This window comes from Beta vulgaris, chromosome 6 (genome assembly GCF_026745355.1).
Source record: "Beta vulgaris subsp. vulgaris cultivar EL10 chromosome 6, EL10.2, whole genome shotgun sequence".
NCBI classification, from domain to species: Eukaryota; Viridiplantae; Streptophyta; class Magnoliopsida; order Caryophyllales; family Amaranthaceae; genus Beta; species Beta vulgaris.
The window spans coordinates 54131099-54192046 of NC_079207.1; the positions used below are offsets into that span (position 1 = coordinate 54131099).

General features: G+C 34.9%; 3 protein-coding genes, 1 long non-coding RNA gene and 1 pseudogene across 4 annotated transcripts; 4 read left to right on the forward strand and 1 right to left on the reverse strand.

Annotated features, from left to right (window-relative positions):
• The first annotated feature begins 13246 nt into the window (after nucleotides 1-13246).
• Nucleotides 13247-13899, forward strand: LOC125498312 (uncharacterized). The gene is made up of 3 exons (XR_007275216.2): nucleotides 13247-13367; nucleotides 13454-13544; nucleotides 13693-13899. It is a non-coding gene; the product is annotated as an uncharacterized LOC125498312 (long non-coding RNA).
• Nucleotides 13900-14341: 442 nt separating this feature from the next.
• On the forward strand, nucleotides 14342-15259 carry LOC125498361 (uncharacterized). The gene is made up of 3 exons (XM_057395908.1): nucleotides 14342-14499; nucleotides 14622-14742; nucleotides 15117-15259. Exons 1-3 carry the CDS (start codon nucleotides 14357-14359, stop codon nucleotides 15237-15239), a joined length of 387 nt encoding a protein of 128 aa, XP_057251891.1. The 5' UTR covers nucleotides 14342-14356; the 3' UTR covers nucleotides 15240-15259.
• An 11497-nt stretch (nucleotides 15260-26756) lies between these two features.
• LOC104897083 (T-complex protein 1 subunit alpha) lies at nucleotides 26757-39027 on the forward strand. The gene is made up of 17 exons (XM_010683900.3): nucleotides 26757-27036; nucleotides 27147-27211; nucleotides 27984-28073; nucleotides 28162-28248; nucleotides 28360-28419; nucleotides 28546-28596; nucleotides 29008-29103; nucleotides 30514-30579; nucleotides 30805-31022; nucleotides 31495-31591; nucleotides 32036-32122; nucleotides 33284-33418; nucleotides 33534-33638; nucleotides 35745-35873; nucleotides 35965-36068; nucleotides 38044-38134; nucleotides 38427-39027. The coding sequence occupies exons 1-17, from the start codon at nucleotides 26976-26978 to the stop codon at nucleotides 38508-38510; spliced, it is 1626 nt and encodes a 541-aa protein (XP_010682202.1). The 5' UTR covers nucleotides 26757-26975; the 3' UTR covers nucleotides 38511-39027.
• A 2069-nt stretch (nucleotides 39028-41096) lies between these two features.
• On the forward strand, nucleotides 41097-45985 carry LOC104897084 (uncharacterized). Its single transcript, XM_010683901.4, has 6 exons — nucleotides 41097-41540; nucleotides 43675-43786; nucleotides 43887-43980; nucleotides 44115-44301; nucleotides 44374-44443; nucleotides 45494-45985. Exons 1-6 carry the CDS (start codon nucleotides 41143-41145, stop codon nucleotides 45803-45805), a joined length of 1173 nt encoding a protein of 390 aa, XP_010682203.2. The 5' UTR covers nucleotides 41097-41142; the 3' UTR covers nucleotides 45806-45985.
• Nucleotides 45986-49554: 3569 nt separating this feature from the next.
• Nucleotides 49555-54080, reverse strand: LOC130591856 (uncharacterized; annotated as a pseudogene).
• Nucleotides 54081-60948: the final 6868 nt, after the last annotated feature.

Sequence of the window (60948 nt, forward strand, 5' to 3'; positions counted from 1 at the left end):
ACTTTCAAGAGCCTGCGGTACAGATGGACATTCCTTTTACCTTGATAAGCCCATAAGTAATAACCCCATCCTTTTAACTTTTAAGTTTAACCTTGTTGTATATTTGTATTTATAAGTTTATTTTTTATTTTATATATTTGTATTTATAAGTTAGTTATAGTGAAAAACAAAAAGTAAAAAGTAAAGAAAAATTTATTTACGGTAACATTGTAACTCGAAAAATACCTCAAAATTATTATTAAACTCTTAATAATATTAAAAGGAACAAAATAACAAGATTCTTAAAAACTAAAGACATTACAAACAATAAGAAAGTTACATTCCATTGATTGAGAACTATTATCATCACTCATCATCATCATCATCTATTTCTTGTTCAAGATCGTCGGCTAATTGAATTGATTGAGAACTATTAGATACAGAAGCCGACGTGCCTTCATCATTATCATTTTGTACATACGACTTATCTTGAGATCGATCTTCGGCATCTAACCAATCTTTGAAACAGACACACATTTCAAGAGTTTCGGGTTTTAAACTTGATCTTCTATCATCTAGCACTCTCCCTGATGCGCTAAAAGCCCGTTCGGATGCAACTGATGAGACTTCGATAGCAAAAATATCACGCGTCATCGCCGCCAAAATTGGATGCTTTGTGCTTTGTCCTTTCCACCACTCCAGTAGGTCAAGTCCATACTTTTCTTCATCATCCATACCTTTCATAAAATCATAGCTTAGATACATTTGTAATTCTGAAACATCACTTTGAGTTCTCCGGGATGATTCAGTACTAGAAAATTTAGACATCATATTAGCAGCTTATGAAAATAAACCTTTTGACCGTTTACTTACACTCTTGGATGATTGAGAAGGAGCAAATCGAGTAATTGTTCCATATTTATTTTCAAAAATTCTAAATAGTTTGAAAAATCAAGTGGTCACATTAGTTTTAAAAGATCCAACATCACTTTCAAGTAGCACGCATTGAAAATAAATATCAAGTAACAAGAAAGTACCATCATATTTTTGCCTTGGATCTAAGATAGAAGCAAAAATATAAATAATAGGAAGCTCCGTATAATATTTGCGCCATTTTACCTCCATGGCGGGAAGATAGTCATCATAAGTTTCTTCGCCACGATGCTCATAAAAAAGTTGAGCAAGTAAACATGTATTACTAAGAAAAGATTGAGAACATGGATTATAAACAGAAGAAAAGCAATGGGTCATGCTATATAACAATTGTAAGAAGTTCATATACTTTTCACAATTGTTCCAATCATTTTCCAATAAAGCCATTTGTGGAAATTTTTTATTGAAGAAAATCGTTATTGGAATTTTATACTCGATTGCCTTACTCAACATGTCATAAATGGAGTTTCACCTAGTCGGACAGCCGGCTTTGAGTTTTACCACCTTTATCTTTTGCTGACGAAGAAATGCTTTCCACTCCTGAAGTCTCATACAAGAACTGTTAATAGAAAGAGTTACAGTTCTAATTTTCTCATAAAAGGGACCAATAGCAGTAGTTCCATCTCTCAAACATAAATTTAAAACATAACAAATGCATCTAACGTGAAGTGCTTCTCCATCTAAAATGCAATCAGGTAATTGTTGTTTGACCATGTTTGCACTATATGTCATAGATGTTGCATTATCAAAAGTCATGGACATAATTCTAGTCCTAAGACCATACTCATCAATAGCTTGCATTAGATGATGAGCAATGTTAAGACTTGTGTAGGGGTATTCTAAAATGAATAATACGCTTTTTCAACAACCATTCATCATCTATCCAATGACAAGTCATACACAAGTAATGTGGTCCATAACCACCATCCCATGCATCTGCATTTAAAGAAACTCTAAAACGAAGATTACTTAATAGTTGAATTAACCTTTATTTATGCTCTAAAAAGTTTCTCATTGCGGATGAACGAGCAGTTTTTCTAAAAATTGGCTTGTGTTGAGGTTGTAATGCTTTGTTGATGTAATAATTAAAAGGTTCATTCTCAACAAAAAGAAAAGGTTGTTCAGCATGCACAAGCACTTTCCCGAGTTCGTCCCTATCCCTCTCATAATTGTAAGTGAAACCGTGTGGATGATACTGAGAGATTTTGGGTTGTGCTGGATCGCTAGAGGGTTGAGAACATTTTTTGGAGTGTCTAACTAAGTGACCCGTCCCTTGTTTAGATATAGCAGATAAAATAAAGTTACATGTTTTGCACTTAGCTTTGCTTTCATCCTTATTTAATAAAAAGTAGCTCCAAACCTTACCCTTTCGATGTTTCTTAGTTGCCATGTCCTCTTCCGTACACCACTCATCTAATGGATTTGGGATTTCGGGGAAGGGCCTATCCACTGATTGCCACTAGATCCGGATTCCATGCTAGGCATTGTTGATGAAAATTGAGGTATAGTTTCGGTGGAATGGTAAGAACTAGGATCATGTGGTGTGCCAAATCCGTAATAGGGTTGGTATGCGTTTCGTTGAAATCCCGGAGGGGGATTCATACCGATTGCAGAAAACGGTTGGTTCATTTGGCTATAATGATGGAATCTAATGTTTTGAGGTGGCGGCATAGACACGTTTGGGTTTTGTTGGTCACTAGAAATAGCTATGTGTTTGGCTTTTTTGGAGGAGGTATTTGGTTTTGACTTTTGATGCCATTGCATAAACAAATTCACAAAAACAAGATATACTCAATTAAAATTAACAAAAATAACAAGTAACAACTAATAATTAATATAAAAGAAATCAATTAACAATAATAGCTAATAATGTACTAATAATATAATTGTAAATAAAAAACGATTAGTAATAATATACTAAAAATGATTGAAACAAAGTTGAGTTAGATCTTACAACCAATATAGTAGAAATAGAATTAGGAAATGTGAGAATCGCAACTTCAAAGGTTACTTGAATGATCTCCAAAAAATCTTCACCCAAAGAACAAGTAATTTTGTAGTAGTACTAGTAATTATTTTAAGAGCAAAGTGTTAGTGTATAATTGAGAGATTTTGTCATTTAGGAATTAAGAACTTTGATAATTCTAAATTGAGGAGATTGAAATAATACAGAAGAATGAATGATGAGATTAGAGTGATGGGTTGTTTGGAAAAAATAATGAAGTTTTGGTGCATATATAGGAAATGGAAAAAAAATAGTCGTTAGAGAGGAAGAGAAAGAGTTTTTCTCTCTTCTCGGTTTTCGTCCATTTCTGCACACCCATTTTCTTTGCATCATATCTCCTTCGTTTCTTATCCGAATTGAGCGTGTGAGTAGTCAAAATCTATCTACTCGAAAAGATCTTGCTCTTGGTATAATTTGTTTTTTGAAGAAAGGGGAAGAAGCGACTGCAGTTTTCATTGCAATCAGACGAGTCATCCGGTTTTTGTTCCTTGTCGCACCTTCACGAAAATAGCTATAGCTGGAGATATGACCGTCGGATCGTCTTCAAATTTGGACAGAACATTGATAACATCTTGTTCTTTTCTTTGACCCCCGAGGTTTTGATCACCGGAAATCATGATCGGAGCAGAGCAGTGCAAAATAAGAGTTTTCACCATTCAAGAAAAAGGTAACTAGCGTTATTCTAGTTCGATAGAGAATAGATTGTGAACTTAGGTTGTTAGAATCGCTTTAGAGAACATAGTATCATGCTAGGTGGAACTTAGAGGATTTTATGATTGAAGTTATATGTAGTTTCATGGTTGTTGGTGTTGTTTTCATACCTTGGATTTCTACTATGATCATCTTGTTAAGTTTTGTTGATTAGTTGTATCCTTGTTGTTGTTGTGGTTAAATTGTTTCATTGGTTCACTTGGGTTATCTTTGGATTTTGAGAAGTTGTCGTTGTTGATGAGATTTAGCCTCAAGTGAGGATGATTGGTGTTGTGTTAGGCATGTATGCTAAGTGTGTTAGAGTAGGTTTTGGTTGATTTACTTGGATTGCGTCTTAGAATCTTAGTTGACGTTGTTGTTATTGGTGAAGTATGGATATTTGTGGAAGTGCTTGGCGTGTGTGTCGATGTGTCATTGAGGTTGGAGTAGGCGTGGGTGGCTGGTGCTAGCCTCGAAGGAGTAGGCGTGGGTGGCTGGCTGTCGCGACCCGCGATGCTCGTCGCACCTCGCGACGAGGGGTCTGCCTCTTGAGTTGTGCTGTTGCGTTTTTGTTTCCTTTTTGTCTACTGCTTGTGTACCTTTGCTTGAGTGGTCTTAGATAAGTATACCAAGGGTGTTTGAGTATTGTTTGGTCGACTTAAGTGTTACATTAAGGGTATGTGCCCTATTTTGTTGGGTGGCCTATGGTTGTTTGGTTTGGAGTATGTTGAGGGCTTATGCTTTGTTGTGCATTCACACATTCGAACCGTGTTCGTTAGTGAATTCGATTTGCTTGTGTACCTTGTTGTGTATACCTATGAAAGTTGGATTAGGTGGATTTTGTGTATACCTTGTCGTGTATGCCTTGTGCTTGTAGAGTTGGATTGATCTTACGAACGGTATGGTCCTAGGAATTTGTGTTTGATTGACCCTATGAACGGTATGGTTCTAGGAATTTGCGTTAGTTGATTTTAAGAACGGTATGGTTTTTAGATATATGTGATCCTAAGAACGGTATGGTTCTAGGAATTTGTGTGATGATCCTAAGGGCGGAATGGTCCTAGGAATTTGTGTTTGATTATCCTAAGTGCGGTATGGTCCTAGGCTTTGGTTACTAAACCGTGGGCGGTATGGTCCATTGGTTACTACGGGTGGTATGATATGTAGAATTTAGCTATTTGAAAAGGGCGATATGGTTCCTCGAATATGCTGGCTATTCGAACAGGGCGGTATGGTTCCTCGAATATGCAACGTAGGCCTTGGGCGGTATGGTCCAATGAGTCTACTCACAGGCAGTATGGTCTGTTATGTTTGAGCTTGTGGACCGCATTTGTTGCATTTGTTTGCAACGTTGACCGCATTTGTTGCATTTGTTTGCAACGTTGACCGCATTTGTTGCATGGTTGCTTATGATAATTTGTACCTCGTAGTGAGTAACGGTCGGTTGCTTATGATAATTTGTACCTCATAGTGAGTACGAACGGTATCTGTTTCTAGAGTTGGATTGATCTTACGAACGGTATGGTCCTAGGAATTTGTGTTTGATTGACCCTATGAACGGTATGGTTCTAGGAATTTGCGTTAGTTGATTTTAAGAACGGTATGGTTCTAGATATATGTGATCCTAAGAACGGTATGGTTCTAGGAATTTGTGTGATGATCCTAAGGGCGGCATGGTCCTAGGAATTTGTGTTTGATTATCCTAAGTGCGGTATGGTCCTAGGCTTTGGTTACTAAACCGTGGGCGGTATGGTCCTTTGGTTACTACGGGTGGTATGATCTGTAGAATTTAGCTATTCGAAAAGGGCGATATGGTTCCTCGAATATGCTGGCTATTCGAACAGGGCGGTATGGTTCCTCGAATATGCAACGTAGGCTTTGGGCGGTATGGTCCAATGAGTCTACTCACAGGCGGTATGGTCTATTATGTTTGAGCTTGTGGACCGCATTTGTTGCATTTGTTTACAACGTTGACCGCATTTGTTGCATTTGTTTGCAACGTTGACCGCATTTGTTGCATGGTTGCTTATGATAATTTGTACCTCGTAGTGAGTAACGGTCGGTTGCTTATGATAATTTGTACCTCATAGTGAGTACGGTCGGTTGCTTATGAATATTGTACCTCGTACTGGGTACGGTATCTTGATAATGTGTTCTTTGATGTTGATTCTAATTTCTTTTAAGTTCATTATCTGTTTCTATTTGAGCTGGGAGAACTGCTAGTTACTCCCCACTGATTGTGAAAGTTGTTGTATATTTTACAGGTTATGTTAATGGGTTTCTCCTTTGGTTTTGGGCTCGAGTTGAGTTGTGAGCATTAAAAAGCTAGGTGTTTTAGGCCTAGACTTTTAGTTAGTTGAAGAGTTAGTTTTCTCTTTTTGTTATTACTCTAATTAATTTAATTTATTTATACTATTTACTTATGTTGGTTTATCACTTAGTTATGTAATCGCATTTCTTGTAGTAGTGACATTCCCAGAAGACGATGTTTCCGCCATCGTCCTATTAATACTATTATTATTTCTTTCGTTTACGCTTTGAAATTCTGGGGTGTTACAAAAAACGACTGAGGCTTAGGTAGGTTAGGGTTTGCTGATTTTTTTATTATATAGATTTTTTCCTTCTCTCCTATTTATAGGGTGATAAGCCTAAGTTTAGTAGGATTTGTTCCCAAATCAACTTCCTATTTCTTATTTTATTTATTTCAAAAATAAGATAAAAACCAAACCATAATATAATTAGGTATAATAAATAGGTTGTATAATTGAGTTATACTGTAGATTTACCCAAACTATATTATTTTTTGTAAATAATATAAAATACTTTTCGATTATATTCTTTATATTTTCTTATTTATAATAAATAACTCCCAAAAATATGGAGTATTACAATTCCTCCTCCTCATCTATGCGTAAGTTAGCAACGAAATCGGTGATCTCCTCGGCCATGGACTGAGGAGGGCGGGCATCGCGGCGGAGATGAACCAAGCGGTAGGGTTACTCTAGCGAAGGGGTAGAGATAGAGAATCCTATCTTTCGAGGAAGTTTTTGTTATATGAGCACTAAGTATTAAATGCTAATGAATTTATTTCCTTAAGAAAGTGATTGTCGTACAAGTTGAGGAACAATAATTTGTTTAAAAAACTTAATTTATTTACAAAATAGAATTCACGCATATCTAATCATAATTAATCCCCAATTTGTCCAATAAACTTTTAATTTCAATCCTTATGCCATGTTAACGTCTATACTAATATATTAAAGGCGCTGAACAAGAAATGATGCCACGTTACGCTCTCCCTTAGGGGGTTTTACTCTATGTAATCCACATACAATAAATTTTTTTTAGAAATGCATAGTAGAGGGTTTGATTGCATAGTATATGATTTGATCTCGTCACTTCAAATATATATTCTAAGTCATGACCACTAGACCAAGGGATATTTAGTATTATCTTGTAAAATTATAATATTAATAAATAATTTTCCTTATCTAGGGCGTGATCCGGACCTAATAATTAGTTGTCACTTTAAAACCTTAAATTAGCAATATTCAATTTTCCTTTAAACAAACAACACTAACAAATTTTTTATAGAAAAGCATACCTTGTTGCTTGATTGGGTCAAACTTTGCATAATACCTCATATCAAATTAAAGCTTTGTGTGAATCTTTGTCTTTGTTTTCAATGTGATAACCTTGCACTGCTTTTTGTGTACTCTGAAAGTGCAAAAAAGACAACGTAATTAGAAGGATGAAAGACAATAAAGAAGGAAAAAGATTGGTCTATATAACTCTCATTAGTCCTTACATTACATATTTATTTACCAATTTGATATGACATATAATATTATATCTTTTACTTGATTACAAATCTTTACAATAGGCGGTATAATTTTATGTTAAAATTAGACAAAGTCAAGCATACATTCTCGTAACAAGCCCATATTCATCTCACTCTAACTCAATACTATCCTTAGACATCTTGCACCAACCTAGTCGTGCCTTCTCTTTTCATTCCGTTGTTTTCCTTCAAATCTCGAACTACAACATTCAATTTTAAGAATTAATTTAGCAGTCTTACCGAATGGATTAAACTAAGCATTAAAAATGAATTAAATAATATAATTACTTGATGAATTACACTAAGCATTAAATGAATTAAATAATATAATTACTTAATGAATTACACTAATCACTTAATCAATCAAACTGGTCACCATATTTAAGAAAATGATTTATTTTGTTCTTAATATTGAACTTAAATCATTATCTAATCTATATACTTCCTCCGTTTTTATTAGATGTTACACTTTTCAAATCACGGACTCCTATGTGACTTTTGGATAGGAGAGAGATAGAGAGAATGAAAAAAAGGGTCCCATGTGAACATGTGATAGGAGAGAGATAGAGATAAGTTATTACCCAAAATAAAAGTGTAACTTCTAATTTAAAATTTCCTAAAATCGAAAGTGTAACATCTAAAAGAATGGAGGAAGTAAATATATTAAAAGGTTGCCACATGGCGCTCTCCCTAGGGAGTTATAGTTCATGTAATCTATAATAATATATTAAAAGGCGTGCGTGATAACATCGATGCGCCACGTGGCACCCTCCTCCTATCACCAGAGTTTGCCACGTGTGTATTAGCCAATTAAGTCAAGTGTGTCATTACTTAAAAAAAAATTATACTGAAGGCAGGCTCGAACCGCTGACCTTATGTAAATAATCCTAAGTGATTTACCATTTACTCTAACATTTTTAATTGATTCATGTTTCCATAAATTTAGAGGTAAGGTTTTAATTAATAATGTCAGTTTCAACAATTCTAAAATTCCACGCTTTCATTCATCCTCTCCATGTCCAACGCTTCATCTACTCCTCAGCATACAGCGGTTTTAGAATATTACTCCACCATGAACATTGAAGTCTTCTTCTACTTCCTAATTAATGCTTGTGAATTGTTGTTGTTATTGGAGAATACAAATCAAGCAATGGAGTTCAAAGGTCAGATTTCGGAGGGCAACACCATAAAGGTTAGTGAGATTGTTAATCTTAGCAAAATAAACCTAAAATAATCCACGAATTACTCCAAAATCCTCCTCTTAGTATTCTCATTGTACATTGAAGTTCAACTATACATTCAATTATTGCATAATTTTGTAACTGAAAATCCCCCTCTCTCTCTATATATAACGAATAGCATTAATTTATGTTTTTAGGCCTTTTGTTGTTCCTCTTCAAAAAGGTATTATCTAATCTGATATTTGTTTTTGGGATAGATTGAACTTTATTTTCATAGATGAAACTTTATTTTTCAATTCTCTTTTGTTTATTTAATTAATTGATTTCCTATTTGTTTTTTTTTTTTGGCAGAGGATTTTTGTAATTAATCCACTTTACAAGGTATTATGTTCATCTTCTTCTTTGTTTCTTTGTGCAATGTGTTTTAGTTGGGTTTATTTCTTTTATTTTCTGTATTTCGGTTGGGGCTTTGTCCTCTTTCAACAGCATAAAAAAAAAGAATATAATGAACCCGAGCATGTGCTTCACTGAATTACTAGAACTGTGACAGCTTCATCTGAACAGCTTCAAATCATGTGTAGTAGTATAAAATAACTAGACAATTGGATATTTTCACATATTTTGGAGAATTTTTCTGGTGGTCTACCAGTCCTTCTCATATGCACTTGTCCATACTCCATTGAAGACCAAATTGGTTTATTGCTAGAAGAATGATAAAAAAATTAACTGCTAGAAGAATGATAAAAAAAGACCCTAAATTTACCGAAGTAGGGTCTTTTGTTTATCTTAGGCTCTGCGTTTGTTCTCCTTCTATTGGACATAACATTTTTCTTTAGAACTTTAAATTAAAATAGTTGAGGTATGCATGTAATAGTTTACCTAAATGTTGATATTTGATCGTTTGAAAGTTGTGTGAGGGTTCTGGCAGAAGTTTGATTGCTTAGAAATATTGACTTGATACATGAGGTTTTTTTTTCTTTTTCTTTTGGGGCTCTCTTCTTAATGAATCAGCTCTTTACTATTTATTTATAAAAATTAGCAAATTTTGTGGGGGCTTGTCAATTAGCTTTTTGAAGGAATGTGTGTGCTGTAATTCATATGCTTTTGAAGGTGGTTTTATCGTGCTTAGGATTTTTGTTTTCCAGAAGTTAGTGTGTAAAGGTCAGGTTTGTTGTTTACATGGATATAATTTCAAAATTGACAATGTTCTTGGGGTGATACTTTGAGGAAATCGATTCACATCACATATAATTGTGAAGAATTCTCGATTGTGGCTCATATATTCTGGAAGGGTGTGTTATTGTTGAGGAACTTAATGGCTCTTAAATGTTTGTAAGGAAAATATATTTTGGGAGGAAATCAGGCTTGTTTGTGGTTAACCATGATAGTTTGTAACTATATTATAAAAGGAATCATTTCAAGGGCGACATTTTAATTTATATAATTGTTGGTTCTTGTACAATCGGTTGGGTGAATTATAATTTATATACTTGTTGGTTCTTGTACAATCGGTTGGGTGAATTAGATAGTTAGATACCATTCTAGAGTTTGGTAAATTTAGTTGATGTTTTGGTGCATCTTTAAACTTCTATTTGGCCTAAGCTTTTGTAAGTATCATGTTATACTTCTAAAATCTCCATCTATTAGAACTTATTTACCTCATAGAATGGGAAGTGGTTTGGAGAAGTGATTTAGAGTTTTTCTTACATGTTAGAATGGTAGTGGTTTGGTGTCATCTTGACTTATTGTCTCATTAAGTGCTCCTTCATTAGTCAACTTTAAATCTGGCAGATTTGATTACCTTGCTATTGCTTGATTGGTCTTAGTCAGAGACACGTGAAGAAAGCTTAAGTGATGAGCTTCACTTGTGTTGTTTTATGGTGGTTTATACATTATAGGGTCATGTTTCTATGTGGCTGTATGATGAGTAATCATATAACTTGGTGAAAGCGTGAAAATTGGATGGATGAGCTCGAATTCATGTAGTAAACCTATTGTAGGTGGTTATGGAATACTTTGTGAAATTAATGAATTCAAGCATAAATGATATATATATATATATATATATATATATATATATATATATATATATATATATATATATATATATATATATATAGTGTAAAAGTTTCATTGTGGGTTATTATGGATACAATATATTTTTATAATTGGATGGAGCTCCGTGATTTGAGAATGCGAAGGTAAGCTCTTTGGAAGTAATGTGGGTTTCACTTATGGTGAAATTTGTAGTAGTTAAAGGTTTGAACTTGGAACTATGCGGGTCTGTTGGTTATCCCTTTGTTCTTACTTTTCTATGAGTGATATTGAGTTAAAGTTTATCTATATGTAATATTGTAATTATATCTGTCTCATCTCCGTTTTTATATTTCTGGATCCATAGTTCCTTAATAGGAATTCAAGATGTCTATTTTAGCAGTAGTGAACTTAGTCATCAACATCATCATTATCATTACCCAGTACTTCTAAAGAAACTTCTATCCTCATAATGGTAGGGGTGATTAGCTGTACACAAGCTTACTAATAAAAAGGCTAACTTTAGTTCATCTTGATCCAATACATTATAATGTACGCAACTATAGAATAAGAAGTTTCAGTGGTTTCATGAGCCATTTTGATATAGTATAGTAATTTCTTCTTGCTGAAATTATAAGATTGTTCCCAGATTGGGATGGGAATTTTATACTTTAGAGATTAGCCTGACTTTGAATTTATGTGGTTGAAATAAAGTATTCAGCATTATTTTGCTAGAGCAATGTTACCCAGATTTTAATTCTTTCTTTTGGTTTTGCAGCATTGTTGGTGTTAATTTGAATGGTTTGAATCTGATTAACATTGCTCTAGATAAATTGATTCTTTAAGTTATGAATTTTGTCATGCCAAGGATTTTTTTGGGTGCCATTATCGTGTATGATTGATGTTCCAATGTTGGTGATTTAACTAGATCAATAATGTATGATACGTGAGACTGTGAGAGTACTGGAGCGCCTATACTTTGCAGTATTCTTTTATTGCTCATAGTTTTTCGAGAATTCTAGCTTCTATTTCTCATTTAATCTTCATCAACTTGATCAATAATGTATATAAGCATGGGTATGTCTACTGTTGTTTTTTTTCCTTAGCTATGTTATGATGCGGTTAACTTTTCAAGGGAGGACTGGTGTGTCGATTATTTATTACTTAGAGAGGTTATATGTGAGTATGATTTATGGTTAGTGTCTCATGGTCTTAAAAAGGGTGAATCGAACTTACAGGCATATTGTCTTGCTTGGTTTCAAGAATGAAAAGGTTTCTTGATTTTCATAATTTGGAATGTCACTTTATTTACTTTGTGTTCATGAATTATTTTTTTTTGACAAGTCATTACTCATTAGTGATGGCGATTATAAGAAGATTGTAATGGGTGCGACTCTTTGGATAAATCAACACACTTTTGGATTCATCAAAAGGTATTTCATTTCCTTCAACTAATATATTTTTTTGGCTTGCTATCAAGAAGTAATGTCAAAGAAATTCAAATTATAGTATTGTAAGTATGAGTCCTCAGGACTAATGCATACTAGCAGGACTACCCTACTAACTACTGAGCCTCATGCTTACAAACACGAACAAAAATAGAATATGGTTGATCTTAGACACTTTGATGTTTAAGTAAAACAACCTGATGGCTGATTAGATGCATAATAATCATACACACCCTACTTTGTCAAACTATGAGCATCTAGGAATTGTTTAGCAACCAACATTGAACAAGTGACCAACATAATATAGAGACAACCCCTATTTTTTTGAAAATCACTTTAAGGTAACAATTCTAATAAGGTCAAAGTTGAGTATAACAAACTAAGAGCTGTAGAAATATCAAAACTGTCAAAAAAAAGGGGAATAAAAATTAAAGACAATATTAAGTATTCAAATTTTACACAGGTGTCTCTTTAATCTCCTGAAGAAAAAATAAGTATGTAGGACAAGAAAAAATAAATAGATTATAAGTTTCTAACACAACACAATAATGCAATAAAGCATTGCACAATCATTTACATAGGAAAAGAGAATCACTATTATGTGGCATACTTTGACTTCGTGTTTTCTTTTGGTATATCAAGAATTATATATATTACAAAGAATGTCAAAAATGAAAAAATTATATACAAAGGGGGAAAGAATTTGATTCAATTTGTAGCAGGTGTATATTGACTATAGAATATCTGGTAAAGACTCTGTGTTTGATACAACCCACATGTTTTGGACTGAAAATCTATATAGATGACTGCCACTTCATAGCAAAGATGACAACAAGAAGACAAATTAATATCATTTGATCTGCATTCTTTCAGTCTCTAATAAAAAATGTATGTATTTTACGTTTGGCTTGCTTCTAAAATATAATATAAAGTAGAGAATAATGTGAAAATTAGGTAGCTAGATACTATGACTGTATTTACTTTTGTGTTATAGTAATATGGAACTACTGGTGTATCTGATATTCATTTCTACCCAATATTCACAATGGAACTTAATGTATAAGTGCTGCTTGGACGATATATTGTTTTCAAAGGAATTGTGTCATTGTTCCAAATCAATATCGACTCCATATAACATAAAGAAACTAAGGTCTACAAGAGTAATATAGTTGATTGGATGTATCCCAAAGCTTTGTACAAGTTGGTTTCCCTTCAATCAATAGAAGTCTCCAATTACAATGACACCAAACTTTTAGGTACATTGTGCATCAAATTTTGTAACAAATCAATTAAACATACTATTTTCCATCTAACGTATTGATTCTTAAAATATATATTGTAGATATTTTGGGGATTGTCATAAATGCAGGTAAAGCATTTGTTTGTAACGATGACGCAACCCGTATGCAAGAGGTTGTTGTTCTAGATAGAAGGTGTTCACCCTTATATTTATTACTCATTTTTATTAGTTTTATATTGAGTACTGATTATCGATATATTCAAATTTATTATTTTTGATACTATAGTGATTTATTTTCAACTTGAAATAATGTATTTTTCCATCTTCCAATATTGATGCAGTTGCGTTGCTGTTAGATTGATTCTTATGAACCAATTTGTTAGTGAATATGAAAACGAGGTTCAACAAATTGTTGGACAGTACAACACACTATTGACTTGTGGGGTGTATGTTAGGAAAATAAATGGTGCGATTTGTACACAAATTAAAATAATTTTCTTAAAAGTGATAATAATGGTTTTCTTAAAAGTAATAATATTAATTATGTTTTGTAATATATATAGCCGAGGTTTTAATTTAAATTTTATGTTCAATTTCAGCTTGTTTTCTAATCACAGGAAGAGACACAAGGTTATTTATCAATCCAGATAATGTAGATGCATCAACTCTATTGGATTGGTAATGAAGAAACGCGAAACGCAGATTTATTAAATTATATTTTATACACACACACACACACACACACACACACACACACACACACACACACACACACACACACACACACACACACACACACACACACACATATATATATATATATATCGGGCATTGTTGACTTCAAATGCAATCCGGACCATTATAGCGAGCTACAATTACAAACGAAAAAGAAAAGTATGTGATACACAATTATTTACGTCGAAATCATTTTCTAGGAAAATTTTACTTTTTATGTCCAAATTATTACTATTTTGATCAATACGTAGATAGGGAAAGCACAATAGAATGGTTGGGAGATTAATTGATATCGATGTTGATATTTTTACATGGTATGATGCTTGCACATTTTGTGGACTTGATATACAACATGTTAGTGAGCATATCATTTGTAGTAATTGTAACAAAGAAAAGCCTCCAACAACTATTAGGTACTCTTTTTTTTATACTATTTGGATATGAATTTTATAATTGTGTTAAAGTTATAATTACTTTTTATTAACCTGTTTACTAACTTTATATATTTATTTTCTATATTTCCACGATAAAAAAGTGTTTCTGGATATATGACTATACTCTACTCTACCGGTACAATGCGTGTCAAGCTCTTTACAAAACAGATTGAGTTTATACTCCATTCAACTAAAGCAAAATTGAAGCATATGTTTGATGCGGTACTATATAATTTTATGAACTTTATCTTATTGATAACATGACTAAATTGAAATATAATGTACGTTGTAATTTTTCAGATTAATTATGTCATCTATACTAATATATTAAAAGGCGTGCGTAAATCAGGAACGATGCCACGTGACGCTCTCCCTAGGGAGTTTTAGATCATGTAATCCATGTACAATAAAAAAAATTAGAAATTGCATAGTATAGGTTTTGATCCCATGACCTCAAGTTCATATACTAAAGTTTTAACCACTATACCAAGTAGTATTTAGTGCTATTATATCAAAGTACAATATTAATAAATGAAAATTTTCTTACCCGGGGCATAGCCCGGGCCTAATAACTAGTTTTGATTTATTTATTGCAGGTGCATGATAGAGTTTTGCTACGATCCGAGCTTCTTACACGTGTGCGCAATGCATATATTTTCGTATTTCATCCTCTTCATCTATCGGCTTATATAGTAGACTATGTAACTTATATCTACTGAGCAGAAGAATGTGCATATTTATTTAAGTAAGGGTTTTTCTACGTTATACCCTTGTATTTTTTCAATTTCTACGTTGTACCCAAGCTTTTCAAAATTCCACACATTACCCTTAAACTTACCTTTTTCAACGGACAATGCCCCTACTGCTGATTATACATCATTAATTTCGTCTATTTTTTATATTCCGGTGGAACGAATCTAATTAGTGAATAACCTTCTAAGGGTTAAACTATGTATAAGTCAAATTAGTTCCAATAAATTTAAAAAAATAAATGAAATTAATGACATATAATCAGCAGTTTGGGCATCGTGCATTAAAAAAGGTAAGCTTGAGGGTACCGTTTGGAATTTTTAAAAAGTTGGGGTAAAACGTAGAAATTGAAGAAACATAAGGGTATAACGTAGAAAAACCCTTTAAGTAATTACTATTTCATCTTTCATTAGATTTTCTTTGTTGATGGCCATATTAATAATCTTTATGTATTTTAATTTTTTGACTTCTCTTTTTGTAGAATGAGGAGCACATTGAATGTCCGACAGCAATAAAACATAATGAATCGCATCACCTTTTTAAAATATTAAAATAAAAGACTATGGCGTTTTACCTTAGTTTTGTTTATCAATCTCTTTAGTTTATAAACACCATGAAGCTCTTACCTTAGTATTATATCGTGCTTGGAATCCCTTTTTAAATGCATAATTTGTTGTTGGAAAAAGTTTTTTTAATGACCAATAATACAAGAAATTACATTTAAATGATAAAATGGAAATAACACGATTTTCATAAACAATAAACAATAAAAAGAGTTTGATCTTGAGACCTCAAGTACATATACAGAAGTTCTAACCACTAGGTTAAGTTGTATTTAGTATTATTATCATAAAGTATTATATTAATAAATGAAATTTTTTTCTTACTCGAGTATAATCCGGGCCTAATAACTAGTTTTAAGTCTATAATAGGTGCCTCTTAAAAAACGGAGTTAAGCAAACATTAAGGACCTCAAGTTTGCTTTTTTTCACCCTTTGGGACTTGTGTCCTTTTTTTATGCACCATTTGGGACCTGGGTTGGGAAATCCGGTAACCTAACCACACTTTAACCACACCGGAGGTATAATAATAATAAAGAAACAAAAGCATTAAATATTCAGTAAAATCCAAAAAAGTAACCGTTACTTCATCAACTGCATAAATACATGGGTTCCATGGAACATGGAACAAATGAACCAGTTTTCTTCATCCAAAAAAAGCAAAAACACCATGTTAATTCTTCCCAAAAAAATTGTATAATCTATAACCCCAAAAAAACCACAATTCAATTTAGGAACTCCATTGCAGCATCTCTTAATTAGTATTGGCAGTCCTGCAGTGAAGAAGATGAATCATAGTCAAGTATTATGCTACTGTGCTAAGGTTGCCAAAAAAAGGGTGTCCAAAACACTTAGAATTCCATTCATGAGGTTTTATATTTGTGAGAATTTTAGAACAAGACATGGTTGTGATTTCTTTGAATGGATAGACAGGCCTCACCATATTGAATTGAGCAACGAAATGGTGGCATATATGAGGAAGAGGATGCAGCTTGAGGATGAAGTGCAAGAACTGAAAACAAAGATTAAGAAAATGAGAGTGTTTATTGTAGTGTTAGTGTTGATAATTACAGTTTTTGTTAAGAAAATGTGAAGTACAAATGTATTGATTACCTTGTAAGTTTATCTTTCAAAATAACTGAGTTGGTCCTTTGTATAATGAACCAAATGTCCTTGCATTGCTTGACTGTGATTGAGTTATGTTTGATGCATTTGACTGTGATTGTGATTGACTTAAATTAAACACCTGCCAAATGATAACTTATTAGTCTGTTGCAAATTTTAAAAAATTATTCTCTTGCAAAAAAAAAAAATTAACACAAGCATACAGTTCTTACCCTTGCTTCTGTCTGGAATCCATTTGGGTATGTGTACATACCAACTCCCTGAGGTGGCCTAGGAATTGCATTTCCACTTTGCTTTTGTTTCTTCTGTTGAGTTGGTGCCTTAGGTTGTTTTGGTGGTTGAGGGGATGCTGGTTCCTTAGGTGTGCCTTAACACTTTCTCTTATTGTGCCCTTGTTCCCCACAATTACTGCACCTATTTATCACTCCTTTCTTTGACAACTTTGTGCCACAACTAGTGACCTCTCCTAAGGATGGCTTTCTTTTAGTTGTGTGTCTGTTGTGAATTTTTTTCAGTGGTGATGCAATGATAGGTTGGTAGGGTGATGTAGGCCATTGTTGAGGTCCATTTAGTGGCTCTAGTGGGAATTGGTAAGCTTTGAGGTAGGTATCTTTAGAGAAATAATGAGACACATAGTGTTCAGGCAGCTCATGTGCTTTCCATATTGCAGCTACTACATGGTTGCATGGAACACCACTGAGTTGCCAAGCATAGCAACTGCATGTTCTCTCTAACAAGCTCACAACATACCTTGTTTGTGTAGCTCCTTCTCTAACTCCATAAGAGAAGTGTCCATCCCAATATGCAGACCAACCTCTTGCATCAACCTTAGATTTTTCCAGCCTTAATTGAATCCTAACTTCCTTCTTTGAGATGAAGTCTTTCTTCTTGTGCAACCTCTCCATCAAACCTTCTCTAATGTCTTCCAGCATTGTTATTATAGGTTTGTGCCTTGAAGATAAGATGTATGCATTGAACACCTCATTCATGTTGTTATCAATGCTATCACACACTGAAGTTGTGGTCAAGAAGGCCCTGACCCATTTTTTTGTGTTCCTTTTCTTCAAATCTGCTGCAGCAGCCTTTGATATATCACCAAAAATCTCCATGTGTCTGTTGAAGTCAGCTTCTGTTGTGCTTTTAGCAACCTTCCAAAACCCTCTTCTATATTCTAAGCCACCACCAAAGACTTGTCTGAAATTGCAGTAAACATGTCTTGCACAACACCTTGTGTCTGCTTTTGGCCATATTTAGGACACAACATTTAACAAACCTTTTTGTTAGTCAGACATGATTGTGTAACCATGACCATCACTTGTCCCTAAATCATCTGCCAAAAGCTGTAAAAACCATCCCCAATTGTCTGTGGACTCCACCTCAACACATGCCCAAGAATTGGGAACATTTGGTTGTTCCCATCCCTTCCAACAGCTACAAGTAATTGCCCACCAAATGGACCTTTCAAAAAAAACCATCAATACCAAAGAATGGTCTGCAACCAGATGGAAACCCTCTTTTAAGTGCATCAAAACACACATATAATCTTTCAAACACACCTTGGGTTAGTTTAAACTTTATTGTGTTATTTCTGTTTGACTTCTACAAGAAATGTGATCAAAGAGGGCAATTTATTTGAATAAAATAGGGCAACTAGTTGATTGTCTTATTTAATAGTATCAAGGAAGACAAAAATATTTCCCCCTTTTTGATATTAACTAAGAAGACAATTATATTGTTTTGCCCTCTTTGTTATCACTTAATAAAACAATTTCAAATTTTCCCTATTTGATACCAACTAAGAAGACGATTTTTCAATTTCGCCCTCTTTGATATTAACCTAAAACAACAATTTAAAGTTTCGCCCTTTTTAATATTAACCTAAAACAACAATTTAAAGTTTTGCCCTCTTAAATACCTAAAACAACAATTTTAACTCTTTTGCCCTCTTTAATAATGAAGGAAAAAAAAAACAAAAAAGGATTAAAATGACACACTGTTCTATTCGATTCGATTTCCTGCAAACAACAAAGTGTTCTTTCGAAAAAAAAGTTCTACAAAATCTTCAATCTCACTAACATGTTCAACAAAATCTTCAATCTCCGGTGATTTTGGCAGAAATCTTCGATCATAATCTTCAATGGAACATTGAAAGGGACCAGTTCTCCCTATCAATTCATCTTCACTACAAGTTTTAGGGCTTGGACGTTTCTCGCCTTCGAATTCAATTTTTCAAGCCTTCGAATTGACGTTTCTCGCAGATTTTCTTAGCAATTTCCCAATTCGATCGCATCTTCAGGTAAATCATTCAATTTCGCTTTTTAAATTAGATGTATGGATGATTGTTTCAGCATTTTTGTCAATTAGGGTTGCTTAACTTTTTCCACAAAATCAGACGAATTTAATTAGGTCTAGTGATTTGATAATGATTTTTTTGAATTGAGTACCTTGATTAAGCAACTGAGATGTTACAACAATCTTCTACAAACATAGTGTAGAAGTTTTGTTCACCTTTCAGATGCCATAGGAAAGAAATCATAAATATTCATCTTCAAAGAGAAAATGTCTGAACCTCCCTAGACCCTGCCTTAGCTGGATTATACTAAGTGGTTGCTGTTCCAAGTTGCAATTCTCTCTTTCTAGCTACATACTTCTTGTAAAACAACTTTTTGACAAATTATGGCGATTGTGGTTGACCAGTGTGCTAAATCTCTCTACAAGCATAATCAATTTATCAAAGTATAGTTGGTAGAGCAGGCGAGCGGTGTTGTCGACGGTTTATAGGTATTCCGTGTTTAGTTTTGGGTTTGGATCGGTTTGTTTTACTCGCGTGACATAAATGAAAAAAGATGAGTAAGATTAATAGTAGGAAGCTTCTTTTTCTTCACTATACATATATTTAAAGACTCAATGACTTAGCACTCACAAGTTGCTGGCAGATCTTCATAAAATATTGTCCTATTTTTGGCTTTAACTCAGCTATTAAATTGCACTTATATGATTGTATCATTCTGTGCAGATGTTGTGTTAAAAGAAGTGTATACCATGCATAATAGGAAAGGTGAACCATACTTCATTTTGCTGCAACATAAAGCCTGCAAGTTAGTATTATTATGCAGCTGGAATTCTATCTGATCTGATTGTTAGAATGTTAGTGTGTGTTGATCATCACAGAAGGTCTTTTAGGTTCAATTTTAATGCAATTTCATCTTGTATGTGGCTAGATGCAAAGGAATGTAGAAAAAACCTCACAACAATTATTAATTACAGAACTTTCCAGTCCCGTGTAAGTTGAGTTGCCTAATAAGGACAATGCTGACAGTGGCAGGCGATGCGAAACAATAAAGGCGATATTAGCTAATTTTCATTTTAGCAACTTATAGAAATTTCTAGTTCAGATAGATATTTGTTTAAAGGAGTAATAAGATGATTATAATTTGTGTTAGATTCAATTTGATTAATCCATGTATAGCTTAGATCCAAGTTTCTTTTTATTCAGTTTGGTTCTTTAGAATCTGGAGAAATTCAAGATTATGGGGTGGACTGTTAACTTGTTTACTAGCTTATTGGCTTAACACATATTACTTACAAACTAGTGCTAATTATGCTCTATTTTAATAGGTTGATGAGCCATGATTCTCAATCAGAACCTAGATTTGTCATTAAAAGTTCTTTACAACTTCTACTTACGCCTGGTTTTTTATTTTCGTTGACCGAAGTTGTAAACAGAAGACAAGAATATGGATTAGGAGTTAGGACTAAGAGCAGCCCAATGGACCGCTTTGTAGCCCATACTTCTATAGGCTTGGGCCACTAAGTAGAAGCACAATAATAGTCACATGAACTAGAAAATGTCATATTACAGTAAGCCCGTAGACTAGTTTTACCATAGAACGATCCATTATGTGAGTTAGTGATTTACAACAATATCCTAGATATAGATTAACAAAATTAGCAAAAGATAATAAGATATGAGTTGTTACAAAAAGATATTAACAGAATAAACGTAACTAATTATCATAAACTAAGGAGATGTATCTTTATCCTTATCACTAAACATCCCTTATTCTTAGAATCAGGTAATACCAAAGCTCAAAGATTTATGTTCCCACCCCCTCTTGGTGATGAAAGTTGACGATGCGAAACAATAAAGGCGATATTAGCTAATTTTCATTTTAGCAACTTATAGAAATTTCTAGTTCAGATAGATATTTGTTTAAAGGAGATTGAGGTCATTATGACTTCACTTGGGCTTTGGTCAGGTAATGTCTCCAATTCCTGGACTCTATTCTAATAACAGTAGAATAGAAGTGATTTCGTTATTGGTTGGTTAGAAATCTTTAGCAACCCTGATGTAAAATCCTTGACTTTAATATTCCTTTTGGCTTTCAGTATTGCAACTCAAAGTACTGTTCTGGATTAGCTGTTAAATGCTACATGTGCTTCAGATTGCACAAAGAACTAATCTGAGCAATGTACACTTTTCAAGTTCAATATGTCTGTCCTTATTCATTTTAAATGGTAGTTATTAACTTATTATATAGTCTAACAAAAGTCTAATAGAGAAAATTTTCCAGCATTCGCAATATGTCTGTCCTTATTCATTTTAAATGCAAAACAATAAAATTACCTCATGTATACACCCATCTCTTTCTGCTATTTGTGAAAATAAGATAGGGCCTTCACAATAAAATTTTGGAATATGCTAGTGACTAGTAGAAGAAGTAATGATCAGATGCTAGTTTATGTGGCTCTTGATATGTCTGTTCCATTGTTGTGGCTTTTGTAGCTCTCTGGATTTATTTTAATTTGGTCGCTTTTCGTTTGTATAAGCATACTCACTTCAACTCTCATGGGTAGTGTATGTTTATTGTTGGGTGTTTTTGATCCTGAGATGTGTAAGATATGCTCAAGATTGTTATAAACCATTCGAGAAAAGATGGCCAATGATGCTTGTGAATGTGGTGCTTATACTTCTCTGATGTGTTGTCTTGCTAATTTTCTTTTAAAATATTTGTTTTATTAGATTATGAAGGAAGATGATAACCTATGGCAGAACCTGACGTTGTTGGAGGCAAGAGCTGGAGATTGTTAGATCCAATAAACTCATATTGTTTGTGGACAGATCTCAAGTAAACATTATGTGAATATGATTTTGTTAAAAATTTTGTAAATCAGTATAGTAGGCTACCATAGTTGTTGAGGATTTTGTTAAAATTTTAGTAAATCAGTATAGTAATATTTTTTCCCTTGGTGGTGTTATGTAGAATGTACAAGGTTTATCTCTCAACTTATATTAGATTGATCTTTGATGCATAATGGTTTTAGATAATGACTAGCAAGGCTTGACAAAGTAAAAAGAGGGCAATATCTTATTTTTGCCCCACTTGATAAAGTACAAAGAGGGCAATATCTTATTTTTGCCCTGTTTGTTGCATATCAAATAAGACAATTGTGTTTGTCTTCCTTGTTTTTGAGCAAAGAGGGCAAAAGTATTGCCCTTTCTGATGATCATAGAGGGCAACTTTATTTGCCTTGGTTGATGAAGCAAAGAGGACAAAATTTTTTGCCCTTTTTTTATTGGATCAAAGACGGCAAAAATATGAGTTTTGCCCTTGAAACCTAATACAACGGGGCTACAAGGGCAACGGAAGGGCAATTTTAAAATTGCCCTCGTAGCATACGAAGGCAAATTTTGTATCAAAGAGGGCAATTTTAATTGCCCTCCTTGAAGCTGTTTGTTGTAGTGCAACTCTTGTGCATATCTATGTAGTAGACCATACCGCTCCTCATACTCACCTAGTATAAGTGCTTGTGCCTTTCTTCTAGCCTTAAGAGCAAGCCACAATGAAGCTTTAATTCCTCTTTCAGCCCACGATGTATCTACTATCTCCTGACATTTCATGTAAGGGTTAATTTTGAACTTCTGATTGTATGTTTTAGCAATCCAAGTTGCCCTAATTTTCTTCACAGTGGCTAATCTTCCACAATTGTGTGTGGGAACCAGGGTCTTAACAACTAGGTGGCCTTTTTCCCTTTCAAGTGAACACCAAACATAAAAGGGACACTTCTGTGATTTGCACCTAGCCCTTACCTTCTTTGCATCATTTTTGCTAAAATATGTGTCTCTTCCAACAGTTAAACAATAGTTGGTTACTGCATCCCTAAACTCATTTGCATTCTCAAACTGTTGTCCCAAAAAGAAAGGGCATTCCTGCTACAGCAAACCAACTTTCTTAGTAGTTGGATGGTTGTTCTTCTTGTTTTTAGGGGCAGGGGTGGTAGAAGATAACCACAATCACCCTCATCCTCTGAATTAGGAGGGCTATCAAAGTCAGATGAGTCACCTTTATAGTCAGAGCCATGATCATCACTTATACCCTTCCTCTCAGCCACTCTGTCAAGTGACTGAAGTTCCTGATTGTATGCCATTTCTTTCTTTTTTTCAAATAAAATGATGTGCCTTGCCTCTTTCACTTCATCATCCTCATGGTCAGTTCCTTGATCATCATAGTCTATATCATTAGATTCAACAGACTCTAAGCTAAGTGATTGACTCATATTTGCATCATCCATCCTTTGCTCATTTTCATCAACATCTTCCAACACATGACAAGTTTCCACATAAGCATTCCAAACCACATCATTTTCATCCAAATCAATTAACTCACTATTATGTTTGTCACTTTCATCAACATTAATAACTTCAGTGGGAAGATCCTCATGCTCTGTGAAAAGATCAATCTACTACACTTCTCCAATAAACTTAAGAACATACCAAAAGTTGTACTATCATAGTCCAAGAATCTAACACCAAGCTTTAGTTCCTTAAATGGATCACAATAGTGTAACTTAATCACATTCTTATGTCCTAGAGAGTTGATCAGGGACCTAAGATAATTAACATCTAGATCAGGTGGTAAATCATCTGTAATCTTCACCTCACCCCCTTCATATGCCAAATCTGGTTTATGCACCCATCTTCCACCGTGATGGACCATAATGTACATACTTATTTCCATGTTTTCAGTCCACAAAACTACAAATTAACAAATGAAATGAACAAAATAAGTAATAAATTAACACAATATGAGATTTCCAATAAAGTCATTCCATTCAAATAGAAGTTAGATTACATATCAATTCACTTAGTCTTGGAAATGGATTCTTACAATTACAAAAGGAATCCATTTCCATCATCAACTGTAAGTTCAATTCATTCAGAATTCAACATTACCTACACTAAATCAGGGCTATCTATCACCAAAAAACAACAAAAAGCCCCATACTAGCAACCCAAACCCTTGCTACAACAACCAAATTACCCAAAAAAAACCTAAATGTACTACTTGCAAGCAGGAAACTTGAACCAATCACTCATAATCACCAAAAAAATCACCATCATAATCAGCCAACCAATCATACAAATTGTTGAACCCTAGTTTTGATGATGACAAAGAAACAAAGATGCAAACTAAGTAGTGAACTAATGAGTTATTTAAGTGTATGATTTTCTAAGGTATCATTGAAAGGAACAAAGAGAATACTAAGTCAAGAAAGAAAGTCAAGTAAGGATTTCGAAGGCTAAGTGAAGATGTTTCCCAAAAGTGATACTGGAGCAGCATTGGATCAAGAAGAATAAAAGCAAGGCGTTTTATTTTCTAGTTCCATTGTAAAAGGAACAAGGATGGTAAGGAACATTGGTAGTCTTATTTGAGAATGAGAGTTTGTTCCTTTGTAAGGAACAAACTAAATGGCACTATACGAATCTGTTAAAGGAACTTAACATGTAAAAGGAACTAGACTTAGGCCTGAAGCAGCATAACGGTTCGATTATGAAGTTGAGTAAGTCATGCCTAAATAACAGGAAACCGTTTTTATCTAAGTAAAAATCAATTTTAATAGAAAAACTTTTTAGAAAAGATTTTGTTTTTCGAAAAAGAAAAGAAAATAATTATTCGGTTTTTAAGAGGATTTTATTTAAAAGATAATATTTTCTTAAAGATTAAAATTCAATTTTAAATCTGTTTTAAAGTTAACTGATTTTCGGATAAAGCTCAAGAAACTCCTAATCTTTAGGAGCAGTGGCTAAAACATGTCCACGTCCAAAAAGATATTATGGGATCATGGGATATGTTAAGGAACGTGTTCCTTAAGGGAAGGATCATCATGGGATAATGGATTTAACATGAACTCGATTTTAATTCCCATGTTCTATATGTTTGTCACTATAAATATTGAAGTCTAAATAAGTTCCAAAGTGTGTCTGACTAAGTAATTAAGTGAGTTTAACTAATTAAGTGTCAGTGCCTTCATTCTCTCATAATAGCCATTTGTTCTTTGCTTTCTTACTCTAATTCCACTAAGCTTATTTCGATCAATTGTATTTTGGTTTTTGGGGTAAAGGGACTTTGAGTGAAGTTCTGTAAGAGAGAAGCTTTGAGTAAAGCTAGTAAGAGTGAGAAAACTTCGAGTGAAGTTGAGAGGAACTACTGTTAAGGGAACAGTGGCTCAGGAACTTGAGTTTAGGAACTTAAGGTGTGGCTCGAGAATAGAATTAGGTTGTAACAAAGTTGTTTGGCCTAATTAGTGAAAGAGTTGAGTTTAAAATCCCTAGTGGTCGAGGTTGTTTCTTCTTGTTGGGCCCAAGAAGTTTTTCCTCGTAAAAATCCCTTGTGTTCATCTAGCTTGTTTATTTGTTTAAGTTTAAATTTTCGCAAAAAGTTACGTTTATTTCTACACATACAATTCACCCCCCCTCTTGTAGTGTTCTTAGGGAAATAACACAAATAAGCAGAATTGTTGTGAATAATGTCCCAACATATCCAATTGCGAAAGGAGTTAGCCCAAGCTGCAGCCCTATTAGGGATCCACCACTTCCAATTCCACATGTCCCTCCAATCCTTACATACAAGTGAGACTACCCCCTTGTCATGTCTGTTCAGCTTTGGGAACACATGCATAGTCATTATCCCAGTCATAAACAACACTGGGTGGGGAGCTTCAGTTTCTTCAGCCATTTTTTTCTTTATAAAATAACATCTAAAGTTAAATAATGACTACATAAAAATAAACTTAATACCCTCTGTTGTAATTACTTCATTTCATAACAAAGTTCAAACAAACCCTAAGTGTTCATCATAATTTATAGCAGATACACATACAAAACAAAATAAAACCACCACACAAAGTATAATCCAAACAAAAAAACAACAAACATGAACAAAAAAAAATTCAGAATTTTGAATTTTCAAATTTTCAACATCCAAAACCCCTCCAACTGACCCAACAAAAACACTGAATTTCGCTAAAAAAGACAAAAAATAGAGAGATTAGATGATTACCACAAAGATATAAGCAATTTCAAGCCGAATTTTTTTGGAGATGAAGCTTCTTCTTCTAAGCCCTTTTTTTCGCCTTTGAGGGAGATGAAAGAGAGTTCAAGGTTTCTAGAACAGGGGAGTGGAAGATGGAATGGCGCAAAGTACAGGTAATCCCCTTTTTTTAGCCCCTTGCACTCGTCGTTTTGACGGTTTTGTTATTTCTCAACTGACAAAATTTTTTTTTGGGAAAAACAACAAATGATAGCTTTTGGGGTTTTCATATTTATTAAATTGTCAACTGGACCCACAAGTTAACCAAGGTTAATATTTATGCTCAGAACTCCATTTTGGATACCAAACGATGCAAAAAAAAAGGACAAGTCCCAAACGGTGAAAAAAATCAAACTTGGGTCCTTATTGTTTGCTTAACTCTAAAAAACGAGGTGGTTATACCCTTTGCTGAGTTGCTTGCACAACCCTCCCTATATTTTGTAGTGTGTCGTTTGGGCTTATAGCTGGAACATTCGCAAGGAAGCAAGAAAGAGAGAGACAAACAAACACCTTTCAAAATCTGAAAAAATAGCAAAGCAAGCAGCCGCAGAACTCAACACTCTCTTGCGCCTACCTCACTCACATCACATTCACAGTGAGTTTGCGGATCTTGTGTGTTCTTCCCATTTCTTAACCTCAAACATCAGCAATGCCGGCCCCTGACATCTTGGGTGACCGCCAATCTGGCCAAGATGTCCGCACTCAAAATGGTTTCTCCTCTTTTTCTCTCTGCCCTAACTCTCTCAACTCTAATTGTTTTTTTGTGTGCTTTTCTTTCATTTTCTGATGATGGGTATTTTCTTTTTTGTGTATGATGCAGTGGTTGCATGTCAAGCAGTTGCTAACATCGTTAAATCGTCTCTTGGTCCAGTTGGTCTTGACAAGGTTTAATTTTTCTAATTTTTTTGGGGTTTAATGTTAGTGGTTTTTTTTAAATCTTATTCATATTTTGCGATGCTGTATATAACTTGATTTAATGTCATGTTGCATTTGGTTGAAATGCTTGGTTTTTGGCGAGGGTTTGGTTTGGTAATTTTTGAATTATTTGGCGCAAGAAACCATCTTTTTTGTGGTCTGATTAACTTTTTTCTGTAACTATGGAAATGGGTTTTTTATTCGGTTTTCGTATTGGTTATGGAAATGGTTATCACTTGGAAGATTTAAAGGTTTTTGTGAGCAGCCATTCGTTTTTGTATCTTCTGAAGCTCTAATGGTATAAATGATTCTAAAATGAATCTATATAAAATTGTGTCTATAGCGTTGAGGTAAGGTGATAAAATAATTAAACAACCTTGCAGTAATATGGATTTTTCTGTCATGCGTTTCCGGGTGACGAGTGCCAATGCGAAGCTCAGTTGGAAGTTTGACGGACATATTTGCTAATTGGTCTGAAATGCACTAGTAGTTGTCAAATCATTCGCCTAGGAAGATACATAAGCTACTCCCTTTGATGGCATCCCACAAAATGAAAAGAAATGCTGGCTGTTAATGTTAAGAAATAAACAATTGCACCTTTGTTGTATTTCCTTCATGTGAAGCTATAGAATCTGAAGGCTAATAGTAAAATATGTCTTCTTTTCTGTTCTTTTTTTCACCCACGAATTTCTTTGTTGTAACTAAGATAATTTGATTCCTAATGTCAGTCTTCTTAATGTAGATGTTGGTCGATGATATTGGAGATGTCACAATTACAAATGATGGTGCTACCATTCTTAAGATGTTGGAAGTTGAGCATGCTGCTGCTAAGGTACTTTGGAGTTCTTAAGTAGGGGTATTATGTCTTGTTATGTTACTTGAGTATTTTGGTCATAGCTCTTATCTTTATTTACCCTTAGGTACTTGTTGAGTTGGCTGAACTCCAAGACAAAGAAGTTGGAGATGGAACAACTTCTGTGGTTATTTTTGCTGCCGAGTTGCTTAAGGTGAATTACAGCTAGTTGCCGCTCTATATTCATATCAAGTTGTTTGTTATAACATCGACATATCCCATGAGGATAGCTTTAATGATTTGTATATGGCTGTTATTTGTCCAGAGGGCAAATGATTTGGTGAGGAATAAGATTCATCCAACATCTATAATAAGTGGATTTAGGGTGAGTACCATATCAATCTTCTGTAGCTTGTTATCTCACTTTGACTTAACTTGTTTTAATGCTTCCCCACATTACCCAAAAAAAATCATTGTAGCTTCATATATAACAAATGCTCATCTTCCTCAGCTTGCTATGAGGGAAGCATGCAAATATGTTGATGAGAAACTTGCAGTGAAGGTATGTGCCCTTGTTACTTGGCTCATATACATATTAGTTTTGTATGTGTGGCTGGCATCTTCTATCTTGTACTATTTCTTTTTTTTCCGCCAGAAGTTCATCTTTTCTGTAGGACTTTTCAATATTCCTGATCAGAATTAGAATTGATTCTTATTGCCGTCTTTAATATTCTTAGCGTCTGTGGGACCGTGACTTCCCTTCTCTTTGACTTCTGGGCTCTCTATTGGTGTTGTTCTTTTTACTTGAAAGAAAGTTATGTTATGTGTGCATTTGGGGGTGAGGTTGAGTATGTTTGGACCTCTCTAAACCCTACCCCAACACAAAGTATTATTGTTGTAATATGAGGATGCTGCTAGTGATTCTTGTTCATTTTTCTCCCATGTTGAACCTTATTGTATATTTTTCCTGTAGGTTGAGAAGCTTGGCAAAGACTCACTGGTGAATTGTGCAAAGACATGCATGTCATCAAAGTTATTAGCTGCAGACAGTGACTTCTTTGCTAACCTGGTAAATTCACGTGTTCTATCTTTTAGTTATTGCTCTCATATTGGATTTTTGGGAGAGTTGACACGTAGCTTTACAGATGCTTGATTGTGTTGCACTCACATTTAATATATCTAGTTGTCTTTGAAGATTTTCATTATATTTCATGCGTAAGTAATTTTATAAGATATGGTTATATGCTAGGTGTTTGTGAGGTGAGACTGTGCAAATACTGGCCTCCCAGCTGCATTGGGCATTATATTTCTCTTGAGATTTGGTGTTGTGGTTAGCTTAAGATGCTTTAGGTGTTTTTCCTTCTTTAGTTCTCCTTTTGGCGGAGGCTTATTGGTATTGTTTAGTATCGTATGGATTCAACCTGCTATGTAATTTCACTCTCTCTTTAGTTTGTGCATGGAACTGTGTTGCTTTCATCAATTTACTTTTTTTAACAAAATAATCCCGAGTTTGCCATGTTGTCACATGGGTGAACTAAATGTAAATTCCGCTTCCAAATAAAATGGCAAAGCTTTATCACTTTAATTGTTATTGGGTAGGTAGTTGTATAATTGCTGTCTTAGTGGGTAGTTTAATAATGGCTGACATGATAGTTTTATGATTGCTGACATGACGGAGAAGCAACTCCACCTGTCTCTAGTTCATTGATGTGAGAGCATAGCAAACTTTGGATTGTTGATGGATTTTTTCAAACTTGGAATTATTTTTTGGCCCAAATTTCTGTTTATTCATGTTGTATACCTTTTTCTTTTGACATTGAATTCTTTAGGGCATTAATACTCCTGGCCCTCCTTTTGCTCCATGACATCAAATCACTGAGTGGCTATGTCAAGTTGTAGAGGCGGTATCGTTCTTTCCATCTTGATGAAATGCCAAAAAATCTTATTATAACAATTAATGGTAATGTAAATACTCTGAAATACCAATACAATTTCGAACACAATGCTATCATTGCCCAAAAAACTTTTTGTTTTTGTTCACTGGAGATCCTAAATTCCTAAGAACCAGTACCATAACCTCCCACCATAAGAGAAAGAACTATTTCCATCAAAGAGAGTGAAATACTCCTACTGAAAGGAGAGGGCATAGTCCCTCAAACCAAACTAAAGCTACCAAAAAAAAAAAAGGAAGGACATTGAAATCATTTGTTGCAGGCTTTGGGTCATATCCATGCTGAAAGAAAATACTATGTGAAACAACGGCTTAAAATGAGGGAGAGAAAGAGCAAGGGTGGAAGTTGGAACCAATATCACTTAAAGATTCACTCACTATATGTTAAAATCTCCTTCTTCGAGGTCGACTGCTTTAATTGTGGCAATTATTAATTCCTTTTCACGTGTATTTTAGTTACTCTTCGGTAATTTATCTTAATGTGTCTCCACCTGGTGTATAGCTTAATTTGTGTAATGTCCGGAGCAGGTAGTAGATGCAGTGCTGTCAGTAAAGATGACAAATGCGCGTGGTGAAGTAAAGTATCCTATCAAGGTTTGTTTTATATTTGCTTGGTCACTCTCATTCAGGGAAGTGGTCTTCTCATTAGTTTTATTGCTCTGCATGATTATATCTCTGTGGAAGACCACAAGAGATTAGTTCTTGTTCATGCTCAGCTGACACTGTCTTTTGGGATTGAGGCATGAGCATTGTGTTGCATGATTATATCTGTGCCCATAGCATGTCAATCTGATGTGCTGCTTGCTTCTCATGTTCCAGAGCATCAACATTCTTAAAGCTCATGGAAAAGGTTCAAAGGAAAGCTATGTGTTGAGAGGTTATGCGCTTAACACAGGTCGTGCTGCTCAAGGAATGCCCACTCGTGTTGCTCCAGCAAAGATCGCCTGTCTTGACTTTAATCTCCAGAAAACAAAAATGCAATTAGGTGTCCAAGTTTTAGTCAATGATCCAAGAGAACTCGAGAAAATCCGTCAAAGGTATTTTACAGTTGGTGTTTGACAAGTAGTAGGTGTCACCTTTGTATTTACACAATTGAGGCATCCAATAAAAACATTTGCGTTATTGGATAGGTGGGTGATCTGTTTTCCCTTGATCCAGAGGGATAAAAAATAATAATTAAGCAAAGAGAAATGCTTGCAGTGGAAAAGGGGTTAGAATACCTGTAATTTGCATGATTCATAGATTTTTCTCGATTGAAGATGGGAATAATATGAGTTTGTGCTGACGAATTGTTGAATAATTTTTTCTGAGGTATATAATTGCGTTGCCACATTTTTCATAATGTTTAACAAACAGTTTTCATGATCAACTCCTGAAGTTGACCTCACTTCCCATGTTATTGTGCTCACTCTTTCTATATCTTTGTTTGTTGTACAGTTGACAATATGCTATGATCAACAGTCATCAATTTTGATAATAATTGTGATCATATCTATATTTGTTCTACAGGGAAGCTGATATGACTAAAGAGCGTATTGAAAAGCTGCTAAAAGCTGGAGCCAATGTTATTCTAACGACTAAAGGCATTGATGATATGTCACTCAAGGTAAGATTGTGTTCTGTATTTACTATAGTTTTGATGCTGTAACTGCGTTGAATATCATATTTTACTGGATTTTGCTATTCTTGCCCTCTATCATGGAATGTGCTTTTAGGTTTACCTTGACAATAATGCAAAATTGGACCGATCATGGTTTTTTGTTTTGGATGTTAATTGTTCTTTCACTGTTTGTTCCTCTTGCTACATTGTTGTCGTCCTACCCTACCTCAACAAATAGTAGTTAGTAATTGAATGGGAATGATATTCCCTCTTTTTGGGTTTATTTGTAAGCCTTTGACTGATCCACAAAAAGTATTCTTAGTATATACTTGACTAAATCATGTAGTACAATCCAACCCAGTGAGGCAGTGAGGTTGAGATGTTTGATTCAATTATTGATTCATGCTTATTTTTAGTTATTTATGGGCTTTTGCCACTTTTTTTTTTCAGTACTTTGTTGAGGCTGGTGCAATTGCTGTAAGGCGTGTACGAAAGGAGGATATGCGCCATGTAGCCAAAGCCACTGGTGCAACACTGGTATGTCAATGTGTAGTTGTATATAATGATGATATCTTTGTTTTTTTTTTTGCATGGACGGCTATAATGAGTAAAAAATTGCCACTTCTATTCTAAAGTAGTTGATATTATTCCCCCCCTTGTCCCTGCACTATGATGCAAAATCACATCCAGCAAGCTGAGTTACATATTTTTCTGCTTGATGGTGTGATTTGTTGAGTTATGGAAGAGAAATTCATGCTTTTTGTTCATTTTTATTCGTGTCCCTTTTCTGTGGTCCTTTTTTTAATTCAAAGAGGTGATTGGGTGGACCAAGATTAATTGTGTGATGTGTGCTGGTGTGTGCTTTCTTTCTTCTCTGGTCTTGTTGTCACTGTTGATGTCCACAATTTTGAAATGTTATGAGATCACTGATCTATTCCTTTATCTAAGATGCAGTCCTCTACTTCAAGCGCGAAGCAAGAATTAAGATTTAGAAAGGGCCAATGTCATAGATAAATACTTTATTTTTGAAGTTTGCTTGAAGGCCAAATTAATTTTAAAGAATAGTACAGGAAAAAGAACCAAAGAAAAAGTAAATGGATAGTTGGTGTCTCCAACTACTGTCCATATGTGACAGAGGAAGGGAAAAATGGTGGTAATCAAACTAGAAATTATTCAGGAAGCGAACAAGTTCAGTGCATGTTGTAGCCATCTGAGCTAATGTTAAAATTTACTCTTTAGAGACAACTAATGATGAATAGGAGTAATCGACAAGTAGACTGCTGCTGTAACCTATCATTGCCCTAATCCAATTGGAAATAATTATACTTCAATGCTGTTCTTACTTTTTGTTTCTCTTTTCTAATTTTTGGTGTCATGTGTGTAATGGCGTTGATTGTCAATCTTGGTTTATTTTTCTTTTATTTTAATGCCTGTTTAGATAATTAGTTGTTGGCTGTTACTGAATATGATATGACCTCTGTGCCAAGTGAAATGGGCTTATATGATCTTGGTACTACTCTTTTTTTTAAAGAAATTTGAGCAGATTTATAGGCTGAGTAGTTTGAAGTGTTTGTGATTCCATGTTATGCATTGACTACGGAGTCTTGATTCTTGCAGTAGTTAGAGTCTTGATTCTTGCACTAGTTTATCTTCTTCAATCTTTCTGATTATATTTCATTTTTCTGCTTGTGGCTGCAGGTTTCCACTTTTGCTGATATGGAAGGCGAGGAAACTTTTGATACATCACTTCTTGGATTAGCAGAAGAAGTTGTAGAGGAGCGTGTTGCGGATGACGATGTCGTCATGATCAAGGGAACTAAGAACACTAGTGCGGTGGGTTTTAAGTGTAGTAAAAAAAAATTACTCAGATATTTTAACTTTTATTAAGCCACTTCTCAGGATTTTTGTACACTTTGATTCAAGAAAATTGTTTTCTTTTCTGCATCAGGTATCTATGGTTCTTAGGGGGGCAAATGATTACATGCTTGATGAGATGGAAAGAGCTCTGCATGATGCTTTGTGCATTGTTAAGAGAACCCTTGAGTCTAATACGGTAAGTCTTGCAGAGACATTGCTTTGGTCATGTCTGCTGACATCCCCTTTTGACTTCAGATAGTTCAATTTTCAACCTCTGTGTTTTGATGTGCTCTCTATTTATATGTTTTCTGTTTTGAGTTAAAAAGTAATAGAGATCTAATTTCTTTAACTTAAATCTTATGTAGTTTTAAGATTCAGATTTAACCAAACTCTCTTGATTTGAACCATAGATGAAAGCTTTAATCTAGGATAAAAACCTAACTCGTGAACTGGGTAAAAATTGACAATTAGTGGTCGGACTGAGATTGATGGATAGCTTTTCTGGTGCATATGCCTCCGTTGGTGATTGCCAATTAAGCTATATCGTGTTCTCTCTTTCTCTCTCTGAATTATCCATCTGCTGCTCTCTCTTTGATCTTCTATTTGCTTCTCTCTTTAGAATCGATCTGTCGTATTCTTCTTCTACCTTCTCTTTGCTCTCTCTCTCTCTCTGTCTGTCTCTCTCTTCAATGTTTCTTTCTGCTGTCTCTCTTCACTTTCCCTTCCTCTTCATCCTTTTTCATTTTTCCCTCTTTATCTTTTCCTTCCTTTTCAATGTGCACAATCTCTATCTCTCTTTCTTTTTCTATTTTGCGAAAAAGAGAAAGGGGCCTACAATTGGTGGTTGGACCTCCTATTCTCTGTTGTTTCTTTTCCCGTTAGTAGTGTGAGCTTTTAGCTAACTCTATAATTTATAAAGGCTTCTTCTTCCTTTTTTATTATTTTTGGCTTCTAAATTTTGCAATCTGGGGCTTTTTTTAATACTGAGATTATATTCCACGAAAGGCAAAGAGAATTAATAAAAAGTATTGGTGCGGCTCGCCTACCATATGAGCATGTCTTGCAGTTTGTTACCTTAAATTAAAAGCCCCAATTCGGGGAAAAAAACTAATTGAGTATTGGTGGTTGCCCACTCGCTGGCTAAGACAAAGATTGTTGGGGAGCCATCTCCATTTCTACGCCATATGCTTCTGGCATCAGTCTAGCATTTTTAGGCTGGCTATAGTTTGTCTCTCTTGCTCTCTCTTCGTATTCTCTTCCCCCCCTCCCCTCCTCTGTATCCATCATCTATATCCGACACATATATCATTATGTTCCCTTCAAATGTTCCCTTCTCTTTGATTTATAGCAGCTATGAACTACTGTGAACTCTTATTCTTTCTTTCAGCTGCTCCCTGACCTGTACAGTGGGATGGCGGCCCTTCTTTCTCAAAAAAAAAAAAAAAATTCCCTCCCTTTTCTAATTGTGGAGTAGGTAGGTGATAAGCAATCCCACTCCCCTGACTAGTGCGACAGCAAAGACCTGTCTGCCCCCCGAAGTTATGAAGGCTTTCACTTTCTTCTCTTCAATTTTATAAAAAAAACATGGGCTCTTTTACTGAAATGTTAAACTACAAAAGCTGAAAAGAGAGTAAAGGTGTATCTCACATGCAAGAGGGGTGTGTCCTTGCCTTGCGCCTAGGCTCCAAGGTGCCTCAGTGCTCTTTGCACTTTTTTTTTAAAATTAAGCTTGTCAGCCTATGTGACAAATTTGTAATATTTGTAAATGTAGTAAATGGATCGTAGCTTTATGATTCAGAATTTTCTCTCATATGATGCATTATGATACGCCTCTTTGCTGATGTCTGGGATAAAGTTATGAACATCTGTAGCCATTCTTTGGGGATTCACTTGCATCCCACTTTTTAACAATTGAATAAAAATCAAGTTTATTATCTTTTGCGGCGAAGTGCTTAAGATACTAAGCATATCACAAAATCGTCAAATAGTATTTGTTTGCATATGGGCACTGTGTTACTTGATTTTCTTATATAAGACATGTTGTGTCTCATTCAATGGTGTAACTTCAAATTCCTTGATAATCTATTCATCCTTTATTTCCTCAATATGAAAATTATCATAACACAAAGGGAGTAGCCTTTTGCACCTCTGATGTTCGATAGTAAAACTAGATCTGTGATTGGATAGGATTATATATATATGCTGTATTTTATACACGTCTGATACTACACTTCCCCATATCTCCGCCTACTAATGGAGAAGGATGAATTCTCACAATTCTTTCCTTTTAAATATTATACAGGTAGTAGCAGGTGGGGGTGCAGTTGAGGCTGCATTATCTGTGTACTTGGAATACCTAGCTACAACGTTAGGATCAAGGGAGCAATTGGCTATTGCAGAATTTGCTGAAGCCTTGCTAATTATTCCCAAGGTATTGATTATATTCTTTGATTGGGAAAAGCTTTAGGCCTTTTCTGTTCTGTGAAATCCAATATAGGTGCTTGTTTGATCTCTCTTGGTAGGTGCTTGCTGTTAATGCCGCAAAGGATGCAACTGAGCTTGTTGCAAAGCTGAGGGCTTACCATCATGCGGCACAGACCAAGGCTGACAAGCAGCATTTGTCAAGGTAATGCCTGTTTGTTGATGCTTTTGTCTAAATTCTTTGTTTCCCTCATTTTTTATGCCTGTTCCTCCTAAGCAGAAGCAGTTTTATGAGATTATGTTGTCACTGTTATGATGCTGTTGTGATTACATGCTGTTGTGTGGACCTGCGTTGCTATCCAATATCCATGTACCTTGCTTTGGAATATGGATTTAATTGAGTGCTATCATAGCAACTTCTCTGTGTTAATTGTTTCATGATAAATCTTATCACCCTCGAGACAGCAGTTTCCTAGAGGTACCAGTGGTGTGGGCTTTGCTTTAGAAAGTTACATTTTGTAGTTTGACACGATGTCAAACTGGTCTTGCGTTTTAGAAGCATGCTTTCGGACAGGTTGAGATCTGGTAGCGAAAATTGTGTTACTTCTGCAAACAAAGCTGTATCACCTACTAGAACTTCCACACTTTGTTTTTTGGTCAAGCTAGCCAATATTTTTGTGAGGATGTTGCTCATAGTCAGTACACGGTTAAGGTTGCTGGATTTGGTGGGTTATATTCAAGTAAGTTGTGGAGTTACTGAAAGAATATCTGAATTATGGGAACCAGCTGCCAAAAGATGATGGGATTTCTCTAGCTTTTAACAATTAACTTCAGGAGATGATGTGCTGTTTTTTGGTATGATTGTGATCAATTGGTTTGTTATGTTTGCTGGTTTTGGCTTGATACGTGTCCTATATCAGACATGGTTTGCCTTTAATTGCTATGCAAGGCTTGGCTCGAGTGTTAGAGGTATGGTTCTTGAGGAAGTTATATCTTCTAGGTGGTTATACTCTCATATAGCAACGGAAATCCAAAAAACATACTATCATTGTGAAGCTTACCTTATATAGCTGTAATTTTTTCAAAAAACAATCTTATGACATTATTAAATACTCACTTTGTCGTCAGATTTCGGCCAAAAAGTCAAACTTCTAATAAGTGACTCTCCTTTTAAGCTCTCTTTATTAGTCGAATTCCACCCAGAAACATTATTTAAATGTGTATGACTTCCATGCACAAACAAGGCAAGCAAGGGAGGGTGAATGATTGGAAGTTTGAATTTTTGTTGGACCACAATGTAGGAATTTGTCATAGAAGGTATATTCTCACAAAAATAGTATAGCAATTATTTCCTTTGTATTTAATAAATCTGTCATTTCTCCTTTGCACATTTGCTAATACACAACTTTGACCATTGCCATCCTTAATTGTGCATAAGTAAATACTATAAAATGGTGATATGTTGAATATATATATATATATATATTAAGACAAATTTAACAAAATATCACGTGATTATATTTTTCTTTACGTATTAATAATACAAGAAGGCAAAGTAGTAGAGTTGCGAAAAGAGGAATATATAAAAAAAAAAAATTATATTTTCAGTTGTTCATTGAAAATTTACTTGTAATGATCAATTGTAGATGTTGTTGGTGATATAAATGAGCAGAACTATCAGATCACTAGTTCTTACTAGAGCGGTAGAAGGGCTCTCTTTAGTCCTGTAGATATTGTTAGCTAATAGATACTCCCTCCATCCCATAATATAAGTCTTGTTTTCCCTGTAAGGTGTCCCAAAATATAAGTCCTATTTCTATTTTCAATCAATAAATTCCCAAAATACCCTCATGAAAATAATTTAATTTCCAAAATGTACTCATATTTTCAGCTCCCAATGCACCATTATTAATGGCAAAATGGAATCTTTTACCCCATGAAACTTTTCTACACATTAAACCGTGCATTATCAAATGTTCAGTTTTTATTTTTTGTTAAAAAAGCAATGTAAGTAGTATTTCCCAATAAATTTGAATCTATTTATCCAAATAAAATAAGATTTCACCTACCTTAATTCTTGTGTAAAAACAGAATCAGGACTTATATTATGGGACGGAGGGAGAATTAATTTTATATCCTTGACTGAGTTGTCTTATGCGACTAAATCCGTTGTCATGCAGCATGGGGTTGGATTTGTACAAGGGCATTGTTCGTAACAACCTGGAAGCTGGAGTTATTGAGCCAGCAATGAGCAAAGTCAAGATCATTCAGGTAATAATTGTAGCCTATAAATTTTATTAGCAGATGGTCGCCAATCCTAAAACAAACTTGTCTTCTTAATCATTTTCTGGAATTCCAATTTTTTTAGTTCACTCCCCTATTATTTAAGCAATCTGGATTTTTATCCTTGTTATTCTTTTTCTAAGTAAATGAGACGTTGGGATATTTATGCTTTTGGAACTTGGAAGGTCGACATGTATGGGTGTCTATATTAGGAGTAAAACAAAGTTCTAATTCCTTTACTAATGGTGTAATGAATTTGGTTTTTTTTTTTCTTTTCCAGTTTGCAACAGAGGCAGCTATTACCATTCTTAGAATAGATGACATGATCAAGCTTGTCAAGGATGATAGCCAGAATGATGAATAGGGAAGGTTGCTTGGGGAATTCTAGTAAAGTGCGACGCATGGGCTGTAGCAGTTTTGGGCATAACTTGTACTTTTTTTTTTTTATCTTTTTTATTTTTTCCTGGATTGGCTTCTTTGACCGTGATAGATTGGCAGGCTGGTTTACCTGCTTAGATTTTGTGCATGCTGAGATAGAAAGTTTGATCTTGTCCTGGTGTTGCCTCTGTTAGTTCCTCCTCGAAAGTTTAACTGTCAATGTCTTGGCTCAATCAGGGTGTTCAATCTTTCGACTAAATAGGTCATGCTGGTAATGACTTGAATCTTTCGAGTGTGCGACTCAAGATCAGGAACTAGAACCAGCGGCTACTTATTCTGTAAAATTGGGGCCAGAACTAGATTAGTGGTAACCCTTGTTCCTGAAAATGGAAGTGGAAACACCTGGTACCGCTTCTAGTAACCCCGGCTTGATGACGGAAATGAGAATGCCTTGTACCACTTATGGTTCTGGGTATATATCAAGGCCCTATCTATTTCGTTTATTTGTTCCTCCACCTCCTCCCCCTCCCGCCCCCAATTTATTTCCTATGCAGGGTGTTTGATATCTAATCGGTTTCTTTTTCAAAAAATTAAGCTACAATTGATGTAAATCAGTTCCTAATTTCAGTAATTGAATATGGACCCACTTAGATTTGATATCGGCTTTTCCTTACCAGGATTGAGTACTGGGATCGTTTGCTCACTCCTGTTCATCAGTGTATTGAGTGAACTGTTGGTTTTTTTCTTCGTTTTCTATTAATGTAGTTGGTTTCTGAGTTTAAGAAGACCTCGAGGATGTAATTTTTTCCAAAAGATATCATCGAGGATATGAACTTTCCAAAATGGTTAAAAACCTCATAAACGGTGAATATCAAGTCTGTTTAGAAAGGTTCAAAATTAGTAACGAATGTTGGACAAAAAAAAGTTAACAAAGCATCATAATATTGCTTGTTTAGGCTCTGTCATCGCCCACCAAAGAGTTTGATATTTAGGTCTACGAAGTCATTTTAATTATTTATTTTTCTCGACGGGGAAGTCATTTTTTTTTTTTTTAAAAGGATTACTCACTAAAGTGTCTTTTATACTTATGAGTTATGACAATAATGTAAGTTGTCCCCTTAGCCTGCTTTTTTTTTTTTTTTTTTTTTGGCAAAGGGTAAACACAAACAAAACAGGAAATGTGCCCTAGCCTTTCCTTGCTTTCACAGCAAGCGCTAATGCAATTTCTTCCCTTGATACTTTGATACACGATACAAACAAGTAGCTATTTGCTATTTTCTTAATGTCCTTAATTATATTGCCTATGTTCTTATTTGTGTCATTTATGCTTCTTAAAGCGAGGATGACTTCCCTATTATTCGTTTTGATTATGAGACCAGCATTTCTCCACTCCATGTCTGAAATTGCTCTGAGGATTGCATAGGCTTCCGTTTGTTCTGCTGAGCTTGCGTAAATTCTTGTTGCATATTCTTCTTTTGGGTCTTTGTTGGCGTTCTTCCAAGCAACTGCTGCCTGCCACATATTCGATTTAGTCTTCTTCTTCCAAGCTCCATCAACTAGAATGGTTTGCACATTGAGCGTATTCTTGTCCCCTATTGTCCAATTGAGTTGTGAATCAGCGTCTTCTTGCATGGCGATGTTTTGTACCCTTGTCCTATTCTTGAGAGAATTTTTTCCTTTTTTGGCTCTGTAAATATAATCTTTGATGATCTCCATTATTCTCCCTGGATTCACTGAAGTTTCCTTGAAAATAACTTCATTTCTATGCACCCAAATTCCCCATAGAGTGGATATAAAGCTTATTTCCATCTCGAGGGCTTCCTCTTTGATATAGAGCAAAGTGGCCCCAAGACTTGTACAAAGTGTGCAATTAATATCCAATCATTTTTTCCATCGGGAATGTTACTGGAGGAATAATATTTCATTGGAAAAAATTTTATTTTCTTTTTGATTGTAATGAAAAAGCCCGGCCCAACCTAATATTACCTGCCGGGCGTTGTGCCGGGTTCAACCTAATCTTTTTCTCGTACTTCATCAGTTCTAATTTTCTAAAAGGAAAATAATTAATTATTTGCAACATTTTCTACTTTTGCTTTTCCTTTCTATCTATCTTTCTATCTCTCTCCAATTATATGGGACATCCTCTTTTTTTCCTTTCTACTTCTTTCCTACCCAAATTTTACACTGGAGTTGATGAAAAAAAAGTATTGCAAGTAAAAAAAAAAAAACGAAAGAAGTATATGTATTTGGTAAATTGTAAATCTTAGTAAAATCCAAAAATATAAAATTAATGTCATTTAGCAATCGATTGAAATTTTAAAGTAATAACTAGATATGCACGAATCAATCTATTGGCCCATGTTGAACCCCGGGCCCCGGCCTTAGCATAAGCGTAGCGTTGATCAAGCCTGTCCGCCTGTCCGGGCATGTGCCTGAATAATCGTGACGTCCCTAGGCTCGGCGGTTGCCATCTTTAAAACACTAGGGAGGAAAATAAACTAACAAAAGAAGTAAAATCTGTTAAGAGGGAATATATAAACTAAGAAAAGAAGAAAATCTGTTAAGAGGGAAAATAAACTAACAAAAGAACAAAAATCTGTTAAGAGGAAGTTTGTGTGATGTATGTGGCAACAGCAATGTCTGTGGCTCCTATCAGAGCATCATCATCTTGGTTGTTACCCTTACGCTCAATTCCATCTCCACCACCTTCTGTGCTACCATGGATCACCCTTCATGGACATCAGCAACTTAACAATGGAAGAAGGCGCAGTTTATCTCTTCACCGCCCACTGCTGCTGCTACTGCCACTCGCTTTCGTAAGCGGCTCTACTGGTGGAGATGTTTTGGAGGTGGAAGAAATCAAGGAGAGATCCCAAAAATGGCTGTGGAAAGGCACCTACTCCATCAATTTCTTTGTTCAACCTCCATTAATAAATGGAGATGCTGATCATCGTCGTCGTCGCTCTCCTTTGCTCCTTGTTCATGGCTTTGGTGCTTCTATCCCTCATTGGAGGAGGTTCTCTCTCTATCTCTCTCTTTATGTTTCCTGTTTTGTTTTCGAATTTCACTCTGCCAATTCTCTGCTTTTATTCTTATCATGCTTGTATTATACTTCGCTGCTTAAAGATTGTAAATTATAGTGCTGATTATGATTATTGAAATAATGGTACTTTAAGTAGTTCATAAAATTTGATACTTCGCTGCTTAAAGATTGTAAATTTGTAATCTTGATTTAAAAGGTCAATTTTCGAATTCTTTGATTTTATTTGATTTTGTATGGGGTGGGTGGGAGTATACAGTGAAGCATCTTTAAAAATTACCCACTAGCAATATGTTTGTGGTTGTCCATGGTTGTCATGCTCCCTAAGGAAGAGGAAGGAGGGAATATATGGCGGTAATTTTGATGAAATTATATGTTGCAAGGAAAATCCTCCTATTACATAGTAATGAAATCCCATCTTCACACTTGTGATATTATTCAAAATTTCATTATTTCCAGTTTCCACTCATTCCTACTTTAGTAATGAGTTTTTATAAAGAAACTCATAAATTTGGGGATGGAGAAGCATTAGGTGGAATTTGATATGATACTTTCTTTACAGAACTATCAACTATGTAGCAATTTATTACGATTACTACCATATGTTACTAGTGGATATTGATGGCCACAACTGGTATGGTAGATAATTTAATTTCAAAACAAGAGCTGGTACAAGTGGTAAGAAACTTGATGTCGCTTAAGGGAGGTCTTGAGTTTGAGCCTTACCGTATGCAGAAAATCTTGTTGGGAGACTCACCCAACAAAGCCAGGTGTGCGACCCGAGTCGGACTCAGATGTAGTCAGAGCTAAGCTCCCGGTGAACGGGGTGAGCAACAAAAAAAAAGATAATTTAACTTCGTTATACCAATAAATATATTTTTACAATGTGGACAACAGAACAAGATATTACGAGAGGAGACGCAAACTGTAAAATATATGGGGGAATATCTCACTCTATAAATAGCACGAACTACTTTGTGGACACTCTTATTTTTGTGGAGCTCTATAGTGAGTTTCAACACTCATACTTACTAATATGCCACTCTTTCTTTCTACTCTTGCTGGCTCTACACATTTAGCTGCGTCTCACTAATACTTGCTGATAGTTTCAACTCTTACTCAATTGACATCGCAACCATTTCTTTTCCAATAACACAATACATGCTCAACACTTACGTTCATAATGACCTATATGTTATACTTACTGAAATGGTGGTATACTTATCTCAAGAATCCTAGGACTCTCCAAATATTATCTTTTGGCATATGTTGGTTTGATCAACTTGTAACCAAGGCAATACTTTGTGCAATATTTTCTAGAAGATCCTAGCAACTATTGTCTTTCGTGCACACTTTATGGAATTAATCAATGTTCCAAAAATCTCCAGAACCTCCTTAAGAGAATAATTATTAAATATTTAACAATTACCACATACCAAATTTGCCATAAAAGTGTTCAAGGATGTGATTTTAATTTGTAGGATGTCGGTAAATTTGTATTATGCCTTGATTCGTATCCGTCTACTAAGCCAAATCATGATTGTTAATATATGTTGTTGAGATAAAGATGATTACTTTGGTTAACACATTTAGACCTTTGCCCAAGCTGTTTGTTCATGCTCCCTAGATATGTAGTATTATACACAAATGTATAATATGATGTAGGAGAAGGTATCCTTGTTGTTTCAAGACAGGAAGACTGAAGACTGCTGGTGAAACTCTGAAGGCATCCTTAGTAATATACAGGATCCATGTACATATTGCAAACAAGTTAAAAGTCGGTTCTTCAAAATGCATCATCTGCAAAACTCAAATGGATTTCATTACTTCACCTGTTCTTTTTTTTTTTTTTTGTAGGAACCATGTTTTCTTTAGTTTTTCGGTTCAGGATAAGGTAGGGTGACCTTTGTGTGGACAAGATTATCTCAGCCTTCTTGACCTTGTATCACTTTCTCGATTGCAGTCGAGAGTCCTGGATACGTTTTGTCAGTGTGGTTTTTTCTTACCCAAAATATATAGAGAGATTTACTAGATTTTGTTGCTCTATTAATAGCGGAGGGAGAAGCCTATATTGTCATAAGCGATTTTAATTCCTTCAAGTTACCTGTAGGAATATCACAACATTAGCTCAAGATGACACAGTCTATGCAGTTGATCTTCTTGGATTTGGTTCATCTGACAAGCCTGCAGGATTTATGTATACAATGGAAGCATGGGCAGAGGTATACTGTCGAGTTAAGCTTGGTATTTTAGTTGTTATGCTAATACTACTATTAAGTACTGAGTCATTGCAGATCACTCTACTTGGCTCATTTTCAACAGTTGCTCTTGGATTTCTTAAATGAAGTTGTTCAAGAGCCAGCTGTGCTCATAGGCAATTCTGTAGGAAGTCTTGCATGTGTGATTTGTGCCTCAGGTAGGTTTTGGCTCTATATGCAATTCAGAAATAATTATCACTCATACTATTTCAGAAATATTGCAAACAAGTTGTCATGTTGGATTTTCTTTCCCTCACATATCTCTTTTGTTGGCTTTATTGCCTTTGACCAGAATCTTCAAAAAGACCCCGACCTCTGGTTAGAGGACTTGTCCTGTTGAATTGTTCTGGTGGCATGAATAACAAAGCAATTGTTGATGATTGGAGAATCAAATTGCTCTTACCTTTGCTTTGGCTGATCGACTTCCTTCTGAAGCAAAAGGCTATTGCGTCAGCTATCTTTGAACGCGCAAAACAAAGGTATAATTCTCCTGATCAACTTCTTAGAATCTGCAACTGCAAGTGCCAGCAACTAATATCCTTTCTCTACAGAGAGAACTTGCGGAACGTCTTGTTGTCGGTCTACGGAAGTAAAGAGTCAGTTGATGACACTTTGGTTGAGGTATGACTATATTTTATCTCATGTCTATAATACCTTGGCCTGCGAGTTACTAATTGCAGCCCGAAGTCTGGATTAAGGAGAAGGGTTGAGGTAGGTGGGTGATAATTAGTGAAAAACTTTCTTGCATTCATAAGCATGGTGATCGAGACCTGGGTGTAGTGATAAGTATGTAAAGGTTATTATGTCGTTATCTGGAAGCAGCGTGTTGTACGGTTGTACCAGTATTCAAATTTGGAATTAAATGAGAAAGAACTCCTAAGTTTAGGGGAGATTAAAGAAGAAGATTGGTAGTAAGTTGCAGAGATAAAAACCAAAGGATGCTTGCCCAAGATGAAGAGATCCAAAATAGATGGAGGGATAACATGCTAAGTTAGAGACTTAGAGTTATGCAGACAAAATTTAGAATTTCGAGAGATTAGTTTATGCAGGAGCTACTCTCAAAACTTTACCAACTAAATATTAGTTACATGATATCTGGCATCCTGACTTTTCTTCATTGGATGAAAAGCACTTACTGTTGAATGTGGGAATATAAGATAAGGAGGTTAGGCCGTTAGTTTATTCCCATTTCTTTAGGTTAGGGGAAATTTATGATTCATTTCAAAACGGAGGGTATTACAACCCTCTCACTCGTGATTTCATCCTTACTCTAAATCTAAATCACATGGACATTCCCTCATTAAAAAAGTGTTATGTTATTTGTGTAGTTGTGCTACCAATAAAGGCAAAAAGAGAAAAAAGAAAATTCTCAAGTACCCATGAAGTTGTTATTTTCCATCATACGTTTGTTGTAATGTAGATTTGCCTGGAATAAGCCTGGAGTATTCTTAAGGATACTTCTACAACTATCCTTGTTGACAAATGTAGATTTTTCAGTATGTGTAAAACCGTGTCAACAAAGCAAATTGATATGTTTTTCATTGGGAGAATTTCTTCAGTCAAATGGAGTGCTGGTTTGCCAGCCCTCACCTTCCTCATGGACTAATTACCAATCCAGTTCTTCTTCGAAATGGTAAGAGTAACTATTTCTTTATCATGTGAGAAATGCAGATCATTAAGGAACCTGCAGAGACTGAAGGCGCGCTGGAAGCATTCGTTTCGATTGTGACTGGACCACCAGGACCAAGTCCAGTGAAGCTGATGCCAGAGATTGCAGTACCAATTCTGGTTTTGTGGGGCGATCAAGATCCATTTACCCCACTTGATGGTCCAGTTGGCAAATACTTCATGTCTTTGCCTTCTAGCAACTCAAATGTGACACTCTTTGTTCTCAATGGTGTCGGACATTGCCCTCATGATGATAGACCTGCTCTGGTCCATGACAAGTTGCTTCCCTGGTTAGCTGATCTCCAAGATGCTTAAAAAGTCCTATTTTTTCTTGTATCATTTTGCTTGCTTGGGAAAATTTTCATATATTGTGTTAATAATTGAATCCACACCCTCTTGATATAGAGATTTGAGCTCCTATTCTATAATTGAGGTAGAAGTTTATCCTTTAAGAAAAAGAATGCAGAAGTAATTGAAGTTTGAGATGTTTGCTAATTTTTCAATAGGACTTTTTTTGTATAGAATTACTAGCATTTTTTGCACGCGGTGCGTGCTTGGATTTTTTTCAAAACAGAAACTCGATTTTTTTCGACGTATGTAAAAGTCAAAATTTGAACACTAAACATACAAAGTATAATTGTTTTTATTTACAAAATTTAATTGGTTTGTCTCGTCACTTAAGTCTCTCACCAGTCTTTTTTTTTTACTTTTCAAGGTCAAAATTCTATGAAAAAATAGAAATTTTATTGAATTTATTCTGATTTTAATATTATAATTTTTTAGTTGATTTTTGAATTAAGTACACTACTTCATATATAATGAAGAAAGTGGACATTTGGATTTCAAGTCAAATTATGTATTGACGTTGTAGTGTATTGGTTGTAGTTTGTAAGTTAATCTTTTGGTTATTGTAAAGTTTCATTATTTGAGTGATTTGTATAATGTAAATTATACAATAATATGATTTTAGTTGACTTGTGAGTGATTGTTATAATTTTATTTCCAGTATTTTTATTTGAATCTCCTTTGGTTTGTAAGTGGATTTGTAATTTAGAAAGGAAAAGGGATAAAATAGTCTCTTCATTCGGGGACATCATAGCTCCCATTTCCTTATATAATAGAGATATGTTGTACTTTAATTCTTGAATGATATTTTACATAAACCTTTTTACCTTGATAATTAATCGTTATAATATAATAGAAAGAGATAGGTCCAAATATATGTAAGAGTTTCATTATATATAGGAAACACTATCTTCTAAATTATAATTTCACTACAAATACACCTCGATTATTTTTCCTTGTCTAACTTCTAAATTTTGTTTGCACACATTGATATTTAAAAATTTCCAATTCAAATTTGGCCTTTTCTAAATTTTAACACTTTTAGCTTCAATTATATTTGAAATGAAATTTTGATTTTTTTCATACACAATTTGATATTGGAATTTTTTTTAGAAAAACATTTATTCGTTTGCAAATTAATTTATTTTTTTTTTTTTCTGAAAATGGATTTTTGCAAAAAATTGTTTGCAAAAAGTTTGATATTGTTTTGTTTTTCAAAATTTATTTCTGAACATGGATTTTTTGCAAAATTTTGGGCAAAAATTTAAATATTGGCATTTTTTTTTAGAAAAACTAAATTTGTTTTATATGAAAATGAATTAAATTTAAGTCTGATTGCCCTTTTGAACTCATTGTTGTGATCTCCATTTTTTAAACTACATAACAGTCAACTAATTTCCTATTGTTTATTTCAACTAATGTGAAATAATTTGGAAGTTCGCAAATTATGCGATGGATGAATGTGTGATATCACCGTCAAAATCTTATGTTTTTCTCAAATTTGTGTTTATAGGTAACTTTTGTGAGTAATTGTGAATGGTTCTGAGAACAGTGATTTGTAAGTAAATTTTTGTAGTAAATGTTTTTTATGTATTGATGTTCTAGATTATTAGTTTTACTTTGTATGTTAATTTTAAGTTTTAATAAAGTTTTTTGATTATTTGAATGATTTGCAACATGATAATTTTTATTAAGTTTCTTCTTTTAAGTGATTTGTGAGTGAGTGTTGTAAATTAATTTTCGTAGTTTTTTTTTGAGTCTCGATTTTAATTTTGAGATTCCTTTTGTAATTTAAAAAGGGAAGGGGGCAAAATAGTCAGTTCAAAAGTGGACACCGTAGCTCCCCCCTTCCCTTATATAATAGAATTATAACTAGTGAGTGGCTCAAGCAATATCATGGATTATTGCATGTTTTATATTTGGGGACGAACAAATGCTCTGACCAATTCTATATACTTTTATATTGTTATTTTTGTGTGGAGGTATATCAATAGAAAAAAGGCAATAAGTTATTTTCTTTATATCATGCATTTGTATTATTGCAATTTGAATATCATGATTATCATTATTATTGCAATTAAGTAGGATGCTTTTAGCAATTTTCTATAGGCATTCTTAACGTGCGCTTGGTACAATGATCCGCAAAATTTTAGAGAAGACTAAAAGTTCACTCAAAACAAATATAAAAATTATTGTAGGTGGTGAATATATGATCGCAATTATTGTATAGCGGAATAATTTAGCATGGTTAATCTAGGAGATATATTGGCATGTCTCATTCCAAGATCATGCTCAACTTCCAGGTATAAACTAGTGTGTGGTTTCTGGCGTTGGTCGGGGTGTTACTGTTTTAATATTTGCATGGTTGAACTTTTGTTTTTATTGTTTATGCAAATTGTATTGTGTGCTTTGAATTCGTTTGTAATACCATGTATTTTGTAAGTTGCAATATAAAACAACTAATCATTACCAAAGTTTACCGTTATTTTTATATCTGGGATAGTAGACAGTGGCGGAGCCAGGATTTCAAAATCGATGGGTCACAAAAAAGATAAAGATATTCAATATTGAAAATTTTACAAGGCGAAGACACGTTTTAATATTCATTGTTATACATTCCAAACTAAGAAAAAATTACATAAACAAAAATAAAAAAGACAAAGTGCATTCGACGAGTCTTCATTTTTTGGAAACAATCAATAATATCATCATCGGAAACTTGAAGAAACACTTCTTTCTCAAGAAAAGTAACCAAACAATCATTCAAAAATTGATCACCCATGCTATTTCGCAGCTTTTTTATGCAAGTCATCCTCGAAAACACTCTTTCCACATTTGCCATAGCAACCGGAAGATTCAACATCAACTTGATGAGCAAAAATACAAGTGGATAAGCTTTATTCCTATTTGTTTCAACAAACTTCATTGAAAAGTAAAAAAGATCATTGACATCTTGGAATTCACCACTATCATCTCGCATATCTTCCAGGAATATATCAAGTTGACAATCAAGAGTATCTAAATCATTAGTTGTGAATTTGGAAGGATAAAGATTGACAAGTTTAAGAGTACCTTTTCCTTGTTGAAAGAAGAGAATCCATCTTTATGACATAAGCAAGCCATGCATTTATGCAGCTCTATATTGACCTCATCAAAACGGTTGTTAAGTTCTTGAAGTTGTAGATCAATTACTTCTATGAACACTTCCACCCGAAAATGATGAAGATATGTCGCTTCTTTAACAAAACGTCTTGATCTTCCTTGAGGAATGTAATTATCCTCAATGTTGGGAACAACAATAGCATGTTTATTACAAAATGAGGTAACCTTACTCAAATGAATCTCCCACCCACCATCCCTAATTTTTTGCAATACTCTTTTAGTCAAAGAAACAAGTCTCATGGCATTAACAATGGTCTTGATCTTTTCTTTGTAAAGCATTACACAAGTCATTAGTGTAACCAAATATTGTAGACATTAATTGTGCCATAAAAACAAAATCAAACGATTCTAGTAAGAGCACAACACCTTGAGCTTTTGCCTTATCAGGACCGTCTCGTATAATTTAGGGGCCTTGTGCTAAATTAAGAATGAGGCCCCAAAGGGTAAAATAAAAACGACATTATATAAACATCAAAAAGTAAAAGTTCATACAACTAATAATATTTGTTCTTTTTCCAAACAAAATTCAACATATTCTTGTCTACTACATACAAATTCTACTTGAAAATTGCAACCCTTCTGGCATTCTTTGAAGAAAAATCATCAATCAATTCTTCGTAACCAATTTTCTCCAAAATTTCATTCTCTATGGCTATCATCGCTAGTCCATTGAGTCGATCTTGTGACATTGTCGAACGCAAGTAGGATTTCAACAACTTTAACTTGGAAAGGCTTCTTTCTGCAGAGGCAATGATAATCGGAATAGTCAATAAAATTCTATATGCAATCATTACATTAGGAAAACAAGCAACATCTCTTCAAAATCTCAAAACATCAATTGGTCCCATTTTTTCATTTGGCAGGACTTCTTTAAGTAATTTCAACTCCCAAAACAATTCATTTCCTTCAATGTCAGATTGCTCACTAGCTACTCTTAAGTGCATTTTCAAGATTCACACAACAAGATTTTAAAGTCTTATCATCCAAGGAATAAATCTTCCCACATGTGAACAAAAACCCAAATAAATCTTCATATTGTTGGTATTGTTCAAACCTTTTAGTGAGAGAAGAAATTGCATGATCAACAAGATATAAGAAGTAATTGACCCTAAATGATTCTTCTTCCGACAATGCTGTCATATCATTTGAATTCTCATCAACATGTTTTTTCCTTCGAATCTTGCGCCTTTTGGGAAAAACCGGATCAACATTCAAATCTATAGCTATGTTTTTAGCATATCAATGGTATCAAAAAATCCACTTTCTCTATATTTCTCAAAAAAAGAAATTGATCCCTTAACCTTTTTAATAGCAACATCAATCAACATATCTTTTTCCTTTAAATGCTTACTAACCAAGTTCGTTCATTGCTTACTAACAAACAAAATGTCATACCAAATAAGTAATGCCATCAAAAACTCAAAATCAGCAAGTTCATTCATTGCTAAAGATTTAGCCTTACTTCTTATCTTAGAATCAAGATCAATTTCAGTAACTTGAAGTAAAGCTTCCCTTGAGTCTGTAATTTGAAATCTAATGGCTTTCACACTCTCAACTCGACTTTCCCAATGAGTACATGACAATGATTTAAGAGTCAAACCTGTCACATTATCTTTTAGAATTTTCCATCGTTTAGTAGAATTCGCAAATATTGTGTAAATACGTTGAACAACTCCAAAAAATCTCTAGCCTATCCACAACTATTAGCCATATCAAACAATGTTAGATTAAGACTATGACATCCACAAGGAGTATAAAAAGCTCTACAGTTTATATCCAAAAGTCTTTTTTGTACTCCTTGATGTTTTCCTTTCATATTAGAACCATTATCATAGCCTTGTCCTCTAATATTATTTATGTCAAGATCAAGGGACTTCAATTCATCTTGTAAAACAGCAAAAAGACCTTTTCCACTTGTATCATTCACAGTTAAATAACCCAAAAATGATTCCTCGATTTTTATTGAACTTGAAGAAACATCCACATATCTTGAGATCATAGACATTTATTCTTGGTGACTTGTATCAGGAGTACAGTCTAGAATAATAGAAAAATACTTAGCATGCTTAATTTTTTTTATGATCTCAAATTTTATTGCATTAACAAGCAAAAGTATCAACTCATTTTGAATGTTATGGCCAAGATAATGAAAATGGAGATCACTGTTAGTTATACGATGAACATGCTCTTGAATAACTGGGTCATTCTCTGCTAACATCTCAACCAAACCCAAAATTCATTACTATTTTCATACAACTACCACGAAAAGCTAGATTATGTTTTGCAATAAATTTAATCATTGAAATTATTCTTAGTAAAATATTTTTCCGTTGCTCTTTCTCTTTTGCAAATTGTTTTTAAGCCACCATATCTATAGTTTTATTCTTAGACAATCTTAATCGCAACTCATACCAAGTAGTCATATTTTTAACGTGCTCTACCCCTATATCATGCTCTTTAAGTTTAATACTAAGATGAGTCCAATCATTAAAACCTTCACTTGCTAGAAGACCCATTCCCTGCCCTTTTCTAAAACTTTTACAACAAAAGCAAAAAACTTTATCAAGTTTTTTGGAATATACAAGCCAATCTCTATCACATTTTTCTCCATTCGACAAAACTCTAGTATAATTTGCAGAATTAAAGCGTCTAGAGAATTTATCTTTAGGACCTTTGTTAGTAGTCATATTTCTTTTAGGGCCCTTAGTTGTTAAAACTTCTATCATTTTGACATCAAGACCATCCCAATTTCTAGGATCATATATATCAAGTGTATAATTAACATCATCACCATCGTTTTCATTTATATTAGTATCATCACAATCAAATTTTTCTTGATTCTCATTCAAGTTTTCACTTAGAGTCACATTCACACCATTACCATCAACATTATCGCAATTATCATTCGAATTCACACCATTACCGTCAATATTATCACAATTATTATTCAAATTCCCACCATCACAATCAACATTATAAGCGTTTCCATTCAAATTCACATCATTGCAATCAACATTAACATTAGAATTTTGACTTTCATGAAAAACATGAACATGAACATCTTTAACCACAAACTTATCAAGAGCTCCTCTTTGCGAACGGTTCAATTTTTCAATTCTTTTTTTCTTTTTGTGTGTTTCAAATCCAGAATCATATTTTCTAGTTTTCGGTAACATAACTAAAAAATTTCTACAATAATCATGAAACAAATCATATAATTTGCAATTGAGAAAAGCAAAAAAAGAAAGTTAAGTTATCAAGAGCTTCCCTGTCCTGCTGTCCAACAGAAGGCAGCAACGCACAAGGCAGTAGCAGAATAGCAGATAAGCAGCAAGTCAGCAAGACAGCAAGGCACAGAGCCACAGATGCACAGTAGTAGAATAGCAGATAGACTGACGACAGATTCAGCCCTTCGCGGCACGACGGCAGATTCAGCAACTTGGCGGCAGATTCAGCAACTTGGCGGCACGGCGGTAGTCCGGCGATCGTCGACTAGTCCGACAAATTAGTAAAATTCGTTGCCTGATTATAGATGAAAACTGAAAAGTAAAAAAAAGGTAATTTGTTAATTGAACAGTTCTAACTTTTAAGCCATTAGAAAGTAAGAACTAAGAAATAACCAAAAAATAATAACCCATAATTTTAGATTATCAAATTAAAAAACAACAAAAATAAAAAAATGTTCAAATTTAAGAAATTACCTTTAACCTTCGTCCTTCAAGATCGGAGAAGCCAAAAATGTAGAATATTAGCCAATTCCCCGGAGTTGTTGTAGATTTGAATTTGAGAGTTGTTTGAAGAAGATGGTTACTCGTGGTTGAATGGTTGGAATTATTATATATTTATAGTCTGAAAAGTGAAAATTAAAGAGAAGGAAAGAAGGATTAAGGAATATCAAACATCAACTAAACTAAAAAATTTACAATTAAGGATTCATGAATTTTTTTTCTCTTTGGAATTCAAGAATTAAGCTGTTGAAACTAAAATTGAATTTAGATCGAAAATTTCGGGCGTGGAACTGTGGAAGAGGGTCGTTAATGGCGTTTTGGAGGAGGAGCCATTAATGGCTTATGGAGAATTGAAAAAGGCGTGGAAGTTGGAGAGTAATGAGGGAGAATGACTGAAGAAATAAATTGGTTGTTGTTTGCTTCCACGCTTGACACTTGCTTCCCATTCATTAATGATAAAATTTATTTTTCACATTGGGCGGCCCACCCAAAAAATTGGGCCCTTGTATTTTTAGCGGGCCCTGTGCAGTTGCTCACCCTGCACAAGGCCTTAGCCGGGCCTGTGCATTATTATCATCTGCATTTGAACCATTCTTTCCAATCATCACAAGTACATCAACAATTGTAGGAAACAAGTTCATGATATTTTGTAGAGTTTTGTAGTAAGAACCCCAACTAGTGTCACTGGGTCTTTTCAAACCAAGTTCTTGATTTAACCCCGACCCCGTTTTAAGTTCACCCATTTCTAAGGATCGAACAACATTTTGAGCTTGGATGTCTCGAATCATTTCTCTTCTTTTACAAGAATTTCCAACCACATTCAATAAGGTTCCAAGTGTATCAAAAAGCCAACCACACTCATTATTCTTTTTAGCAACCGCAACAAGAGTTAATTGAAGTTGATGAGCAAAACAATGAACATAGTATGCATTTGGAATATCATCCATAATCAAAGTCTTGAGGCCATTTATCTCACCCTTCATGTTACTAGCCCCATCATAACCTTGCCCTCGAATCTTAGAAGGACTTAATGAATGATCAACAAGCAAAGATATAATTGCACTTCTAAGAGACAAAGCGGTGGTATCCCCAACATGAACAAGTCCAATAAATCGCTCTACTACCTTTTCCATTTTCTTTTCAACATAACGCAAACAAAGAGTTAATTGTTCCTTTTGGGATACATCACTAGATTCATAGGCCAAGATAGCAAAGTAATCATCACCAATTTCCTCTATAATCCGCTTAGTTATTTCTTTGGCACAATAATTTATGATATCTTTTTGAATCATGTGAGATGTCAATTGACAATTTCCGAGAGCATTTTCAAAAAATGACTTTTGAAACAACTTCATCATGTGACTTTAACCATTTCAAAAACTCCATGAAATTTCCCTTATTAAGTGATTCTTCATCTTTCCTATGTCCGCGAAATGTCAATCCTTGCCGCAATAGATAAGACATACAAGAAACCGAAGCTCTCAAGTGAGTTTCATACTCACTTTTAATCACATCACTTACATCATCAAAAGTTTCAATGATTGATTTTTTCTTTCTTATATGGAAAAATTGATGGGAATAATCCCACCTTTGGGTGGTCTTCTTTAAACAGTCCCAGTTATGGGTTAACTCAATAAAATCCCACCTTTTATCTTATCTTCTTTAAATGATCCTCATTTACCAGTTACATGTTGGTAACCTGTAAACTCATTAATAGAGTTCACTTTTCAGCTAACTCTAATTAATGAGCTTAAAAACAAAACAAAAAAACGCGGGTCTTTCATCTTCTTCATCTCTGTTTGAAGCTTGGAGAACCCACAAAATTTCGAAGCCCTGCACTCATCTTCTTCTTCAGGTTCGTTTTCTTCTATTCTTCTTTTGCGAAAGTTTAATTTTTTTTCAGTGAATTATTTGGATTGTTCTGGGTTTTCTTCAACTCCATGTTATACAATTATTTGACAAAATGAATGTTCTTTGTGTTAAATTTTTTAAATTATTGAGCATAATTTACTGAAATTGATTGTGGTGTTGAGTTTTTGTTGTTGTTATTGATGTTTGGAATAGGTTGATTGTTGAAAATTAGACACTTTAATGGAGTCAGCCACATTAAAGTTTTGGCATGGTGGGCTCTTTAAAACACAGAAAAATGGGTTAGTGTATTTAGGAGGGGAAGGCAAAACATTTGAGGTAGATCCAGATGAACTTTGTTGGTGGTGGATTGAGGAACTAGCTAAGAAATGTGAGAGTTATAGGAAGATTTGTGAAGTGCACTATCTACTTCCTGGGCTGAGGTTGGAGGAAGGGTTGAGGAGAGTTTATGATGATAATGAAGTTAGAGAGATGACTGCAGTTTTGGTTAAAAAGGGGTTCCTTGACATGTATGTGGTTCATGGTCTTGATGAGCCAGATTTGTTGCCTCCTGCACTTGATTACACATCTGAAATGAGTGTTGAAGGTTGTTCACAAAGGAGACCTAAGAAGTTGACCCCAAAGAGAGCACCTAGTAAGGAAGCTAAAGGGGGGAGGACAAGGGAAAATGATGTGATATTAATAGAAAAACCCCCTGATTTTCCCAAAAATGGGGGAGGTAAAACATCCTGCACAGTCAAAGATGTTGCCATGTCAGCAGATGTGGGCCCCCCAGAATCTGTCTTCAATTTACCACCTACCCCAGAAGAACCTCCCTTCACCAGCTATATTAACAAACCTAACAACCCAACCCTTCCACAGAATACCATTCCACCAGAAGCCAAAAATAACTCCCCACCATCTTCTTCTCTTGCACAGACCAACAACAAACCACCAGCTTCTACTGCTGCACAAACCAGCAACACCCCACCAGCTTCTACTGCTGCACAGACCAACAACAACCCACCAGCTTCTTCTCCTACACACACCAACAACCCACCAACTTCTTCACCTACACAAACCAATAACCTACCACTTTCTTCTCCTACACAAAGCAACAAAACTCCACCGCCTAACAGATCTGGGCCTAGGTGTAAAAATCTGCCTGAAGGTTATGAATGGGAAGATCCCAGACCAGATACACCACTTGGATGGCAGGAATTGATTGGTAATAGTGAAAGTGAAGAGAAGGATGGTGATTCAGATTATGAAGCAGAACTTGATAGTGATTCAGAGACTGAGAATGGAGGTGGTGTTGGTGTGACTGTCCCTAATTGTGAAGATGGAAAGCAACTAGAGGATGAGCCATTACAAGATCAGGGTGAGTTTGATGAGCAATTAGAGGATGAGGGTGAGTTTGATGAGCAATTAGAGGATGTGGGTGAGTTTGATGAGTTTGTGGGATTTGAAGGAGATATTGAAGACAGTGATGATGAGTGCAGAGCTGCTTTCAATAGGGTGAGAGAGAGTAATGACAAGCTACTAAAAGTTGCACAAGAACTACAAAAAGATGCAGCTGAAGGTAAACTAGGGGTACAAGAAGAAGGGGTTGTCCTTGGTCCACTAGCTGAGGAACAAAACAAAGAAGTATTGTCTGAATATGAAGATTCAGAGAATCACTTAGACACTCCACCTGACAGTGAAGAGGAGGACACACCAGCTATTAGGAAGGCCAGGAGGGGGATTTTAGTTAGCCAAAACACAGACTTTTCAACCTTTCAGTGGAAGGTTGGACAAAGATTTGGTACTAGATCTGATTTTAAGAAGGCTGTTGCTAAGTATGCTATTATGCAGGGTAGAAATATGAGTTTGAACATTAGTAATAAAAACAGGGGTCAAAGAGTGGGTGTTAGGTGTATCAAGGGGTGTCCTTTTAAATTGTATGCTTCTTGGGACAGTAGAAGGGCCACCTTTGTGCTGAAATCAGTGCATGAGCAGCATTTGTGCACTAGAAACATGGAGAGAAATAAGCAGTTGAAATCAACATGGCTAGCACAACAGTTTTTAGAGGTATTCAAAGCCAGACCTCACTGGCCAGCAAAGGAGATTGTGGAGACTATTAGAAGGGCCTATAGAGTACTTGTAAAGAAAGATTTTGCATATAAGGTCAAGTACTATGCACACAGATTGCTTCATGGATCCATGAAGGACCATTACCAAAAGGTAGGCAGATACATTGAGGCATTGAAGGTTGCATGTCCTGGAGTTGTGCTTGCTTTGGTGACTGATCCAAGTCAACATGTGTTCCCTCCAGTTTTTCAAAGACTTTTTGTTTGCTTTGAGGGAGTTCAGAAGGGTTAGAAGGAAGGTTGTAGGAGGATTGTATATGTGGATTCATGCTTCCTGAAGACCTTCCTTGGTGGTCAACTACTCTCAGCAGTGGGGAGAGACAGCAATGATCAAATGTATCCCATTGCCTGGGTTGTGGTAGAAGGTGAGAATAACAGCTCATGGGAGTGGTTCTTCAAGCACTTGCAAGCATGTTTAGCACTTGGAGATGGCACAGAATACTCAGTTGTCTCAGATGAACATCAGGTAACTTCATTTGAAACATTATTTTTCTAATTTTTCCTTGAAACATGTAATAAGTAAGTGATATTTATGTCCTGTTAACTATAGGCTATTTTGAATGCTGTTGCTACTGTGCTGCCAAAAGCTGAGCACAGGCATTGTGCAAGACATATTTATGCTCATTGGAATAAAAATTACAAAGGAGATGAATTTAAGAAATTATTTTGGAATATAGCATTCTCCTATAATATGGCATATTACAATGAGAATATGGCTGAGTTGGAGAAAGTTAATGAGGCAGCTGCTATAGGTTTTAGGAGTTACAACCCTAAGGTATTTTGTAGGGCCTTCATGAAACCTGACACTAAGTCTGATTCAATAACAAATAATATAGCTGAGACCTTTAATGGATATATCATTAATGCTAGGACAAAACATTTGATTCATATGCTTGAGGATATTAGGGCCCAGTTAATGCAAAGGTTGGTTCAAAAAAGGGTAGAAATGGAGAAATGTACAACTGTCCTCTGTCCTAGGATACAAAAAGAATTAGAGAAAGAGAAGGAGACAGCAGCAAATTGTAATGTCCTCCCTTCATCCACAACCTTGTTCCAAATCAATCACAACCTAGATAGCCTGACTGTAGACTTGGAGAAAAAGTCATGCACTTGTAGAAAATGGAACATGACTGGAATACCATGTTGTCATGCCATCTCTGCCATTTTCTATAGCCATATGCAAGCTGAGGACTTTGTTGATGCTTGTTACAAGAAGGATACATGGGCAAAGGCATATGCAGGTTCAATTCCACCTCTTGAAGGTGAGAGACATTGGCCCAGGGTTGAAGTTCACCTATATCCACCTCCTATTAAAATTGGGCCTGGTAGGCCAAGAAAAAATAGGATCAAAGCCCCTCATGAGGATCCTAAAAAACCTGGAACTTTGTCAAGGCATGGTATAGAAATGACCTGTAGTATTTGTGGTAGAAAGGGGCATAATAAGAGGAGGTGCCCTAACAGAGATTCTGCTACAGTGCAACCCCCTCCACCAAAGAAACATAAGGGGAGACCAAGGGCAGATGGACAGCAACCAGGGTCAAGTACCACCACTGAAGCTGCCTATCATTTATCCACAGCTGAACCCACCAGATTAGGTAGAGGTGGGAGGGTGATTAGAGGAGGAAGGGGTTCAAGAGGGGCCAGTACTACCACTGACAGAGGTGGCACATCATCAGAAGGTTCTAGGGGAAGAGGAAGAACAAGAGGAGGGGCTACTACATCTAGGGGCAAAGGTGGCACTGTGGCAGGGGATAGTTCATCCAGAAGAACAGATGGAACAACTGAAGGGGCTAGTTCATCCAGGGGTAGAGGTGGCAGAAGGGGTATAGGTGGCAGATCTTCAAGTTCAAGGGTAAGAAATAAGGTTCTAATGTGTATTATTAATTTCTAATTTGATTTAGTGTAAATACTTATAAAATCTTCAATCTCCACAGGCACCTCAAGGGTTTGGAGTTATGTTCAATGATAATGGAACTCTAGTTACAAATGTAAGCTACTTTTCCACATGCTTTCAGATTATGACAACCTTTCTTTGGTTTCATTATACTAACTTTCACAAGTCTATATCATTTTCAGGTGCCAGGTAGTTCAGGAGGGCCTAGAGTGCTCAGCCAGAGCTCATTTGTTGACACTAGTCACCAACATGCTAGTCAAGCTTCTTCTTCAGCCTTCAATGCAACAAACTAGGCCAAGAATCACTGTTGGTGCATCTGTTTTGCCTCTGTTTTTTGAATAATTATATGATTTAGTTTTGTAAGACAATATTTCTTTCCAAATACTATGGTATGTAATGTAATTTTATTTGAATTGCTTCTGACTTTGAGATATTACAATTGCAATGATTTGGGTCAAAATTCATATTGTTATTAGTAGTACGGAATAGAGCATACATCTTACTTACTAACTTAGTACAATCTTACTTGTCCCCCACATCTACCTTTTCCTACTTTAATATGTAAACAATGATGCAAAGTAAAATCCAAGATACAACCATGGCGATTGAAATAGTCATTTCATTCCTACATACTCTAACCATCCCTACATTCATCTGTTCATTCTTCATTTTTTGCAACTCCTGTTCAATGCCCTCTTTTTGAAGCTTCAGTTTTTTAATCTTCTCCCCCAACATATGCTTCTCAAACTCCAACTCATTAATGATTGTGTCCCTCTCCAAAAGCTTGTAATGCAAATCTTCAATCTCACTAGAGAGACTAGTAGACATCAATTTGGACTCCCACATGAAAAATCTACAATCATCCTCCTACACCAAACAACCACATGAATCCCATCAATTTCGCGAAAAAAAAAAAATTAAACCTGAACCCATAAATTTAAGTTGCAAATTTAACCCAAAAAAATTCAAAATTTATGCTTACCAGCCAAAAAGAGCAACAAAGGAATTTCTTCCCAGCATTTGTGCCTTTCTTGCAAGTCCTCACAGCAGCTTGAACTTCATGTCGACAATTCACCTTCAACCTTGGGTTCGAATTTCTAGAACTTCTGCCTGAATTGTTTGAAGAAGAACCTGAATTGGTTGGACCACCAGCCATGTAGACAAAAAATGAGGGATGAATTTTTTTTTTGGAAATTTTGCAGACACAAATCTGGTTAAGGATGAAGAAAGTGAGAAGAAAGAGGTGAAGAAAGAGATGAAGAAAGGTTGAAGAGGAGTTCAAGAGAGGATTATAACGGTTAATAAACCACGTGGGTAACAATTGTTGCCACGTGTGTCATTAACCTGTAATTGTAGGTAATCAACAGGTAAAGGACCATTTTAAGAAGTTAAGATAAAAGGTGGAATTTTATTGAGTTAACCCATAACTGGGACTATTTAAAGAAGACCACCCAAAGGGTGGGATTATTCCAATCAATTTTTCCTTCTTATATTTCAAATTCATATATTTCTCATAAGCACAATTGTGAGCAATTTTTATACCTCCAACATGTATCTTAAACCTTTTCGATTTATTCCATGACCTAAATCCTCCATCTACAAATGCATCTCCTCCCACATTAACTTCAATATCATTCTTAAACAAGTAACAAACAAACAAAATGCTGCATCTTTCTCGATACTATATTCAAGCCAATCTCATTTATCAAACCAAGAAGCAACAAATCGACGCGGGCGCGGCCCACCAAGATCTCTTTAAGGAAAGTTATGAGTTTTTAGTTGACAAGGTTTTTTAAGGATATATGACTCATAATCGCATTACGTTGCTTTGAAGGATAATCCATTATGTTTATTCTTTTTCCCGGGTCATGAGGAAGAAGCTCAACATCATAAATCAACTCTTCATTCTCTAATGGCACACTATTTGTATTTGAACTGTAACAACCAGTAAATAATGAAGGATTAGTATATAATTAAGTAACTTAAATAGTGAAACTTAAATGTGATCGTACGTAGATAATACATATGATAAGTTGTGCGTAAAGCTAATTTGTGCTTGCGTGTAATTAGTGCTTAGAAGAAATTATATAAAGTTAATAATATCATTAGTTACATGAGAACATTTAGGATCGATATATTATTTTAAGAAGTTGACTTGTGGAAATTGAGAACTATCCGAAGATAGGAATTATTTTTCAATTATTAAGCAAATTAACGGTTATGCTTAATAGAATGGACTTTGGAGTTCCTTTAATATATATGGGTTAAGGTAAATCAAGGAAGTATATGTTATGGATGTTTTGGGGTAAAATAATCATCTTGGAGAAATTAGATCACTAGTATGCAATATAA

What these genes read in the sequence shown, in the direction of transcription:
- LOC104897083 (XM_010683900.3), top strand. Translation starts at nt 26,976, where the DNA reads ATGCCGGCCCCTGACATCTTGGGTGACCGCCAATCTGGCCAAGATGTC. An exon ending in GTCCAGTTGGTCTTGACAAG is followed by an intron (nt 27,212 to 27,983) that starts GTTTAATTTTTC and finishes TTCTTAATGTAG; the next exon opens with ATGTTGGTCGATGATATTGG. An exon ending in CCTTGCTAATTATTCCCAAG is followed by an intron (nt 35,874 to 35,964) that starts GTATTGATTATA and finishes CTCTCTTGGTAG; the next exon opens with GTGCTTGCTGTTAATGCCGC.
- LOC104897084 (XM_010683901.4), top strand. Translation starts at nt 41,143, where the DNA reads ATGTATGTGGCAACAGCAATGTCTGTGGCTCCTATCAGAGCATCATCA. An exon ending in ATGTGTGATTTGTGCCTCAG is followed by an intron (nt 43,981 to 44,114) that starts GTAGGTTTTGGC and finishes GCCTTTGACCAG; the next exon opens with AATCTTCAAAAAGACCCCGA. An exon ending in TTGATGACACTTTGGTTGAG is followed by an intron (nt 44,444 to 45,493) that starts GTATGACTATAT and finishes TGAGAAATGCAG; the next exon opens with ATCATTAAGGAACCTGCAGA.
- LOC125498361 (XM_057395908.1), top strand. Translation starts at nt 14,357, where the DNA reads ATGGTTGGGAGATTAATTGATATCGATGTTGATATTTTTACATGGTAT. An exon ending in AAGCCTCCAACAACTATTAG is followed by an intron (nt 14,500 to 14,621) that starts GTACTCTTTTTT and finishes ACGATAAAAAAG; the next exon opens with TGTTTCTGGATATATGACTA. An exon ending in TGAAGCATATGTTTGATGCG is followed by an intron (nt 14,743 to 15,116) that starts GTACTATATAAT and finishes TATTTATTGCAG; the next exon opens with GTGCATGATAGAGTTTTGCT.